The sequence below is a fragment of the Calliphora vicina genome, chromosome 4 (assembly GCF_958450345.1).
Source record: "Calliphora vicina chromosome 4, idCalVici1.1, whole genome shotgun sequence".
NCBI lineage: Eukaryota > Metazoa > Arthropoda > Insecta > Diptera > Calliphoridae > Calliphora > Calliphora vicina.
Window position 1 is genome coordinate 48,583,120 of NC_088783.1, and position 72,089 is coordinate 48,655,208.

At 28.6% G+C, this 72,089-nt stretch overlaps 1 long non-coding RNA gene and 3 other non-coding genes across 4 annotated transcripts; 3 read left to right on the forward strand and 1 right to left on the reverse strand.

Annotated features, from left to right (window-relative positions):
- Positions 1 to 26,783: 26,783 nt before the first annotated feature.
- On the forward strand, positions 26,784 to 26,855 carry TRNAG-UCC (transfer RNA glycine (anticodon UCC)). The gene has a single exon. It is a non-coding gene; the product is annotated as a tRNA-Gly (tRNA).
- Positions 26,856 to 27,024: 169 nt separating this feature from the next.
- Positions 27,025 to 27,096, reverse strand: TRNAG-UCC (transfer RNA glycine (anticodon UCC)). The gene has a single exon. It is a non-coding gene; the product is annotated as a tRNA-Gly (tRNA).
- A 2,098-nt stretch (positions 27,097 to 29,194) lies between these two features.
- LOC135957770 (uncharacterized) lies at positions 29,195 to 30,413 on the forward strand. The gene is made up of 3 exons (XR_010576427.1): positions 29,195 to 29,299; positions 30,114 to 30,225; positions 30,290 to 30,413. It is a non-coding gene; the product is annotated as an uncharacterized LOC135957770 (long non-coding RNA).
- A 6,915-nt stretch (positions 30,414 to 37,328) lies between these two features.
- Positions 37,329 to 37,400, forward strand: TRNAG-UCC (transfer RNA glycine (anticodon UCC)). Its single transcript has one exon. It is a non-coding gene; the product is annotated as a tRNA-Gly (tRNA).
- Positions 37,401 to 72,089: the final 34,689 nt, after the last annotated feature.

Genomic DNA, 72,089 nt, shown 5'->3' on the forward strand with positions numbered 1-72,089 from the left:
AAGTGTGATTACTTAATTGTTTATTGCTTTTTTTAATCCTCAAAGACTTTTTATGTGTCCTTCTTGTCCTGAGAGACATCTACCAAATTAATATACAGGATATTAAAAATGTAGTCGCAACACTTCAACATATAAAAACGTTAAATAATCAACTCAACATTAGAAGAGGTTTCAAATATCGTTCGACAGTCTAAAATTTATTTGACGAAGGAGATCACCACAGTTATACTATAGAGAGGTTAACGGCTGATCCTATTGACATAAAATGGAGCTTATCATAGCAGTATTCACGTTCAATTTTTAAATCCACAGACTCCTCAATAACGCCGCTATGAAGTCTCAAATTAGGGTACCTCAGACATGAAAAACTTTTTAAAACCTGCAAGTAGAGTGTCCAAAAAACCGTCCAATTTAAAAACCGGTTTCCGGTTTAACCAAAAAAGTGTGTTTTTGAAAAAAACCGGTTTTGATTATTGTCATTTAAAAAAACCGGTTAAACGATTTCGGGTTTTGTCTTAAAAAAACGGTTAACCGGTATATATTAAATTTTTATTTAATATCAAAAAGGTCTCCTTAAATTTATTTTTTTTTATTTGTATACGCTAATAGGAAACGTGTTAAGAATTGTTTACTTAATCTTCGGAAAGTTAGCATTTTTGAAATCTTAAGGCTCTATGTTTATGCAGTTATTTTATATCTTTTACAAAATATTGTCAAATGCTATAATTTTCTATAAAATAAATCAATATTTTTAAAAATGGTATCAAAGTTTTTCATAAATATTTTTGAATGAGCTTTAGAAAATATATTTCATTAAAACCGGTTAACTGTCTTAAAAAACCGATTTGTAAAAAAAGCGAAAAGTTAAAAAAAAAACCGAAACCGGCAGAGTTGACAAAGATAAAAAAACGGTTGACCGGTTTTCTGTTTTGGATACTTGTTACGATTTTTCTTTGGCAAAAAATTATTTAAAGATTTCTGACAATTTTATTTAAAATAATTTTTAAATATTGTATTTTGACATGTTTTAGATTGGTTTCCTTCCCCAAGTAAATTGCATGATAGATATTTTGTTGTTTCTTTTACACCTTATTTTAGTTCTCACGCTTTTGGTATGTGCGTAATAATGTATGTTCAATTGTACACGTAATGGAATTTCAATCTCTTTTTTTATGCAGAAATAGTTTTGTCTTCTTTCAACAAACATGAATGCAATTGATCGTTTATTAATATTAATTTCTCATTGGAAAGTAATTGCGCAGCAATTAAAATTTTTTAGTTACGCACTTCACTTAGAGACATGTTAGATTAGCATATTGAAATCATTATCAAGTTGAATGTGGTTATAGTAAGACAAGTTTAAATAAAGAAAAGAGATTAAAGTGTTTGAATATCAGTATAAAAATTTTCATGTGGTGAGCTGAAAATCAAATAATATTGTACCAGAATTACATATACATATATCCCGATTTCAAGTAAGTCTGACAAGGAATTATAACAAAATAATTTAAATATCTCATTGGGAAATTTGTATTATTTAGGCCAAATTATCTCTTTCAACAAACAAGAATTTAGTTGCAATTTGAACATTTTCCTCCGAGATTCACACGTTGCTTAGACTGTCCACTTGTGAATCCATTTAACTACGATTGCACATTTTATGACTCCTAATTGACAAAACAACAATCATCACTAGTAAATAATTTAGACAGATCGCCAACCATGTGGACGTACAAAATTATGAAATTCCATAGCTAATGGTACAGAAATTATATAGGAAGTGACCTTCCTAACCTTAAAATTTTGGTTCCACACGAATCACGTGTCAGAGTATTATAGAATATTTTAAAACCAGCATATACGTCAGAAACTCTATGAACTCAAACAATAGTTTTAAACAATTGCAACAAATAAATTTTCTAAAGAACTAATATAAAATACTAGAATTCAATATTTAACTTAAATTTTCTGAAAACCAATATAAATTATTAAAATGTAACCTTTAAATTTGTCTACAAAACTAAATTAAAATACCTTAAAACTTATTGCATTTAAAATTTCCTAAAACCAATAAATATTTCTTAAAAATCTAAGTTAAAATCTATTAAAATACCTAAAATCTATATTGCACTTAAAATTTGCTAAAACTAATTAAAATAACTTAAGTCTAAATTACACTTTAAAATTTGTTAAAATGTATTAAAATACTTAAAATTATATTGCACATTGAATTCTGATTAAAACTTATTTAAACTAAAGATAATGTAATATTACACTTAAAATATTTTCTAAAAGCCTATTTAATAATAAATATAATTTGCATCTAAATTTTTATCAAAATTACTGAATTTATATACTTCTAAAAACATATTAAAACTACAAAAAATTTAAATAATGAATTTGAATTAAACATTGTTGCTATTTTTCTAAACAATTAAAATTTATATTATACCTAATTAAAATCTAAAAACTTTTCTAAAAATGTATTAATTAAAACTAAATTAAACCCTAATGTAAATATTGAATATTATACTTATTGTTAATCATTTTAAAATATCTTAACAATTTTAAACTTTATTTGAATTATATTTCTATTTTATTTAAATTTGAAAACATGATGTAAATATTTAAATATTATTGATCTAAAAACTCTTATTCATTTCATAATTTTCATAATTCAAATTATTACAATTCAAAAATGTTAAATTGAATTAACTAACATTTTTTCATTAGTGTATTAAAATATCTTTTGCTAACCTTTAGTTTATTCTACTTATTTCTTTTTTTTTGTTACTTTTATTATTTTCATTCATGTTGATTTTTCATTCATAAAAACAAAATCATTGTCACTTATTGTAAATAATTACAACAACATCATCATGTACTCCTGATTGCTGGGCCCAACATCAAAGAGACATCATGAATTGGAACATCTCTGCATATTGATTTTGTGAGTAACAATTGTAAAAAAACAATTTATTATTATTTAAGAGTATTAATTATATTTATTTTGTTTGTCTGTCGGTCCGTTTTCAACTTTGTCCCCATGCTCATTAATTAGTAATTTTACTTTTCTTTATTATGATCATTTCTCTTTTAGAATGATCTTATATATATACCTATATACATATATTTTTATTTCCTTATGAATGAATATATTAGAATCTCATTTTTACGTTTACTTTTTTTTTACATTACATTTTTTTTAATAAATTAAATACTTTGAATTCTTTTTAAAATGAAACTTCAGTAACTTCTTTTCTTTAATGGGAAGGATAGCCAAAACAAAATGTGAATATATGTAAGTTAAAAGTCATGTTTATTAGGGACAGATATAAAATAGGGGTAATCTTTCTGTCAAGGCGTTAATATTTGGGTGGGAGAATTGTACCCTGCATGACACATCATCTTGTCATGGTTTAGTTTGTTCTTTTCTTTGTTTTATTTATTTTGCTTAGTATTTAGATTTTATTTTTTTTTTTGACATTTGCATACTCTGAGGTATTTGTAAAGGCATGACATGAGTATGTTATATGCTTACGCTTTCGGAATATGGGTTAAGAGTTATTTCTACCAAAGAGCTAGCAGGGAACATCTTCTTCATGCCACTTAACCACTATTGTCCATTTCGGTTAAAAACTTTAACGACAACAATTTTTATTATCAACATATACTAGCCGAGCGTAACATACTCTACCGGCAAGTTATTCGCTGTTCGCTCAATATCAAATAATTATAACTGATTTTATAAAATCTTTTCCTGTTAGTTAAACAATATAAAACAATTAAGAAGGTGTTGTCGGTTGTCGGACGACCATATAATACCTTACACTGAGCATATGAGCAAAAATATTTTTCTTTTAAAATTTCAATATTTTTTTTTTTCGGAAGTATAAGTCATGAAATTAAGACGCACGATGGAAACATCAGCATAAGCGCAATATACCCTCCTGCTATGGTAGTGTAGGGTATGAAATGAATCTGAAAATAATATATTTTACCATTCCAAAAATAATCAGTTTTAAATTCAAAAGTTTATAAAATCTTGAAATCTTTTTTTTTCCCGAAAACCTCTATTACTTACTCTTTGCTGTGTAGAAAAAATAATTTTTAAGGAACTTATGTATAATGCTTTTATACATACTATATTTTTGAAAGTCATCTCAACAGGGATAACTAATTATTTGAAAATTCAAAACGGGCACATATACATATGGGCAATTCCATATCATCGTACGTGACATTTGTACGCCTATAGAGTGTAATAGATTTTGCAAAAATAAAAGTATCTGAAAAATAATTTAGTCTTTATGTTCCATTCAGAGGGTATTATATTTTAAAATAAAAAAAAGTTCTTTCGATATATTGTTGTCCAAAATATTAAGCGAAATATGGGTATATCGTACGTGAGATAAAACGGAACTCATTTTGAGGTGCATGTAGAAATATGCGAAAATATTCGAATCGTGAAAGGCGTTATGTTTTCTTTCAATTTCTTACACTAACCGAAATATTTTTCCCTTACAATCCGTCATATTTAAATAAAAACAATATTTGCATAATTTTATAAGAAATAAAATTTAATATCGTACGTGACATGCAGTACGTGACAGATTTTTCTCGTATAATAAAACAATATATATTCTGTAAATATATGTATGCAAAAACTAAAAAAGTGAACAGAAAGTATACATTCGGTTTCAATAAACAATTTGACAATAGCAAAAAACAATCAGAGTCAAATTCATTTCATACTACAAGCTAATTGGGAGCCTAGTTTTCGCCGCAATTTTAAGGCTTCATTAGTCTTTACTTTCCGTTGATGTTGCGTTCTGTTCCGTTCTGGATTTTACTTATGGCAGTTAGTTGTTCTGTGTCAAAATATATAATTTTTCTTTTCTTTTAACACATAATTCCTCTTTAAAACACATTAACTTACCTGGCATTCCCATTTCCTTTGATATTTTCGACCAGACGGATCGTTTTTTCCAAAATTTCTATTAAATTTCACAAAATCAATAACAAATAATTTGTTTCTTTATTTGAAAAGCTGCTGTCACTTACAATTACGTAGACAATTTTTGTTTACATTGCTAAGTGCAGCCTGTATGATTTTTAAGAATCTTTTTTATACTATGTAGTGAAATCTTTTAACATATGTAATGATTCTCTATGGATTATTATTGACTAGCTAAAACTAAACAAGAAAACAGTTTTTCCACCTACCAATTGCACCAATTTTTATGACTATTGTTAATACGAATGTACCAAATTATTAGCTGCAGGGGTAATACGTACGTGTTTATGCCAGGACATTGAAATGCAGAAGACATCTGCCACAGGCCAATGTATTAATTAATAAAACTTATAAATATAAAAGTAGGTTATGATTTCATTAGCTAAAGACATGAATTTCAAATTTCAGACAATTGTCAGACATGTAAAAAAAGATACTAACGATACTATACATGCTCCATATTTCAATAAAATCAAGGCATTTTGAAAGAAAAAACTAGGTTAGTATTTATTTTATATGCAATTGATTCGACTGTGCAATATTTATAACCTACACCACCATAGTGGGCAGGGTATAATGCGTTTGTGCAGATGTTTGTAACGCCCAAAAATATTAGTCTAACACCCACCATAAGGTATACCGATCGACTTAGAATCACTCGACTAAACGATATCCATCCGTCCGTCCGTCCTTCTGGTCGGCTGGCTGGCTGTCCATGTAAACTTAGTGCGCAGAGTACAGGTCGCAATTTTGAAGATATTTCGATGAAATTTGGTACATATTATTTTTTCGGCTCAAGGACCAAGTCTATTGAAACTGGCTGAAATCGGGCCATTATTTCACCTAGCCCCCATACAAATGTCCTCCCGAAATTGGACTTTATCGGTCATAAATGTTTAATTTATATATGTATCTTCACAAATTCCGCTCCAAATAAGTTTTATATACACAAAATTCATGTCACCAAATTTTGTTACGATCGGTCCATAATTAGTCATAGCTCCCATATAGACCCGCTTCCGAAAATCACTTTAACGTGCATAAATCGCTTAAAAATGTTGGTATACACACAAAATTTAACATAGTTAACTATAATATAGACATAAATCACACGACCAAATTTCATGGTGATCGGTCCATAATTGGTCATAGCCCCCATATAAAGCCCACTTCCGAAAATCACTCAAAAATATAAATTATTGAAATTTAAAAGAAAAATGTTTTTGCTCTTTTACTAAGTTGACCGACCGTACTTCCTTACTTGTTTTTAATAAGATTCACACTGAGAAAAACCATGGTTATGATGAACATAATGCGGGAAGTTTTGCTTTACTTCTTTAATTTACAAAAAATTGTAGCTGAAGCGTACCGAAGCTTGTGGTGAATTGTTCCATTGATTGTAAAACTCAAATAGAGCTTGTAAAATCATTGGGAGGCACTCAGGCAGCAATTTCAATTTGGTACCATACGTATTGAAGCCGAGGGACCTTAAAAGATGATTTTGCATTTTCGAAATGATGCTTAAACTTTATAAAAGGTAGTTCTTTTGACTCGGAATCCATATGTTGCCTGACTTATGGGAAAATGTCATAGGTAACAATGGCCAATATTTTAAATAAATTAATATTGTACAATTGTTTCAAAATAAGAGCTAAAAATTTTTAAAAAATCCCAAATTTTTTTCCTATGTGTGGAATTTCATTTAGGAGTAAACAAGTAACTTAAAATTGCTTTAAATATCCTGCTTAATGATTTGAAATGAATTTTTTTGAAATTCTTGTTTCAAAATTATTCATTATAACAAATATTCTTAGTTTATTGAGATAATGATAAAATATCCAGCACATTAAATCAGTAAAGTGTGCCAAATAATTAAGTTTATCTTTGAATATTTATTGTATTTTATTTAAATCGGAAATATTGTAGATTCCAAGTGTAATTTCATTTGCCTGGTTGAGCTATCAAATTTTATATTTTAATTTACAATTAATTTTAAGCTTCAGATATCATATACAAAACTTAGGCGTAGGTGTTGTAAATTAATAAAATTCAAATTAAAACTAAACATTTATGAAAAGCATTGAACATTTCATTAAATTTATTTGGTGCCACTGAATGTCAGCACATTCAGAATTGCACATTTTGCAAATGTTTTGACATTAAACTTGCTCTACATTCAAGAAATCAACATAAATTGTTTTTTTTTTTTCCTACAGACTAATTTTCTTAATAATATTAAACAAATAACTCTATGGTTCTAAACAAAAGTTTATAAAAACATAAAAAATAATAGCAGAAAATCGTCATGGTGGTGTTTATAAAAAATCTTAAATTTCAATTAAATTAAACTAAAACTCAAATTGCAAGATTTGGTTCTTGTTTTATTTTTTCCTCACAGTCCAAAGCATGTGGATCTCTAGACAGACTGACGTTTACAAAAAGCATTTATTGTAAAGGCTTTTAAAAATCATGTCATTTCAAGTGTAATTTGTTTGTTAAATTAGCCGAGTTAAAAACATTTTGAATTTTTTTTTGCTGTTGTCTTGAAAACCTCAACTCAACAAAGATTTTTAAAGAACTTTACTACAAAGTCCCAGGTGTTTTAGTTGATTTAAAGTTTTTGGTTTAAATATTTGGTGGCGAATCTTTTTAAAGGTTAAATCTGTGTAACCTTTGCTATTGTGCTATTCTTTAAGTAGTGTAAGCTTAAAAATGTTTGCTTAAGTGTAATTAGTTGTTGATTTTGGTCGCTATATTTTATGTCTCTGTTAAGATTATTGTTCTTTATGTAATTTCTGTGGTTATTTGAGTTAATGTAATATTTTATTTTTTTAATTAAATAAACAAAATTCATGGTTTTGTTATTGAACTTGTTGCTGCTGCTCTATCATTAATTCAATTATTTTGACTTAATCTGTGTTGATTGTGGCATATTATTGATTATTTTTGTGTTTTGATTGACATAATTGTTGCGAAAGGTTAGTTTTTTTTTTGCAAATTGGTTATAGTATTTGCAACAGTGTCAGTTGGTATTATTGAGGATTAGGGTTAGGTTTAGAATGGTTTTTTGTTTCATATAATAAATTAAATTTTTACTTAAAAATGGTGTGACACTCCAAATGCCCTTGAAAGGGCAAAAGGTCGTACAAATCCGACTATGGGATTATAAACATATAGGCTCCTTCATAAAACAAAGTGTGTGTGAGATATCATCGAAAATTTTGTATTCGTCGGAAAGGCTTAACGATGCCATTATGTATTGAATATAACAACGTGCAAATGCCTACAGCTGCTTCCCTGGGTGACCAATGTCCAATTTTTCATGACTCTGGCGCATAAATCAGACTGAATTTGACCGCTGGAGTTAGTTATGTTGGCTAAGAGATCCGCTGTGGTTTGAATTTTATTCTCATAGTCCTACAACTTAAAAGAAACCCAGTACGATCTCCGTGGCTAAGTCACAACACCTCTACGTGAGATGACGATGCCCTCAATATCGTTGTGCAGAATGTCCAATGTGTCAAGATCTTTATGGCTCGTAGCATCGTCCTATTGAAACCCCATGTCGTTGGTGTACATATCATCCAATGCAGACCAAAAAAAGTTGGTAATCATCGGCCTATAGCACTCGTCGTTGACGATGATAGACTGGCCGACGTCGTAATATGGACCGATGACGCTGTCTGCCTAAAATCCACACCAATGTCTGACTTTTTCGGAATTTATTAAACGCTCTTGGATCTCATGTGGTTGTTATCATCCCATAATCGACGACTGAGTTTGTTCATTCAGAAAAATGGGGCTCATACTAAAATGGACGAAGCGCGGATTATTGCATGAGCAGAACACCCATTTTGATAAAACAATTTTATCTATTGCTGGTGTTGTTTTGGAATTACCAATTGGAAGACCACTACTTTTTTACGTTTTTTTTCCATGTGAAAATTCATGATATAAATACGAATATTGAATGTTAAAGCTCTTGGAAATTTTTTTGATTTTGGAAACTTTTAATCGCGATTTTTAAATTTGAAAATAAAAAAACATAGTCCCAAGTTATGTTTACGAAAATATGGATAAAAACTCGAATTTCATCAAAAAGCACATAAAAAACTTTTTGATGAAATTCTTGATAAAGTTTTTTCAAACCTTTGTTTGTTCTTCAGGTATCTACAGGACACACAGAGGATCATTTTACCAGAAAACATTGCCGAAATTATTAGAAGTATTTTAGAGTTAAATGTTGGACTTTTTTAGTATTAATAAGGCCCAAGGAGGAACCCAACTGATTCTGGTTGATGATTTCGCCTAGCCCCCATACAAATTCCCCTAGGAATTGCTTTTAAATACTCATAAAAATTTTAGTTATGCAACAATCCTAATAAAATTTAGCAAGGATCAGTTTTGTGTACCCAGGAATCATGCTGTAAAGTGAAAATCAAACCAAATTTAACCCTAGTCTACATATAGAGTCCCTTTTAGAAATTCACATTAACGTTCATAATTAAATCGTTGATTTCAAAAACCAGGCAAGCAACAAATTTTGATTTTGAGTAAATCATTGATAACTCCAAGCAACCTAAAAATTAATTTTACAAAATTGATATTTTTCCTAAAAAAGTTATCCATTTGTGTAGCTGTTTGATAAAGTTTGCACTTGACTGGTTTCTGAAACACTATTGTAAATTTCATAAGAAAAATTCTAATTATATTTGGAACTTCAGAAGTAAAATGAAAAAATAAGTAAGAAAGTATGGTCGGTCAAGCCCGACCATATAATACCCTACACTATGTAAAAGAGCAAAAACATTTTTCTTTTAAAATTTCAATAATTTATATTTTTGAGTGATTTTCGGAAGTGGGGTTATATGGGAGCTATGACGAATTATGGACCGATCACCATGAAATTAGGTGGTGTGATTTGTGTCTATATGAAAGTTAACTTTGTTGAATTTTGTGTGTATACCAACATTTTTAAGCGATTTATGCACGGTAAAGTGATTTTCGGAAGCGGGTCTATATGGGAGCTATGACTAATTATGGACCGATCGTAACAAAATTTGGTGACATGAATTTTGTATATACAAAATTTATTTGGAGCGAAATTTCTGTAGATACATATATAAATTAAACATTTATGACCGATAAAGTCCAATTTCGGGAGGACATTTGTATGGGGGCTAGGTGACATAATGGACCGATTTCAGCCAGTTTCAATAGGCTTGGTCCTTGAGCTGAAAAAATAATATATGCCAAATTTCATCGAAATATCTTCAAAATTGCGAACTGTACTTTGCACACAAGGTTTACATGGACAGCCAGCCAGCCAGCCAGCCAGCCAGCCGACCAGACGGACGGACGGACATCGCTTAATCGACTCAGAAAGTGATTCTAAGTCAATCGGTATACTTTAAGGTGGGTGTTAGACTAATATTTTTGGCCGTTATAAACATCTGCACAAACGCATAATACCCTCCCAACTATGGTGGTGTAGGGTATAAAAACTTGCTAACACTTATATTGTCCCTACAAATTCTTGACATTTGCCATACTCGTTTGAAAATTTCGGATAAGGGAGGAAAAATATCCAGTTAGATTTGCGCAATGCCTTGAAAGCTCATCTACCCTCTTGATAACTACAATATTTTTTTGTCTGATAATCTTCCGCCTGGATTATACTAAAGTGTGTTCAAATGGCAGGATTTTAATAACAGACGATTTGCAGTATCGGTCACGGACAGATAATCTTCGAAAGATGAATGGTTTTATATGTTAGTGAGCTTCAGCTGATGCATCGATAAAGCCTCACAGAGGCTGATATCTCCGCCATTAAAAGGGCGATACATTGTAGATATACTAAACTATATATAACGTCCGGATATGTACCGTCATTACAGCAACGATTGATGGCCTCATTTTCCAAAAGGAAGCATTTTGAATCGTAAGTAATTTGTATGATGAATACTGTATTTGTAGTTTTGCTTTTCAAATGAGACCCTAAATTTCTCTCGAGTGTCTAGTTTGGTTAGTAATATCGAGGTGTTTCTTAATGAGATGACGATACCTTCTAATGTATAGTTATTTAAGGTGCAGGGTCATGCTGATTTACGTATATACCTGGAAATAATGTTAATAACGAACTATTCAAATATAGTCATGAAGAGACATAGAGCAATTAGTGAAACATCCCCTCTATCTTCACCCTGCTATTGTGGGGTCCTCAGTCCTCTTCTGCACAACCTAGCGGATCAATTAGGGGTGGATATTCGGCGGATAAGAGATAATTTAAAGATTATGACATCTACTTGTTCTGTATCTTGAAAATTTTATTTTAGAATCATTATCAACAAACAAAAAAAAGCTCTATATATGTTGCAAATTTGATACGTACACTTTGTGTTCTTATTATGATCATAAGTCAAAGATCCTGACCCTGAATGAGATATAAATCTAAATTCATGAGTTAGTTATTATATTAAGTTATAATGTCATTAGTATCTGAGTCATTCAAATCATTAATAATGTTGAAATATGCCAAAAATTAATTATCTATCACATTAAACAACTTTATTTAAACCAACTGTAACATGGCGCTCAAAAAATGTTGCAAAATTCAATAAAACTTTACAATCGGCTAAAAGTTATTGCTAATTAAAAAATTTTAAATTTATCATTTAATCAAATAACAACGATGCTGTACTTGTTTTTAATTGCGTATCATTGCCATAACATAGTTCCTACATTTTTTTGAAAAAAAAAAAAACAAAAAATCACAGAATTTAAATGAAAAATTGTCGATGTCATATTTATTTCTGCAAATTATAATAAAATGTCAATAACAAACGAAAAACCTGAGACTAATACATAATTTTATTATGATTAATAGCTGCTGCACGGCCACTACGGCTACCAACTCAAAGAATTTGTCTCATAAACTTGGTTTTTTGTTATTTATCTTGATTTAACTGTCATTAATTTGAAATTCAGTTTTTTTTTGTTAATTTGACTTAAAAAATTTGAAAATGCAATAAATAGCTGAAAAAAAAAATTCATTAACACCTGACAACTTTATTTGGACAACCTACACCTTGCTGCAACATAAATCAAATTTACGGAATTCTCTATTGACACTTATGTGGACAAGAGCAACAGTTGCAACAGTTATAAATACAAAAATATTCATATTTTCAACGCATGATCTACCCGAGTGTGGTTTAGTTGTTACAGTCAATACTCATACTTTAACACGTTTACTAACTTGGCCCGGGCGCATTCATTAAAATGTTCTTGACAATGAGACTTATGTAAGTGACTGTATGTTTGAGTTTGTTTGTTTTACAACTATTTTAGATCAGGCCAGTTACTTGTTATTAAAAATTTAACAATTTATTAATTAAATCAAATAAACTGCGATAGCCTGGCAGTGTAAAAAAAACAATTATATCAAATTGAATTGATTAAAATTATTCCAAGTCAAATTTATAACGTTCGTTTCAAAGTAGTCAAAAATGTTGTTGGTAAAAAAAACTTGTTGTTACTTTATCACTGCATGAGCAGGAACGAGGATCGCTCCAAATACCAAACGAAAATTAAACTCAACATATCTTTATTAATGTATTTTTCAAGAATAATGTTTTCTTAAATTGAAGTGTCTTTTGGAAAACTACAAAACTTTACTGAATTACTGGATAAAGATTCGAAATGTATGTATATTCCTGTCTATAAGTGAGGCTATCAATACAAAAGCGGTGTAACCCCAAACTATTTCTTTAGCTGTATATTCACTTACACCACTTTTACTTGCTCTCTGCAAAAAAGATTTTTTTCAGCTCCATCTGCTTTTGAATGCCAAAAGGAAGCATACCCCACTTTTGTATTGATATTGGTAATGTAAAGACTGTATGTAACACTACAACAGTAACCAAAAAAAAAAATGTTGGGTAATACCACTTTCACGCTGATGGCCTCAACTATTGTCACGTGGAGAAAACCATTTCTGTATGACCGACCCTCTTACATCCAAGAACATACCAGCTGTACGCATGCGTACAAGTGCGTTAATAAAATTTGCCACAATTTTCATGTTTAGCATGTTTTCCATGTTGGCTTGTGGTTTGTTTGTTTCTTTTTTTGTTTATAAGTTTGATTTTTTTCTTTTTAATTTTCGCATTTTTTGATCATTTGCAATCAAATGTTTATGTATGTCCTGAGTAATGATTTGAATATGTGGGTTGAACATACAAGTGTTGATGTAGATAAATTAACAACAAAATAAAACATTTTCGGTGTCTGTTTCTTTTTTGTTTTTTTTTTTTTGGGTACATTGATAATGACAACCAAAATAAATTTAATTAATTTAAAGAAATCACGAAGTAATTTTTTTTTTGTGAACGAGATAATAAAGTGTTGCTAGAATTAAAAAAATTTATTTCAATTACTTTAAATGTCTTAAAAAATTTACTACTAGGCATATAGTACTAGGTAAAGTATTGTAAGGTCTTTATAAATGTTCATAAATTTGTTCTTTTTGATCAAAAGTTAGCATTTAGTCAGTTAAACAAAACAGGGAATTAAATCAAAATGTTAACGAGATTACAATTTCTACTAGAACAGTTCTGTTAGTTATTACGGCGTTAATTGTTTTCAGAAATTTATAGTTATCCAGTTTTCGACTAAGAGACCAACAACATGTTATGGAAGTTAAAAAAAATCTGGTATGAATTTTATATCGATATACTAGACACACAGTATCATCTCCCTCTACAGTCGCGGACTTATTTTGAACTAAAAAAAAAAAATTATTTGAAATATAAAATTTCGTTAAACATTTGATATTCCCTACACCACCATAGTGGAGAGACAATTATGCATTTGTGCAGATGTCCCTAGTGCCAAAAAATATTAGTCGAACCTCAAAGCATGTACCTTAAGAACTTTCTGAGTCGATTAAATGATGTCCGTCCATCTAAACTTTTTGCGCAAAGTACAGGTCGCAATTTTGAAGATATTTGGATAGGGTACTTGCAATTTTTTCGGCCCAATAATGCAGCCTAGTGAAACTGGCGGAAATCGGTCCATTATTTCACCTAGAAGCCATAAAGATATCCTCCGGAAATAGAACTTTATCGGTCATAAATATTTAATTTATCTACACAAATTTAGATATATGTATGAGCAATTCCACGAGAATGATAACCCCGACTGAAGAAACCGAAACCCTTGAAACTTTTTTTCAATCCGTCACTACGGTATGTCACGTATGATATTAAATTTTATTTACTGTAAAATCATCCAAAGATTATTTTTATTTAAATAGGACGGATTGTAAAGGAAAAATATAAGAAATTAAAAGAAAACATAACGCCTCTCACTATTCGCATATTTCAAAATGTACCTCAAAATTACTTCCGTTCTATGTCACGTACGATATGCCCTTATTTCGCTCGATATTTTGGACAAGAATGTTTCGAATGTATTTATAATTTTTAAAAATATAGTGGCGTTTGAATAGAACATAAAATCCAAATTATTTTTTAGATACTCTAATTTTTGCAAAATCTATTCAACTCTATAGTCACGTATGATGACATGGAATTGTCCTTGTATAAGTTTTATATTGGGTGTATGATTTAAAAAATAGGGATTTACCGTAGATGGCATATCTTTTGAACACACTTTTTGCTTTTAATTCTCACCTCACCTAATTCTTGAACATTATTGTCAGTGTTGCCAGGAGCTGGCGAAAAAAGAAGCTATATTGTCTTCAAAAAAAGGCCAGAAAAAGCTAAACCTCTTTAGAAAAAAAGCCAAAAAAAGCTAAAATATTATAAATTAAGAATTTTGGTTTATATTTATTTTTAAATAAAAAATAGAAAATATGTTCATAAAATTCATCTGCTTTACTTAAAGGAAGTACTAAAAAGTTAAATACTAGATTAACCATGTCAGAAAATGGACATTGTTGGTTCTATATTTGTCCATTTGTAGTTTAATATATTCTGCCCCTGAGCCTTAAGCTTCGTAATTTTATTAGCACTTTAATTTTTCACTATCAATATGACATAATATATTTTTTTTGGTTTTACTACTTTATTATCAACGGGAAAAAAAATGATTTTGCGTAGAGTTTTCATATGGTAATCTTTGTCGCAATTGCTCAATTAGTTTAATTTGTCGTATTATTTTTGTCATAAACTTCACTAATTAAAACGTTCTTTATTTTATCTCTCATTCATCAAACTAGTATGAAAAATGTGTCAAAAACATTAAACAATTTTCAATTGGCGACGATAATGGATCAAATTCCTTGAATTTTAAATCAGAAAACAGCAAATGATTTATTTACTTTTTGTACTTTGTGCAATACTGGTTTTAAAAAAAGATGGTACGTCAAATTATAATCAGTGTATTAATTACTTAAAAGTTTGGCTTTTTAGAATTGCTGGTTTGACGAAATTAAAACAAAATGGGTTTTAACTCGAAGCATAGATCCACAAGACGTTTAACGGCTATTGATCGCCATCGAGTATCACAAGCCTTCAAGTGTTTGTGGGGCTCTTGTCCATTTTATAATGATGAATATAATGTGTAATAACATTTAAGCTTTCAGATATAAAATACTCTATTTCATTTTGAACCACTTGATATTGGCAATTGTTATTTGTTCTTTTAATACTGCACAATTCTTGAGTATGTTGAAAAGCTAAATGAAAATCAGTAATGAATTAAAATGAAAATGGTTCACAAATATAAATTTAGCCTTTTTATTTACTCTTTAGTCTCGAAATTTTTAGCCTTTTTTAATTTCAAAAAAGGCTATTTTGAAATTAAGAAAAGGCTAGAAAAAAGCCACGAAGCTAAAACCAAAATTTCGAGGCTAAAGAGTAAATAAAAAGGCTAAATTTAGCCTCAAAAAGGCTAAACTGGCAACACTGATTATTGTGTAAACAACTAAGTTTTTTTTCTTCGAAAATGTCGAAATTTAAGCCAATAAAACGTCACACCGAAAGTACGCCAAAGCTCATGGTGAATCTGTTCCATCGGCTACAGGTGCGAGAGATGGTTTGTGAGGTTCAGATTTTGACAAGGAATACAAAGATAGCCCAGGCCAGCCAACAATTTTTGAAGATAAAGAATTGCAGGCATTAATCCATGAAGATTCTTGTCAAACTCAACAAGAGCTTGCAAAATCATTGGGCGCTACTCAAGCAGCAATTTTAAAATGTTTGCTAGAAGCAAGATTCATCCAAAAGCAGGGAAATTGTGTAACATACGATTTTGTATGTCTGAAATGCTTCATGAACGCTATAAAATGCACAGAATCATTACTTTCGATGAAAAATGGATCCATTACGATAACCCGAAGCGCAAAAGATGTGAAGCCCGCCGAAGAAGCCGAATCTGCAACAAAGACAAAGACAAGAGAAAAAGGCTGAAATCTAGCCAGACCATCACAGGGAACCTATACCGAAAGTAAATGATTCAAAAACTATTTAGAATGAAGTGGTTGGGAAGTTCTGCCTCACCCGCTTTATAGTCCAGAACGTTCCCCGTCCTAATGCTATGTGTTTCGATCGAGATGGAGCGTTCTGTCTCTGGGATACGCTTCACTTTGAAACAGAATATCCGAAATTGGCTTGATTCGTTGATGAGAAGTTATTTTCGCTCGGAATTAGGGTTTGCGGTACAGGAATTCCTCACCGGGATATCCCTGGATTTCCAGTGTTAAAAATTTATGGACAGCAAATATACCAACTACAATGTTACCTCATCTGTTTAAAGCGATGATAATGATGTTTCCGAAATAAAAATGGACCATTTGAAATGGTGAAAATTTTTAAAAACGAATTAGAATCAATATTGAAAAAGAAAACCCTAAACATTTAATGCTGAAATTCTTTTTAAGTGGGAATTAGCTTTATTAGAAGCAAGTAGCAATCAGGTAAAAAATTGTTTCAATAACGATAAAGCCAACATCGGTGGAAAGGGAAAGAGTTATCAAGGTAGCTGGAAACTTTGCAACTATAATAAGAAATGGTCAAATGGCTTATTGAAAGCATTAGTTATTTTGTATTTTTTTTGTATTTTTTAAATTGTCTTTTGACTTAGAACATCATTTCTATGAAATAATGTTTAATTATATAGTAACAAATAATCTCCAAATACTTTTTTGTTTTACGTTAGTACATTTGAATTGTAATGTATTATTTGTTTTTCTTTTTTAGTAATTTTTCTACTTGAAAAAATTTACCGGGATTCCCGTAAAATGGGAATAAACATTTTTATAAAATTATCCGGGAAACCCAAAACCTTACTCGGAATCTATATGATGCCAAATGATAGGAAAAGTTCATAGCTAACAATTGCTAACACTTTGTTTAAATTTATATTGCACAAATGTTTCAAAATAAAAGTTAAAAATTTGAAAAAATCTCGAATTTTTAAACAAAACTGATGTCATTTACATTTAGGGTTCCAGGATGTTTTCTGTTCCTGGAAAGAAATTAAAAAAATCTTAAGAATTGTTCAATACAAAATTGAACCAAAAAAATGTATATTTTTTTTATCGAATGAAGAGTTTTGAGAATTTTACCAGCATTTTAAAATAAGTATGAAATAACGTTAGTTGGTTGTACAATGTTGGTCTCACATTTTTAAGTGTTTCTAATTTAATAGTGATCGGATTTGGTCACTATAAACTCTATAAATTCTATTGTTTTATTAGAAAACTTAAGAACTTCCAATATGATAAATCTTAGTTTCGAAATAGGAATGCTTTATTGTCAACTGACTCTCTGTTGGTAGAACCGAAAAATCTAGGTATAATGTAATCCTTCAATTAACAACAATTTTGGAAATTACAACGAATCTGAATATTGTAACTTAAGAAGAAAATTTATAAACAAATTCACGACAAAAATTTCTCGAAAATTTTAAAAAAAAATATTCCTGGGAATTTCTGTGAAAACTTATAAACATACTCTTGGGCCATTTTCTTATCAGGTGATTGTCTTTTTTCCCAACGAAAAACTGCAGATTAAAGAAAATCGGTTTTCTCAATCTCTCATTTGCTTCTATTCTGTCGCAAAGCTTACCCGACCTCATCTGCCCATTATTTATTTATCGTACATAGTTTTTAGGTGTTTGTGTTTTTGTAAACGAAATTAAATAGATTTTATAAAAAAAAAGTTTAATAGAGGAATTAACATTAATTTGATGGAGCATGCACTCGAAAAACATGAGTTCCAAGTAAATGCTGAAAGAGTTTATCATGTCAGGCCTAACTACCTGGCAGACATGCAGGATAATGAACTTTTCAAAAGATTCCGACTGTCGATGGCCACATTAAACAGCTGATTTATGTAAACATGTTGTCACTTCAAGGCAGGGTTCCCAACTTTAACATCTATTTAGAGAGGTATTGCCAACTGAAAATAATGTTTTTTGTCGGTATATTGAGAAAACCAAAATTGTTAACGGACAGTTTACCGGCCTTATAAATTTATGTTGACATTTAGTTACTGGCAGTTTGTCGATACATTGAGAAAACGGGCCTTAGCGTTAATCTTTATTCAAAAATCAGGGTTAAAACTCAGCAAAAACTTTGCTTACAAAGCCAGAAGTAACGACTTGTTTAATAACTTACTTTGTATGCATTTTTATTTAAAAAAAAAAACAGAAAAGAAAATAGAATTACGGCGTGAAAACCATTACTTCACGCACAATAAAATAAGTAAGCAATGGTGTGGTGAGTACAATGGTTGATGGTTCAACTTGTGGCTGCGACTTATTTTTTTTTTTGTAAATACATAATTCTATAAGTAACTCTACTAGCAAAACAAGTTATTTCCGGCCAAAATATGAAGGATTACTTTTGGGACAACGCGAACAAAAATAAGTACTTTTTCTAGTAGAAAAATAAGTAGTATTTTCGTCAAATTCTACTTATTTTGTAAGTAAAGTAAGTTTTTGCTGGGTTGCATATACAAAAATTTTCCTTTCATGGTAGCTGACAATGTATAGAAAATAGATAAATCTTATCCCAGTGAAAAGAGAAATCTTATTAGAACTTCTGAATAAATTTTAGGAAGGTAAAAAATAATTTTGCTTTATGTATTTTCCAAAACCAGCTAAATATTTTCTTTACGCATGCCCTTGGACGCATAAAAAGCCGGAAATTTTCATCTTTTATATTATTTTAGATAGATGATTCTGTGAATATTACGTTTTCTTTATAACTAAATGAGAAATACAAATTTATGAAAAATTTGTTTAAAAACTTTAGACCGGATACTGCACGTGTTAACATTATTCGATTTGACCACAAATTCACTATTATATCTATCAAGTTGCACAATAATCTGAATCGCACTCTTCGAAATTTTCAAATTAGTAAATTTTAATACAGAATCAACAACAACGACCCCATTATACATGCATAAATGTCATTCATAGTTGTACTCGAAAAAAAAAACGAAAGACTCCAAACACAAACTTCGCATGCATGCGTGTTGTAAAAAATTAAATAATTTTGTTAAATTTAATATAACCTGCATTAATTTGTATGACACATTTGCTACCATAATTAAATGTAATTATAATAATTATTTTTCTTAGCTACTGTTTTTTATAAACTAAACAAATTACGCCATTTATTAAATCTGAAAAATCTACAAATTTTAAAATTGAATTAACTTTAACACAAATTTACTCAACAAGATCATACACTGAAATATATTTTTTTTTACAATCTTGTAAAAATTAACAAACAGCGCCACAACAACAACAAATAACAAATTTTATATGCTATTTTGCCTTCAAATAGCTGCATGTAATTTTCCAAAAAAATAGAAAACGAAAAAGGTAACAACCAACCATGTACTCGTATAAATTTCGCAAATAAATACTATTCCCATATTTAAGCATAAAATAAATATTTATACTTGCTGGTTGGTATTCACCATTATATTGTATGCATAAACTCGAACTTGCAAAATATAACGAGGAGAAAAAAATCTATTTAAATAAATAAGTTCATATTTAATACCACAAACATTTACTGTATCTACACTGTGTATGTCCAGTGTCTAGGGGTTTTTGCTATGGATACATGCAAAATAGTTTGCATGTACTTATATTTTGTTCATGCTAAACTGTACGATTTGAGATACAAAGTCATACAAGATACAAAGTCATTTGTTGTATGGACATCATTAATGTCAAGACATGTTAAGATTATATGTTAATATTTTTTCTTTCTGTACCTTTATTTTCCATATATTTAACGCTGTTAAATAAATTAGAAAGCATAATTGTTTATAGAGTAGCTCTGTAAGGAATAATATTTTAAATTTGATCGATTTATGGTGTAATAAAATATTATGTGGCCTGTTAGTTATTGTGGAGTTAAACAAGTTTATTAGGCCATAAGTTACATTTTAATTTGAATTTTGCCCTCGAGATAAGTAAATATGTTCATGGAAAGGAATATTGGTTTTTATAAAACCAGTAGTATACTTTTTATCCTCACTGTATTAATACGAATATTTTTACCTAAAATTTCTTAACATCTACTCGTTTGTTCTAAGTATAACATCATGAGCCACCAACAATTGTTGAAATTTTTCATGCTCGTGCTATTTTGTATATTCATGTAAATCACTGACTTGCAATTCTAATTTTGTTTACAGCATTTTCAGACATGCTAACAATGGTGCTAGTGTGTTGTCTAAAATGTGGCATGCTTTAACAATGCCACAATAGGATACAACATACATGGTTTTATGTAAGTTCTTAATATATACATCCGTATGTTTGTAGCTATAAACTTTATCCATTTTCTAAATATCTATTTACTATTCTTTATTTGTTTTCTAGAGCAGTTCCTGGAACTGCAAGCTTATATGGTATCATTGGTTTTCAACACACTTCATTGATACAATATTGAGAAGCTGTTTAAACTGGAGCATTGTATGGCGATAGCAAATATGTTAAAGGAAATTTAATTGACAATTTTGGTATTGTGTTAGCTTATTATATATATGTTTAAACAGTCATTAGATTGTTATTATAAATAAAGTTGAAGTATAAACAGAGTTTCACAGTTTTCAAATATAAATGAATTCTGATTGATCAAAGATAGGAATATCTAAAAGACTTCAGCTTATTACAATTTTTAATTTGAAATTTTTCTAATCTCAAATATCATTCAGGTATGCATTAGACTCTTCTACATATTTCGCAAGTGTTTAAAGGAACTACTTGTGTCCTTGACTTTTGTATTTCTTTATGATATTGTTGTTTGTCCAACGCTGGCATAACGTTGAGGGTACCAGTCAAAGGCTGCATGTATGATATCTGATATGCCTTTTCTGAGAATCTGTCCCAATATACCATATATAAAATAAATGTATCAAGAGTCTTAGGTACAGTGTATCTTTAAATATTTGTATTTTTTAATTCTGATGACGAATTTAATTGAATTGGGACTCATTTGAAAGATAACAATGTTTTCTTTGAACACATAATTAGAAAAATGTCGACATTATTATCATTAAAAGGAGTATCAAATCAATAAGATCCGACATCTTCTTCAAATTTAAAGTTAAATCACAAGTAAATATTCATGGATTTTAAACTAATTTAAATCGCATATAAAACCTCGTTTTTATACCCTACACCACCATAGTGGGGAGGGTATTATGCGTTTGTGCAGATGTTTGTAACGCCCAAAAATATTAGTCTAACACCCACCTTAAAGTATACCGAAGTATACCGTCCTTCCGTCTGGTTGGCTGGCTGGCTGGCTGGCTGGCTGGCTGGCTGGTCGTACGTAGACTTATGTCGACCAGTGTATGTTGATCGCCTTAGAATTTTATAAGGTCTACTACTAATATTTCGATCTTTAATGGGTCGTCCAAAAATAATCGATTTTAAAAGAAGACATCGATGTGCTGTTAATTTCTGAGACTCACCTTTCAAATAAATACAACTTTAATATACCAGGATTTTCATTTCATAACACAAATCATCCCAACGGAAAAGCTCATGGTGGTACTGGTATCTTAATTAAAATATGTTTAAAATATTCCACACGAATTTTAAAAACCATATATGCAAGCAAGTTCTATTCGCTTGGATTTTTTATTTGGAAATTTGACAGTGAGTTCAATATATAAGGACAATAAGAACTCTAGGAGATCGTTTCCTGGCATTCTGGGGTTCACTGTTAATTATCCCTAGAGCAAGACAGCTTTAAACAGCTCTAGTTGACATTAATAATAGCCTGGATGTCATATCCCCTGGTCAACCAAAATACTGGCCTACTGATTCTAGGAAAATTCCTGACCGTAGAGACTTTGCCATATCGAGAAATGTAGATTGAAATTCAATATCTATGGAAATATCTTTTGATTTATTTTCCTACCATTCACCCGTAATAGTGACCTATTATGAAAAAAATTTACCAAAATCCTCAGAAAATATTGCAAGAAATTCGTCAAATCCAATCACACAGTATGAGGGAGATATAAAAGAAAGCGCCAAGACATGACGTTATTAATTACTTCTGCTCTGGATCATTCGAAGATCGAAATCTCTACAAAGCCAAAAATGCTTATTTCCAATTCGGATATTGGTAATCGTTACTTCTAGAAAAGAGAATGTTTAATAGAGAGTGGCAACAAAACACATCACCTGCTCCAAATCTGAGGCTGTCCATCGCAACTGAAAGACTGAAGAGAGCCCTTTGTTTAGAGGAGGATCCCATAAATATAACAAATGGATCGCACATAGGAACTTTTCTGTTTGGAAATCCACATGTAATATCAAACCACCGGTAGAGGGAAAAAGTCCGTTGAGAAAAGCTGATGGTAATTGGGTAGGAAATGCCAAACGTATTTAAACCAAATCCATCCAACAATAATTTTGTACTGGAGAAACCCGAGACTTTCAAAAAGTCATCAAAAATAACATAAATACTAAAAAATCTCCAGGTTATGACGAAATTACATATTCCATGATTAAAAATCTTCTGAATATAACTGTAAGGTATCTTTACGGAGAACATTTTGGAATAAAAACATATTAAATTTTTGGAGTAGTTATGTCGCCCTACTAACTTCGGAAATTTAAAAAAAATAAATTTTAAGTCCATATCTCAATTACATTTAAAAATATGTCACTTTAAAATTCGGTCCTTCAAAAATATTGCACTTTTTCACATTTTAATGTGACTAATTAAGAACTTTACTTGTTGTTGAATAAAATATTAAGAAAATTTATAAAAAAAATTTAGTGTGATTTTGAATATGTCATAAATTTGTTTCGATGTGATAAAATTTTCCATACAAATAATTGATTTAGAGTGAGGAATAGTAACGATAACAAATTATTGCCATTTTGCCTAAGGACTCAAAGTCAACGAAAATATTGAACTTTTATTTTTTTTTCAATTTTTTATAGGAAAATGGATTGATATATTGATATCCTATTTCCAAAATCTTAAGATTAAGGGAACAAAATAAACGCTTTATTTCTTTTTTGGTCGTTTATTACAATTAATTTTATATATATTTATTTACATTTTAAAAGCAAATACAATTTTCAATTTATTTTAAAGTTTGGTTCTTTTGTTTTTAATCTCCAAAACTGCAATAGCCACATTTGTTTCTTAAGTCTTTTGTTTTAAATTAAATTTTTCTACATAAACAGTTACAGTTTTATTTATCTATTTAAATGAGCAGACAAATTAGTTGATTTCATTTAATTGTTTCACAAAACTAATTTATTTCAGCACTTAGTGTGAAAAATGGAAAGTTGAGAAAACTTGAAAAGGAAACAAGTTCCGTATTTTCCCACGTCTTTATTTACATTTTCAAACAGCTGGTGCGTCAAGTGTATTCAAATGTAAAGGTGTCTGTCTGTCCAACTCATTGTCTAACCATATATGTAAATACAATTGTATAAACACTTGACAGCAACGAATTGTTAATAATTTTTATTTTATTTTTTCACATTAATTGATTTTTTATGAGTTTGCAACAGACTATGGCCGTACAATTCAATTAAGAGATATTAATAAAACAAATATATGTAGCAGCAAGCAAAAAGCATTTAAAGCCACATAAGGCCACAATTTGACTTTAAGTTCACTATCAATTTAAGATTAATATCAATTTGGTATTTTATTTTATTTTATACGTTTGTATAAGTATATATATTCAAGTATTTAAAACGACTTCTTGTTAAGAATGGTCTTAAATTGTCCATTTTAGTCTAGATACGAGCAGATATTTTTTTGTACGCTTTTTGCATACTCATAGTTTTTAAACATTTAATCAAACAACGCCTTCGCTTAGACATGTTAAATTATTTTATGTAATTTTTTTTCAATTTAAATTTTTTTTTATTTTAAATTTTTTTCTAAATAACAAGTGGTTTAAATCGCTAGTGAACGTACAATGACCACAATAATAATAAAGAAAACAATTTTTATAATAAAATTTTATTTAGAAAAAAAAAAAACTTAAAAATAAAACAATATTTTAAAGTAGCCAATAGCAGTAAACAACGAATAATACAATTAAGTTTGTTAACTACTTAGTTCGAAAACAACAGTATGTTGTTAAATTTGATACATGGTTTTATTAAAAATTGGTAATTGGTATTAATAAATTATAATATGTTCAATTATATTATAATTATGTGTCGCGTTCTGTTGTAGTTTTTATTAATATTTTCGTCATGGTTGGTTTTATTAATCAAAAATATGTGTAATGTTTTGGTTGTGTAAAAAAAATTCTATAAAAAATTTTATTTATTTATATTTTTTAACCCACACTTTTTAAATCGAACCTTATATATTACAGTGGACACTTTGATTTCTTAAATTGAAAATTTTGTATAAAAATACAGAGTTATAGTCATTAGAGACAAAATAATCCTAATTAAAATTTTATTGATGGTGTATGACTTAAAAATACGTAATTTTTTAATATTTTTAACTTTTATTTTGAAACATTTTGGGGCCATGAACGAATCAAGCCCATATCGGATACTCTGTTGCAAGCTCAAGCACATCCATGAGCGATCTGCATTGATCAAAACAATTAGTCTGTAGTCGGAAGCGACAAGGTCTGGACTATAAAGCGGATGGGGCAGCACTTCCCAACCACTTCATTCTGAATAGTCTTTAACAGGTACTGCAGCATATGGCCGAGTGTTGTCATGATGGAATATTACGGTTTCGTGTCTGCCCGCATATTCTATGCGTTTTTCGGAAAATACTCACTTCAAACGAATCTGTTGTGTTCGGTACAGTTTAACTGTGATGGTCTGGCCAGATTTCAGCAGCTTTTAGTTTCACCAAATACAGAGCATTACATTAACACTATGGATATTTGGCTTTGGCATCGATTCGTCTGGTTGGCCAGGCTTCAGGTGCAATCTCTTACGCTTCGGGTTATCGCGATGAATCTATTTTTCATCGCAAGTTGCAAAAATTATTTTCTTTTATAGCGCTCAAACATAATTTCGGAAATGTTAAATCATCCTTCAATATCTCTCGGCTTCAATTTGTATGGTACCTAATTTCCTTGCTTTTGGATAAATCGTGCTGCTCGCAAACATTTAGAAATTACTGCTTGAGTAGCTCCCAATTATTTTACAAGTTCTTTTTGAGTTTGACAACAAACTTCGTGGAGTAATGCCTCCAGTTCTTGGTCTTGAAAAGTTTTTGGGTTGTCGAACCTTGTGCTTCAAACTAAAGACTCAAATCAAAATTTGACGCATACGACGATTCATTCGTACTAAATTCGACATTTTAGAAGCAAAAAAAAAACTTTGTTGTTTACACTACAATGTTCAATAACTAAGTGAGAATAAATGACAGATATGACAGATATGACAAAACCGCTGTCAAAAGATACGTGATCTATTATGAATCCCGAATTTTTAAGTCATACACCAAATATATTTATTTAAAACTAATGTTTTTAACATAAAGCAATCGATCTATAGAATATTTTTGTAAATTTGAAAATTGGGAAAGTTCGGTCTCTTTGTGGTACTATTTATAGCCTCTATGGTACTAATAAACACATAAATGAAATTTACAGCATACTCATCACTTTCATACCTTGTGGAAGGAGCAATCTTTATAGCTTGTCCAGCTACACATCTCTAAACTTTGAATATTACAGATGAGTTGATACGTCGATTATCAATCCTTTTGACTACTGAAATGCTAGACGCTGTATAGTAGCTAGTGCAACCTCATTTCATATCATAGTTAACCAGAAATTGTTTTGGTATGTGCTTTCTAATGTCGTGAATGGTTTCGTATGGGATTGTATCATTTGGCTAGAATAAATGAAATATAAAACGGCAAAATAACAGACTCACTAAGGCGCAAGTGCGCAACAAGGTGTAGATGTCATCATTGTCGGATAACCTGTTTCCAGCTCACATAAATACAACAAATTGAATTCCTACGACACAGATTTGTCCTTATATGGACATCATATACGGATTCATAAAGTTATGTTTGTTGACATGAAGATTTATTTGAATGAGTTTAACCCTGAGACTAGAGTACACTTTTCAAAAGGTTTAAACTTAGCCGTTAGTTTGAAAAAATCCCATTTTTTGCAATATTCTAGACATTATAACACCACGAGCCAATATGATGGAGAAATTCTGAGGTCAGTTTTGGATTTATCGCAACTTAAACCATAAAAAAGTATACTCTAGTCTCTGGATTTCAGAGGCATCGGTGGTGTAATGGTCAGCATAGTTGCCTTCCAAGCAGTTGATCCGGGTTCGATTCCCGGCCGATGCATACCAATTTTTTTATTAGAAAAGAGAATTTTCAATTCATTGCATAATTTCAACAGTATTCTTTTGAGCATATATGCAAATATCTGTGAAATATTTTTATGTTTGATTTTTTATATAATTTAAATAAAAAAAGTTTTAAGAATAAAAAAGCATTATTTATAAAAAGAGTGTGCGTCGGCCGGGAATCGAACCCGGATCAACTGCTTGGAAGGCAACTATGCTGACCATTACACCACCGACGCCTCTGATGTGTGTGCCTCAAAAAGATTATTTGAGGAGTTTTTTCATGCTCATTAGTAATTTTTCTTTCTTTTAATGGCACATTTTTATTGTTAAATATTTCGTCCTTCATCAGCGATATAAAAAGTGTCTCAAAACAAAAATTCATATCATGTTCTATGATATGAATCTTGTTGCTCGGAACCGTTGCTGCTTGAGTAGCTCCCAATGATTTTGCAAGCTCTTGTTGAGTTTGACAACAATCTTCGTGGAGTAATGTCTCCAATTCATGGCCTTCAAACTTTTTTGCCGGTCTGGGCAATCTTTCCCTTTCATGTCAAAATCACATCTTCTGTACCGCAACATCTATCTTTCGCTAGTTGAAATCGATGGAATACATTCCGAAGCAAAAAAAAAAACGTTAATATTCACACTGCACAGTGGGTCAGAATCACAATTTTTTGGAAATAAATCTGGCAATTCTAAACGGCTTGTCCGATCGGGATAAAATTTGACGTGGGCGTAACCAAGGAGCATTCGAGTTCAAGGTATTAAAATAGGCCATATAAGTGATATAGGGGCGGCGCTATGGATCAGTACCTTAGACACATGCTTACGTGTGCTATTTATCTTTTATACTTTTTGAGTTATAGGCATTTCAAAATTGAAATTTTAAAAATTTGCCATACCTTGGTCCGCTTTTTTAAAAATATGGGTCGCACTTTTAAACTGAATGGACTCGAATTTTTTTTTTTTTATTAGTTAAACAACTAAATTACGAATAACATACAAAAGAATTCAGAGCAATATCAATTATGGATCCAAAAAATAGTTGATTTTTGCTGTTTTTTTTTTGGGCGAAAAGGTGACTTAACTCTTTTTTAATGAAAAAAAAAACTTTCTTTAAGAACAGATAACAATTTGATGTTTTTCTGAAAGATATCTTTACGGAGAACATTTTGATGTAAACACCGTGTTATTTAGAATGACAAACGTAAAAAACGTTGAGTTTCGTTAATAAATAAAGATTTTATTACATATTCATTGAGTTTCTAAAACTAAAATTTATATCAAAATTTTAATAGGATTGCAAATATTAGGAACAATTTGATCCACATTTATTCCGAGCTATATTGTTTTGTTTAGATAAATTAATTTTTGGTCTTACAAAAAAAATTTCAAGTCAATATCTCAATTTAAAATTAAGTCTATCAAAAATATTGCACTTTTTCTTTATAAACTATTTTTATAAATTTTCTTAATATTTTATTCAACACAAGTCATTGGTTCTGACTCAGTCACATTAAGAAAATGTATACAAATTTTATAGAATGAAAAAGTGCAATATTTTTGAAGGACGGAGTTTTTTTTAACGAAATTCAACGAAATTTTTAACGTTTTTTATGTTTGTCAAAGGTCAAAGGCAATCACGCAATTCCTAAAAATAGGAGCGAAAATCCCAAAAATGGTATTTTTACAATAAGAACTAACAAAAAGAATTCAAGTCCATTCGGTCCAAAATTACGACCTATATTTTTAAAAGAGCGGGCCAAAGTATGGCCAAATTTTAAAATTTAAATTTTTAAATGCCTATAACTCCAAAATTAGAAGAGATAAATAGCACACACAAGCATGTTTTTTGAAGACCTACACAGAAAGAAAAAAGCACTTCTAAATTTAAGTTTATTTTACTCAAATTTAGCCAGAATTGTACTTAAAAATTTAAGTACGATTCATACTCATTTGTACTTAGAATAAGTATAAACGGGATTGATTAAAAAAATCAAGCGGAAATGTTCTTAAAACAAGAACGAAATTCTTGAATTAAGTAAGAAAATCTTGTTTTAAGTACAAGTGAGAAGTTAAATCAAGTAGTTAATTCTTAAACTTCAAATTAAGAGTAAGATAACTTGAAATAAGAAAAAAATTCTTATATTGATCCATAATAGAAAAAGAGCGGTATAAAATTTACTCTCTGAGCTGTTCTCAAAGTAATTTTCTACTCGCGCTGTCGGTTAGTTACATGAACAAAGAAGCAATTTCATCAGTCTGTTTTGTGCGCTCCGTATTCCGTGTTGTTCTGTATTGTTTTCGGTCTTTTGTGTTTTTTTGTGTTATGTGAAAAAAATATGAGTGAGGCAGAAGTGGTTCCGGACAAAGAAGACACCCTCCTGCTCCAGCTTCTCCAGGAGTTTCATCAGTCCAGTGTTTATGGGTATTTAAAAGGTAAGTCTATAATTTATTTATTATTGTGATTTATTTTTAAATAATACAGTTGTTCTATTTATAAAACATAATACAGCAAGTCAATCGAAAATTTTGGATAAGTTTCTTTGTACATGTTTTCTTTTGGCTTACTATATTATGTTTTATAAATAGGCTGTTGAATTTGCAACAAATTCTTTAAAAACAAAATAACGGTACAACGTCATATGTACATACAAATTTTTTCAACAAGAAATATTTTTTTTTATTTGTACTAACACACACATACATATGTAGTTGCGCATATCGTTTAGAAACAAGTTTTTTAAGACGCAAACAATAAAATGTGCACTTGTAAACAAATAATACAAGCATTTAGTTCTTAGTTTAAGAATTCTCGTGCTTGATGTTTGTGTGTCTATAATATAGACACTATATTATAGGCACACAAACACCTATATATGTATTTACATGTGCACAATTTGTTGTTTGCGTCGTTGTGTGGATTAGTATAAATAACTGCTTTTTGTCCATGAACTGATGGTTTTTTTGTACCAAAATGAAAAATATGTTTCTTATTGCATAAATACAAGTACAGTCACTTAGAAAAAATATAAAAATAACTATACGATATTACTGATTTATCCTCATATTAATAAATAATTTTTAAATTTATCAAAGGTTTATAAAACGAATTTTGTATGGAAATATTGTTTTATAAACCTTTGAAAATTGTTTATGAATATGGGGGTAAATCTTTAATTTCGTATAGTTAATTTTATAAATGAATTTATAAACAATTTTCATATTATATCATTTGTTTGTACATTTTTAGCTTCTCAGGTTACATACAACAGCTTGCAATGGTGAAAACCTTAAGGAAGCAATACCTCCTCTTGTTCTTCGAATCGAATTTAGGATGAAGCTTTTAAGTGGAAAAAATTCAGGTAAGCATTTAGTAATACGGATTTTTGCAAATATAATTTAACAAATCTTAATCTTGTTCTATAGTTTGGCGTCGATGACTACACAATTTCTGTTCAATCCAAAGTTGACAACTGGCTAATTGAAGAAGATGACTTCCGTGGCAAACGAGTTGTAAACAAAGCAATACTATTGTTAAATTGTATTAAATTTAAAAAAAAACAAAATAAAATTTATTAAAAATAAAAAATAATGTGTTTTTCTTAAATCAATCTTAGTTTGGCTTACATCAAGTACGAATTCGGGCTTAAATCAATCCTATTTTTGGATTATATCAAGTACGAATTCGTGCTTAAATCTAGTTCAGAATTCTTGAAACAAGCTCATTTTGCGTTTAATTCAATCTCGGACATTCTTAAATCAATCCGATTTTTGGATTATATCAAGTATGAATTCGTGCTTAAAACAAGTTTAGAATTCTTGAATCAAGCTCATTTTAAGATTAATTCAATCTCGGCCGTACTTAGGGAGAGCTAAAATTAAGATTTTTGGGCTTGATGAATCCGTACTTGAATCAAGTATTCTGTACTCGGTTTAAGAAAATCCGTACTTACCCTACTATTGACACCGCTCCGGATTGATTTAAGTACGGATTACTCAATTTTTTTTATGAGTGTAGCCGCTTTTCAAAAATATTAATATCTTTGAAATCGGATGGAAAACAAATAAATGGTACGTGTTTAAAAATTTTACATGTCAAATGTACCCTACTTTGAGCCCCCATAGCGCCGCCCCTGGATTTTTGGCCCATTTTAATAATTTAAACTCGAATGCTCCTTGGCTACGCTCACTTAAAATTGTATCCCGATCGGAGCAGCCGTTTAGAAATGCCAGATTTATTTCCAAAAAATTTCGATTCTGCCCCACTGTGCACTGTAATGTTCAATATCTAAGTAAGTCCAAACGACAGATATGTACCTTTCAAAATGACATATATGTTATTAAGAACATAAACCTCGTCCAGTATAACATTTCAATTCTGCGAAACACAATCGTTTAGTATTCAGTTGCTACTAAGGGCCTCATTTTATAAAACGAAACGACAAACGTTAAATAAATTTTGTATGTAAAATATTCAAGTTTCAAACCCTTTTCCCAGTATTCTTCATACAAATTGTTTACGTTTCTGAACGCTTCGATTTATGTTTTCTTCACTTAACAGACAATAATCCCATTATACTAGATGATCAGTTAGGTAAAATTGAAACTCTACAGGATTTACACCGATGGCGATATGTCATATGTCATATTATAAAAAAAACAAATTTTTAGCAAAAAAAAAATTGTGTAACACACAAATTTGGTTGAAAAATGTTTGATAAAAAATGGAGGTAGTCATAGTTTTACAGTTATATATCAGCCATTTATAAGCCGATTTTCTCGGTTTTAAATAGCAATCCAAGTTAGAATATAGCGAATATACTGATGATCAATCATTATTATTGGGGGGATCGGAATGTTGTTTTCAACATACAGACGGACATGCAGAATATAAGGAGTGAGATCGAAAAATTCTTAACACACGTTTTTCATTACATTTTTTAACCCAAGTATTATTTGAATTTTTTTTTGATCAAGTTACCTTTGAAAAACATGTCAGTTATTATGTGTAATGTCAATTATATTAATTTTTTTGTTAATCTGATTAAAATGAGTGACCAGAAAAAAGTGCGTACTGAAATTATTAAATATTTTCAACAAAACCCAACTTGGTCTTACAAAAAGTTGGCCAAGCATACAAAGGTCTGCCGTCAAACTGTTTCCAATGTTATTAAACAGTACCGGGAGAACTTGTCAGTTGATAGAAAACCTGGTTCAGGTAGAAGGAATGGTCCACATGATGTTTCTAAAGCCAAAAAAATAGAACGCATTTTCAAAAGAGCTCCCAACACATCCGGTAGGAAAGCAGCCCGGTTAGCTCAGTGCTCGGACTATTTGGTACGAAAAGTTAAAGCTAATGCAGGTTTAAAAACATACAAGGCTCAAAAAGTTCCTGACAGGAACGCTACTAAAAATTTAGAGGCCAAAAACAGAGCACGGAAATTGAAGTCAAGTTTTATAAAAAAATATTCTTGCTGCATAATGGATGACGAAACGTATGTTCTGGCAGATTTTTCGCAACTTCCAGGTCAAAAATTTTATGTTGCTGATGCTCGAGGGAATGTTGAAGAAAAGTTTAGGACCCAAAAGCAGACAAAATTTCCCAGAAAGTTCTTGGTATGGCAAGCAATATGCAGTTGCGGCAAAAGAAGCCACTCATTTGTTACAACGGGCTCTATAAATACCGAAATTTACATCAAGGAATGTTTACAAAAAAGGCTGCTTCCATTCATAAGACTTCATAATGTGTCCACTTATTTTTGGCCTGACTTGGCATCCTGTCACTATGGCAAACAAGCCCTTGAGTGGTACAAGAACAATAATGTGGTATTTGTACCAAGAGAGGCAAATCCTCCAAACTGCCCGGAGCTAAGGCCAGTGGAGAGATATTGGGCTCTTGTTAAAAGAGAATTGAAGAGTACAAAAAATGTGTCCAAAAGTGTGGTAGATTTTAAACGGAGATGGACTACATGTTCGAGCAAAGTGACAGAAAGCACTATAAAAACGTTAATGGAAGGGTTTCCGAAAAAGGTTCAAAATTTCATCACTAGTGATTAAAACTATAAAAATAATTTTTTTTGTAAATTGTAATAATAATTTCAATCAAATAAAAAAAAAATTAAAGCTGTAAGTTTAGTGGTTTCTTTTTTATAAACATATATGTATGTTAAGAATTTTTCGATCTCACTCCTTATGTTAGTACAGCTCAAGACACACGTCTTCACAATTGTTTAGCTTTCTATTTTTAAAAATAACGACTTTATTAAAGAAAGAAAATCATATTTATAACCAAAAATATATGTAATAATTTTAGAACTGACTACTGAATATTTTGAATTGTATTTTATTTTTCAGATTCCATTTCGTTAAGAGAGAAGAGAAAAACACAATTTTAAACACTTTTTTTTTCAAATCCTTATTTAGTCTACAAAACTCATCTAGTAAAACTCGTACAGATCACATATGTTTTTGGGACTATCATTGCAAATATTACGTACGTATTGAAACTAAAATCATCACGTTTATTTTCAACACAGCTAGTGTTTATGAGCACCTATCATAGTTTTCCATAAAATAGTTTAGTAATATTATCATGGAATCTCTCCAGATTGTATCAATCCACTTTCGCGTCCAAAAAAGGAAACTCATCTTGAGTTAAATGTATTTATACAGCGAATCGTATAAAAACGTTAAATATTCTGAAGAGGTGTTAACACATCCAACATTTATGGGACATTTTCAATTGCCACATGACGAGTAGACAAAATGTTTACAGCAGCCGTCCTCATAAACTTGTTTTGTTGCTTTGCTTACATAAAAAACATAATTAGTGAATGCCCAAATAGAAAACCTGCCATCTCATCAACTATTTTAAACAGTTTCAAACCAAAGAACATCATCGTCGTCATCACCAACGAAATCATCGCTGTCAACATTGTTGCCATAAATATCAACGCAAATGCAACACCTCTTTTTTTCATGCATTGTATTGTGGCTGCAACACTTCAGTGTGTCTACACAATGTGCTGCTCATCGAAACAATTAAACGCGTACAATTTATTTATTAAACACTTGAAAGAAACAAATTCTGAAATATTGAAAAAGCTAGTTTTTTTTTTGGTATAACTAAAGTTTAAATAGTTTTTTTGCTTTTCAAACCAATGATGTGTTAACAATTGCTGGTTAAAATTAAGAGATGTTCATTTATTGCAAGTTGTTGGCAATTTTTTTCTTTTTTTAAATACATACTTGGCATCAGTTTTTGTAGCTTTTGCAATATTGCGTTTAATTTGTAAGATACTGGTGTGTTTAACTGTGTTCATATTATGATTTAACTAAAAAGAGTGTCATTAATGGTTGATTAAAAATAAATTGTAATTGATTTAAAGTGTTCGCATTTTGTAGCGAAGACTCCCAGTAGCTTTAAGCAAAATGTGGTAGTGTCAAATACTCTGTAAAACACATGTAAATTTATGTACAGATTTGTGGTTTTAGTATTTTCACACATACACCTTTTTTACATTTGTGCATAATGTTTGCTTGCCTTTTATGGGGATTTATTTTTAAAAATAATTGCGAATTTTTATAAATTGCTTTATCTGAGCTGAGTTTTAATTTATGTCAATTTTGTATTAATTGATTTTTAATTGTTGATTAAATAATATTGCACTTTTAAAATAAATAACTTTTTTTGTATATTATTTTAATGAGCAGATGTGTAAAAGCAGATGGTTTTGAAGTGATATGTAATCAAGTCAACAAGTTTTTACAAAATCATAAAAGGAGTGTTTAAAGTTTTAAACAAGTTTGGTATAAATTTACTGCTAAGTCCATAGTATTTGTCATATATCTATTAATTATTAATTTATTCAATACTTAGTATAATTGTAGACATTCAATTCGTCATAGTAACGAATGAAATTTTGTTTTCAACTTTATTGTAAAAACAAAGAACAATAACAAGAAGTGAAACGCTGTCAAAAAAAAACCTAAGTCGGTTGTCCAAAAAAATCTAACTCTTTGGATGTATTGGTATCATTTTATTTATATGTATTGGTTTTCAAACCACTTTCACCACACTCATCAAACACACAGAGTTGTAAAAAAGCGACCTTAAAAATTATAACAAAATTTTATTACAATTAAATTTAAAAATTCAAACAATTCTCGAATTATTTGAATTATATTTGATCTGGAAAAGTTTTTTAAATAGATTTTTCAGCTTTTTATTCCATAATTTCTGCAAAAATTAAGTTTATTTGAACTTTTTTATTTATTTCCAATATGAAATTTTATAAATGTGTATTTTTTAGTTTTTATTTCACCTCCTAAAAAATTAATGTCATAAAAATTAAAAAAATATTTTTTTCGTTTGTGCAAAATACACACGTTTCGGTTATTTAAATGGTTTAAAAGTGTGTAGAAAAATAATAAAAATATTATGTGATGGTGAAAGTGTGTGTTAGAATTGCAATTTTGTGCAATTTTCAAGAAAAAGTTTTGAAGTTAAATCTCTCTCTCAGGTGTGTTGAATTCACTTACTACTTGTATGTGAGAAGAGAGAGAAGTAGTTGTTGTAAAAAAATTAGAGGCTTCCCTTCTTGTTATTCTGTGGTAAAAAATTTATAATTTTTGAAATTAAATTCCATAGAATAATATATCCATAGAAGCGTTACTGAGAGGGAAAAAACCTAAGTCTGTTGTCAAAAACCTAAGTCGTGAGAATGTATTAGTACAAAGTATTGAGGTTGTATTGGTGCCTTTTTAATTTTCACCAGACACACAGAGTTCTATAAAAATGTTTAAATTTTAATTTATTAAAATTTTCTTCTATTTTCAATACCAAAAATTGAAACTCTGTTCAATAAATTAAATTCCACCACAAATAAAATTAAGTGTCAAAAATTAATAAAAAAATATTTATTTCGTTTGAGCAAAATTAACGTGTTTCGGAAATAAAATGTGCTGTAAATTGTTAAAAGAAATCATAAAATAGTGTATAGAAGTGTAATAAATTGGTTCGGTCTGTATTTAGTCGGAAAATCAAAGGTAAAATTTCAAGTATTTTAATGTGTTAATTTCTCTCACAAGTATGTTGAATTCACATATCACAAGTACGTGTGAAGAGAGGAATTATTGTTACTCTCAGCTTACTCTCAGTTGCGCCTCTAGTTGTACCCTATGTTAAATTCTTTGAAAATTGGATATAAAAAACAAAGCTAAATTTTGTGATTTATAAAATCCAAATTTGTAACACATTTGTTTGATGACGAATCGTTAGTTTTGTTAATTTTATAAAATCAGGCTGCAAAAAAAATATTTTATTTTTAAATACATTAACCCAAAATCAGAAATTTTAATGTAATAAACATCATTCTGAGGATTTTAAAGCAAATTTACTGCCTTCTAAGACACACTTTCAGAATTTTCTAAAAACTATAAGATTTTCAAAATGAGTGGAAGTGTAATAACGTGGTTCGTCCTTATTTCAATCGATAGGATTTGTTGGCCAGTTTTTTCCCAGAGCTTGTGATTAGATATATATAGATACGATGTATGGGTCATCCACCTTCCTCGCACCTTCTAGGGGCATGTGCGGTGCCGTATAACCATTTGTGAGTTTCCTCATAGATCTATACACATTGCCGGTATGATGACTATCTGCTGCGATTTGCGTCCTTGCTGATAATTGGTAATAGCTCTACTAAAACTCCCACTTCCGAAAATCACTTTAACGGGCAACATTTTTAAATCTTTTAAAAATGTTGGAATCTAAATAAAATTTAACAAAAATAAGTTTCATATGTGAATAAATTACTACTTAGTTTTATGATGTGATAGCTTATAGGAGCTATGAATCCTATAAGCTATCACGCTCTCTTATTTCAGGTCGATCGGTTCATAATTGGTCGTGGCTCCCACTTCTGAAATCATTCACAAAATTGTTGAATTTGTTATAGAGATAGAGAGTTTTTCTGCTGGGAAATCTGTTGTGTAATTGGATCCACAGTTAATTATTCCATCTTCCTGCACAAAAATTTAAAAGCATATGTTTTAAATTTGTTTATATGTATGTATATTAATTATTTTTTTTGAAGCGTATGTTAGACGAATATCTTTCAATAATAAATTAATGAAAACGAAATCTATTTGCAAAGAATTCAAAGACAGTTTGGTGTTTAAAACGGAAAGTAATTACTAGAGCCTCATACGACAGGAGCTTAACATAATCATTTCCACAATTTTAAAACTTGTTGTGATAAATAGCATGACAATATTGAAATTTACACAACTAGAGTGAATTCATTAGCAAGATGTGAAACTTTTGAATTGACCTCCATATTAACAGCATTTTAATGTTATTGAAATATCTGGAGATGGCTAGTTAGAAAACTATAAGAAGGTGGTAAGCACTTTGTTTCTAAAGAATAAGTAAAAAGTTGTTGTCACCCATGAAAAAAATTACGCGTCGGTGGTGTAATGGTCAGCATAGTTGCCTTCCAAGCAGTTGATCCGGGTTCGATTCCCGGCCGACGCATATATTTTTTACTAGACCAATGCATTCTACAGATTTCAAAATTAATGCTTTTAAATTAAAAACCTTCACGAAACTTGTGAGTTGATAGAGTTAAAAAATTACATTCAATGTAAAATTTCCATACTAATGGTATTCGCTTTCATCCACAATCATCCACACCCAGAAAAATACCATAGTTATGCATGTTTACTGTTATCATATCAACATTTTTACATGTTTTTAACAATAATATAGTCACAGTAATTATTTATATGATTGTGGTAACCATAATATGTTTAATTTATAATTCACATAGTTGTATAAAAATGACTGCCACAAACATGTACTTGTTTACTGTAACCATATATATGACTGAACAATCATATGAATCGCAAATTAACCATATTATGGTTACCTGAATCTCAATCTCTAAGTTTTTGTGAAAAAAGTAAAGATAAATGGTAGCCAATAACCTTCTGATCTCAGCTAGGGGTATGGCTAATGCTCATGATCATTAAAGTGAAAATTTGTTCAATAATTACTTGCCACAATTTTTGACTTTCTTGTATACCTTTATTACCACAAAGCTATTAGCTTTTAGCTCTCCTACAGTGGGTGTGGTTCCCCAATTTAAGTCACTGATCTCAATTGTGTAGCAATTCAATACTTACAATGAAAACTGCATATAAAACCTATCTGATCCCATATTTTTTTGTAATCAATACATTTCGAAATTAATAATCACCTTGAATTTTCTTTGGAAAACTATACAAAACTCCATAATGTCTACACACTGCGGTGATATTAAAAGGTCAATAAAATCAATATCAATTAACTGTTAAAGTTTAAACTAAAAAAAAGATATAAACACTAAAATAAACAGGCTTTCAGCCACTTTCAAACACGTTTTAATACTTTTAAAACAATTTCAAAGCGCAACTAAATGGAGAAACAAAACACAACGCGAAGCAGCAACATAACAAATAACCTATTTTGAGATTTTAAGCAATTGTTGCAAATTTTTCCTGACATTTGAAAAATATAGAAAAAAAAAAAAATAGAAACAAATTAAATAAAAACCCAAATCAGAAATCGAATACAATGTGTAGATGTTTTTAGCACAAGCAGGCAGCATAAGGCAGTAACAACAAATGCAGCAACAAGTGTTGCAAGTATAAGTTTATGTATTTATTCAGGCAATATTAATAACCCAGCAAACAGAAATAATAAATTTTGAAGTTGGTTATTAAAAACTATTTATGTTCTATTACAGCAAAGGTAAAACCGAATCAGTAAAACAATTAGTGACCTGTAATAAAGCAGACACAAACAATTAATACGAAATTATGGCTTTTAAGTTTACTGGGTTTTTCTTTAAGAAAATCTTTATAATGTTTGCATTATTTTTATACATCCCCAATGATCTCACAAGTTAGAAAAACATGAATAAATGAAGCAACTTTTAACAACACGATCTTAGTTGGCTGATTAGAAACAACAACAACAATAGCAACAAACACAACAAACACAACAACTATTTAAAGTCATTATTAAATGACTTCAAATGCGCCCTTTCACGTTTTATACTTGTAAGTATGTTTGAGTATTTGTTTGAAAATTTTGAGTTTTTTTTTCATTAAATACCCCACTCCCCTCCTTACCACATCATTTTAGTCTGTAGTTTGTTGGCGGCTTTGTTGCACTGTTAAAATGACATTTCAATTTTTAAATCTTTTTTTATTTTATTTTAACCAACCACAAACCACCACCACAAACTATTATTTTTTTTTCTTATTTTAGAAGTTACAGAATACAACGATTATTGTTATTTTTTATTTTTTTTTTGTGGAATTTTATTTCTTTTATGCCTTATTGTGTTCCTCTTTTAAAGGTTACTGAATTTTGGAAAATTATGAAAATTCGTTACGGTTGTTTGAATAAATATTATTGCTACTTTTTGACCTCTATGGCACCTATTCACATTTTATTTAATGGGTTTCCTGCCGTGAATTCATACAATATTGCATGCTTAAAGTACTTCTTTGAAGATTATTTATGAAAAGAAATAGTTTTTTTATGAAAAATTGGCAACAATTTCATAGAAAATGTTAATAGTGGTGGTTGTGCAATTCGTTCTTTTGTTCGGTTTGAATATTATGTGTTTTTTTGTGTTTTCATACAATAAAAATATGCAACATGTGTGTTTATTAGAGCGCGCAGTAGTTCTGAAATAAATATGTTTTGGTAATGGATCTGACATTTCTAATAAATGATTCAGGATACAGTCCAATTTATCGTACGTTTTGACAAAGTAAAACATTGGAATAACGCTGTAGATTTGAGCACCAAAGACATGGAAAACATTTAATCACTTTACAATTTTTAAGGTTGGCACAAAATAAAGGACCTCGAGTAGGGGTATAAAATAGATTTATCTCTTACAGTTATCAAGTGAAAATTAAAATTTTAAAAATTCAGTAGCTTGGGCCAGATTCTTCCGACTTAAAAATGAGGGAAATACAATAGATGGTGTATCTTTTGAATACGGTTTTTGTTTTTAATATGTTGAAGATTACATATCGGTCATTTATTCTCACTTAGTTATTGAACAAACAACAACGTTTTATTTTTTGCTTCGCAAATGTCGAATTTTGTGCAAACAATGCCTCAAATGCGAAAGTTTTGAACCACTTCTTTAATTTGAAAAATATTGCCGCTAAAGCACACCGATTGCCCACCAAAGCTTATGGTGAATGTGCGAGAGATGCGGTTCAGAATAGGTGATTTTAATACGGAAGACAAAGATCGTCCAGGTCAGCCGAAAAAGTTTTATGACCAAGAACTGCCTCCAGTTACACCATGAAAATTGTTGTAAAACCCAAGAAGAGCTCGCAAAATCTTTGGGAGCTCCTCCAGCAAGAGGAAGGATTCATCCATGAAAGTTTTCTGTAGAAAATATTACTCAAACCAAAAGAAATTTTCTGTAGAAAATGTTACTCGAACCAAAAGAAGTTTTCTATAGCAAATGTTACTCAAACCAAGAGAAGTTTTCTATAGAAAATGTTACTCAAAACATGAGCAATTTTCTGTAGAAAATGTTACTCAAACCATGACAAAATTTCTATAGAAAATGTTGTTCAGATCATGATAAATTTCCTACAGAAAATTTTGATTCAATTCTGAGATATTTTCTGTAGGAAATGTATAAACTGTGAGAAATTTTCTATAGAAAATGTCACTCAAACTATGAGAAACTTTCTATAGAAAATATGTCTCAAACTGTGAGAAATTTTCTGCAGAAAATGTGTCGCAAACTATGAGAAATTTTCTGTAGAAAGTATTACTCAAACTATGAGAAATTTTCTGTAGAAAATATTACTCAAACTATGAGAAATTCTCTATAGAAAATGTATCTCAAACTAAGAGAAATTTTCTATAGAAAATGTATCTCAAATTATGAGAATTTTTCTATAGAAAATGTATCTCAAACTATGAGAATTTTTCTATAGAAAATGTATCTCAAACTATGATAATTTTTCTTTAGAAAATGTATTTCAAACTATGATAATTTTTCTTTAGAAAATGTATCTCAAACTATGAGAATTTTTCTTTAGAAAATGCATCTCAAACTATGAGAAATTTTCTATAGAAAATGCATCTCAAACTATGAGAAATTTTCTATAGAAAATGTATCTCAAACTATGAGAAATTTTCTATAGAAAATGTATCTCAAACTATGAGATATTTTCTGTAGAAAATGTTACTCAAACTATGAGTAATTTTCTATAGAAAATGTATCTAAAACTATGAGAAATATTCTTTGGAAATGTATCTCAAACTATGAGAATTTTTCTATAGAAAATGTGTCTCAAACTATGAGAATGTTTCTATAGAAAATGTATGTCAAACTATGAGAGTTTTTCTATAGAAAATGTATCTCAAATTTTGATAAATTTTCTATAGAAAATGTTACTCAAACTTTGATAAATTTTCTATAGAAAATGTTACTCAAACTTTGATAAATTTTCTATAGAAAATGTTACTCAAACTTTGATAAATTTTCTATAGAAAATGTTACTCAAACTTTGATAAATTTTCTATAGAAAATGTTACTCAAACTTTGATAAATTGTCTATAGAAAATCCTACTCAAACCATGAGAAATTTTCTAAAAAAAGCTTACTCAAACAATGAGAAATTTTCTATAGGAAATCTTACTCACACAATAAGAAATTTTCTATAGAATATCTTACTCAAACCATGAGAAATTTTCTATAGAAAATGTTGATCAGATCATGAGGAATTTTCTACAAAAAATGTAGCTGAAACCATAGTTTATTTGTTGTAGACAATTTTGATTCAATTGTACGAAATTTTCTATAGAAAATTTTATTCAAACAATGAAAAATTTTTTATAAAAATATTGAAAACTTTGCTCATGCGGAATTTTCTAATTTGAGCAGAATCTTATACCTTAATAAATATTTAACTTCATTATTGATAAAATCACATGGCATTTAATTAAGCCTGCTACTCTTTATATTCCATATACTTCATACCATATTTAGGAAATACATCGTGCCTCACCCATAATCATTATAGACCATCGCCTGGTAGACCACAATATTCTTACATCTTGTTTATTTTAGGTTTCCACATTAAAATATTTCAATAGAATTATAAAATTTTATTTCGTTTATATATTTTTATTACAATCGAGTATGCTACGTTTATATGGCTTATTTTGCTTAGGCAAAATAAAAAATTTTGAAATAACGTAAATTTAGTTATTGATTTTTGTGGTTGGCTTATTGCATTCATGCCACATGCAACACAATATACAGGCATCATTACATTACATTACTTACTAACTGGCTGAGTGACTGACTGAGTGACTGCCATTCCATATACACTCAGTTACTATGTGATATTTAACTTACTGCAATGGGTGTTGAAAGCGTATAGATGATTTTTTGGGTTTTTGCTATTTAACGTCTGAGAAAAAGCGAATGCATATACATATGTACGTAGTATTTGTATAGAAGAAATAATAATAATAAAAATGTATAAAGAACTCCCACATTTAAAAATTGCAAGATGTGATGACAAGTTTGCAGCTTAACTCTTTTGTTTATTTTTCTTTTTGTGGCTGCACAAAATGTTGAAAAATAGTAGTTTTTTTTATAGGTTGCAGACATCTGATGAATATAATTAAATTTCTCATAATGAGTCTTAATGACTGTTTGGCAATTGCATTTAAATTAATAATTAAGTTCGCAAAAATATCTATGCACAATGGAGGAGGTTATTTCTCAAAAATGTTTAATGAATTATTCAACATAAGCGCTTTCTATTTATACTTTGTTAAAGTCACCATAGACATCAACACTATCGATTTTTGTGTTTTGTCAGTTTTTTATTAAAAATATTTAAAAAAAATCATACACATTTAATTCAGTAAAAAATAGGAAAAGTTTGATTAAAACAAATTAACAAAAAAAAAAATCGTTCAGTATTTTCGTTAATTTTCGAGTAATTTTTAATATAAACTTTCCTCGCAAATATTCCGCCATAATTTTAACCATTTACAGAATATATCGTGAAACTTAATATTGCAAATAATAAGTGTTAGATAAAACTTATTGACTTGTCAAAATTAATTATATTTTACATAATATACAATTTATTTGATTTAGATACTCATAACAAACACCTTATTTTTTACTTCAACCAATTACTGTAAAATCCCACATAATTGTAATTATCATAAATTTCGAGCCAAAATACTAGATTTGAAGAAATATGTAATAAATAGTGGAAATTATTACGCGATAAACAATTTGGATGAACACTTTTTCTTTATTTATTAAATGGCTTTCTGTAATTGAAAATGATTTTCAAACAATTTATGGAGTAGTCCATAAACATCAAACTCTAATAAGAGACCAGTGGAAATAATTTTTCCCACAACTGCTGGTAAAGTAAAGCAGATGCCATAAAAGCACAAATGTTTCATAAAATTCAATTTGTGATAATTGAGGAAGAAAATAAGAAAAATAAACGACTGTATATTTGTTCAATGAAATGTAAGGGTAGGAAAACCTTAGACGACTGGTTGACGCAAGAAAAATTTGCTGCTCAAATTTAGATTGTGATTAAAATCCCGAAATTGTGTACAGAAAATATGATAAATTTTCTATAGAAAAAAACTATTAGAAATTTTCTATAGAAAATGTAACTGAAATTATGAGAAATTTTCTATAGAAAATGTAACTGAAATTATGAGAAATTTTTTATAGAAAATGCAACTGAAATTATGAGAAATTTTCTACAGAAAATGTAACTGAAATTATGAGAAATTTTCTGTAGAAAATGTGACTGAAATTATGATAAATTTTCTATAGAAAATGTAACTCAAATTATGATAAATTTTCTATAGAAAATGTAACTCAAATTATGATAAATTTTCTATAGAAAATGTAACTCAAATTATGATAAATTTTCTATAGAAAATGTAACTCAAATTATGATAAATTTTCTATAGAAAATGTAACTCAAATTATGATAAATTTTCTATAGAAAATGTAACTCAAATTATGATAAATTTTCTATAGAAAATGTAACTCAAATTATGATAAATTTTCTATAGAAAATGTAACTCAAATTATGATAAATTTTCTATAGAAAATGTAACTCAAATTATGATAAATTTTCTATAGAAAATGTAACTCAAATTATGATAAATTTTCTATAGAAAATGTAACTCAAATTATGATAAATTTTCTATAGAAAATGTAACTCAAATTATGAGAAATTTTCTATAGAAAATGTAACTCAAATTATGAGAAATTTTCTATAGAAAATGTAACTCAAATTATGAGAAATTTTCTATAGAAAATGTAACTCAAATTATGAGAAATTTTCTATAGAAAATATAACTTAAATTATGAGAAATTTTCTATAGAAAATATAACTTAAATTATGAGAAATTTTCTATAGAAAATGTAACTTAAATTATGAGAAATTTTCTATAGAAAATGTAACTCAAATTATGAGAAATTTTCTATAGAAAATGTAACTCAAATTATGAGAAATTTTCTATAGAAAATGTAACTCAAATTATGAGAAATTTTCTATAGAAAATGTAACTCAAATTATGAGAAATTTTCTATAGAAAATGTAACTCAAATTATGAGAAATTTTCTATAGAAAATGTAACTCAAATTATGAGAAATTTTCTATAGAAAATGTAACTCAAATTATGAGAAATTTTCTATAGAAAATGTAACTCAAATTATGAGAAATTTTCTATAGAAAATGTAACTCAAATTATGAGAAATTTTCTATAGAAAATGTAACTCAAATTATGAGAAATTTTCTATAGAAAATGTAACTCAAATTATGAGAAATTTTCTATAGAAAATGTAACTCAAATTATGAGAAATTTTCTATAGAAAATGTAACTCAAATTATGAGAAATTTTCTATAGAAAATGTAACTCAAATTATGAGAAATTTTCTATAGAAAATGTAACTCAAATTATGAGAAATTTTCGAAAGAAACTGTTGCTCAAATTAGAATTCTAAATGCATTCGTGTTACTTCTTGTGCTCAAGTTAGCACAACTCTGTTTTTGTAGATTGATTTCCTGTTACGTGATAAATGTTTCTTTAAAACTAAAATAAGCAAGATGTTCGCTTTTCACCAGTGAGCTTCTTATATATTCACTAACATCAGAAGACGGAAAATTTCTCTTGTACATGAAAGAAAAACAAAAAACTTTTGATTTTCAAACCTCATATATTTAAATTGCTCAACGAAGTATGTATGTAAATGTCATGAAATGACAATCTAGTGTTTGTTTTTGGTGATTTACATGGCCTAAAACATGCAAAATGTTGATTATGCAAATTTGGTTAGTGATATTTTGTCTTTCTTTGAAGTATTTGGGGAGAAAAAACTCTGTATACGCAATAACTTTCTTTGAGCCAAACAAAAAATGCAATGTAACAAATGATTTGTAGACGCGTAAGAGACTTGTGTGTCTGTGAGCTAAATGTCGGCATGGACATGAGGCGACATTATTTGTTACACTTGTCTCCCGTAAACAGAAAGACAGACGGACAGTTATTTTTCATCATTATAGCCGTATTAAATGGCATGTTTTCCAGTTTTATGTTATTTATTTTTTGATTTGTTTTCCTTTATGCAATTAGTACTCGTATGATGTTTAATCTATTAATTAAGTTTTATTTTACATATTAAATAATTGTATTGCTGCACTTTTCTCTCATATAAATACATATAAATACATTTTTTACTTCATTAAAATCAAGATAGTTTTTTACACTAATTTGATTTACGTTGCATAAAGTAAGTAAATTTTTAACAACTACCTGTAGCAAAGTGACATATTTGTTGAATTTATGTTCATGCAGTGGAGTTTTAATTAAATGCCATGTTTTTGGCTTTAAAACATTTTTTTGTATGTTAAATTAAACACTCACAAATAAATACATCAAATAATCCCTGTTTGTTTCACTTGAATTTCAAAAGCACTTGATAATTAAATAATGCCAAATTTGAGTAAATAGTTTAAAATAATAATGAAATTAAATAAAATGAAATAGAAAACAAACATTTTATCAAGATTACTTAATGTCATTGTGTCACGGTGTTGGTGTTTAATTTAGTTCGTGCTTTTATACCAAAATCATGTTTAAATATTTAGCGATGAGCTTAAGATAATTGAAATCTCAAATTTAAATAATTTTTTTTTCTATATTGAAATATCATTAAGTCGGTAGAGTGGTTTTGTTTCTGGCACTTAAGAAAATCAATTTAAATTTTCGGCTGTCTTTTGATTATCACCAAAATTAATCATGAATAAAGCAAAAACTTTCTCTTGGTAAATGAAGTGTACGTTGAGCTGTTTTAATTCATGCTGAAATTTTTTTATAACAGAAATAATAAGAGGTTTAATTATTTTTCTAGATAATCATCTTCATTGTGTACTCTGCATTTCATTTTGCACTCCCATGCTGTTTTGATTATGTTGCTCATGTACAAATGACTGTAACTAGTATACATTTGTGAACCAATTTGTAACAGAGAAAGACTTTTCTACAAAAAATATTGCTTAATAATAATTTTCTATGGAAAATGTTGATCAAATTATGAGAAAGTTTCTACAGAAAATGTTGCTCAAATTATGATAAATTTTCTATAGAAACTATTGTTCATATTCTGAGAAACTTTCTATAGAAAATATTGCTCATATTCTCAGAAACTTTCTATAGAAAATATTGCTGATATTCTCAGAAACTTTCTATAGAAAATGTTGCTCATATTCTGAGAAACTTTCTATAGAAAATGTTGCTCATATTCTAAGAAATTTTCTATAGAAAATGTTCATCATATTCTGAGAAACTTTCTTAGAAAACATTCCTCATATTCAGTTTTATGTTATTTATTTTTTGATTTGTTTTCCTTTATGCAATTAGTACTCGTATGATGTTTAATCTATTAATTAAGTTTTATTTTACATATTAAATAATTGTATTGCTGCACTTTTCTCTCATATAAATACATATAAATACATTTTTTACTTCATTAAAATCAAGATAGTTTTTTACACTAATTTGATTTACGTTGCATAAAGTAAGTAAATTTTTAACAACTACCTGTAGCAAAGTGACATATTTGTTGAATTTATGTTCATGCAGTGGAGTTTTAATTAAATGCCATGTTTTTGGCTTTAAAACATTTTTTTGTATGTTAAATTAAACACTCACAAATAAATACATCAAATAATCCCTGTTTGTTTCACTTGAATTTCAAAAGCACTTGATAATTAAATAATGCCAAATTTGAGTAAATAGTTTAAAATAATAATGAAATTAAATAAAATGAAATAGAAAACAAACATTTTATCAAGATTACTTAATGTCATTGTGTCACGGTGTTGGTGTTTAATTTAGTTCGTGCTTTTATACCAAAATCATGTTTAAATATTTAGCGATGAGCTTAAGATAATTGAAATCTCAAATTTAAATAATTTTTTTTTCTATATTGAAATATCATTAAGTCGGTAGAGTGGTTTTGTTTCTGGCACTTAAGAAAATCAATTTAAATTTTCGGCTGTCTTTTGATTATCACCAAAATTAATCATGAATAAAGCAAAAACTTTCTCTTGGTAAATGAAGTGTACGTTGAGCTGTTTTAATTCATGCTGAAATTTTTTTATAACAGAAATAATAAGAGGTTTAATTATTTTTCTAGATAATCATCTTCATTGTGTACTCTGCATTTCATTTTGCACTCCCATGCTGTTTTGATTATGTTGCTCATGTACAAATGACTGTAACTAGTATACATTTGTGAACCAATTTGTAACAGAGAAAGACTTTTCTACAAAAAATATTGCTTAATAATAATTTTCTATGGAAAATGTTGATCAAATTATGAGAAAGTTTCTACAGAAAATGTTGCTCAAATTATGATAAATTTTCTATAGAAACTATTGTTCATATTCTGAGAAACTTTCTATAGAAAATATTGCTCATATTCTCAGAAACTTTCTATAGAAAATATTGCTGATATTCTCAGAAACTTTCTATAGAAAATGTTGCTCATATTCTGAGAAACTTTCTATAGAAAATGTTGCTCATATTCTAAGAAATTTTCTATAGAAAATGTTCATCATATTCTGAGAAACTTTCTTAGAAAACATTCCTCATATTCTGAGAAAATTTCTATAGAAAATGTTCCTCATATTCTGAGAAACGTTCTATAGAAAATGTTCCTGATATTCTGAGAAACGTTATATAGAAAATGTTCCTCATATTCTGAGAAACGTTCTATAGAAAATGTTCCTCATATTCTGAGAAACGTTCTATAGAAAATGTTCCTCATATTCATGTACCTCATATTGCTCATAATATGAGAAATCTTCTATAGAAAATATTGCTCATAATATGAGAAATTTTCTATAGAAAATATTGCTCATAATATGAGAAATTTTCTATAGAAAATATTGCTCATAATATGAGAAATTTTCTATAGAAAATATTGCTCATAATATGAGAAATTTTCTATAGAAAATATTGCTCATAATATGAGAAATTTTCTATAGAAAATATTGCTCATAATATGAGAAATTTTCTATAGAAAATATTGCTCATAATATGAGAAATTTTCTATAGAAAATATTGCTCATAATATGAGAAATTTTCTATAGAAAATATTGCTCATAATATGAGAAATTTTCTATAGAAAATATTGCTCATAATATGAGAAATTTTCTATAGAAAATATTGCTCATAATATGAGAAATTTTCTATAGAAAATATTGCTCATAATATGAGAAATTTTCTATAGAAAATATTGCTCATAATATGAGAAATTTTCTATAGAAAATATTGCTCATAATATGAGAAATTTTCTATAGAAAATATTGCTCATAATATGAGAAATTTTCTATAGAAAATATTGCTCATAATATGAGAAATTTTCTATAGAAAATATTGCTCATAATATGAGAAATTTTCTATAGAAAATATTGCTCATAATATGAGAAATTTTCTATAGAAAATATTGCTCATAATATGAGAAATTTTCTATAGAAAATATTGCTCATAATATGAGAAATTTTCTATAGAAAATATTGCTCATAATATGAGAAATTTTCTATAGAAAATATTGCTCATAATATGAGAAATTTTCTATAGAAAATATTGCTCATAATATGAGAAATTTTCTATAGAAAATATTGCTCATAATATGAGAAATTTTCTATAGAAAATATTGCTCATAATATGAGAAATTTTCTACAGAAAATATTGCTCATAATATGAGAAATTTTCTATAGAAAATATTGCTCATAATATGAGAAATTTTCTATAGAAAATATTGCTCATAATATGAGAAATTTTCTATAGAAAATATTGCTCATAATATGAGAAATTTTCTATAGAAAATATTGCTCATAATATGAGAAATTTTCTATAGAAAATATTGCTCATAATATGAGAAATTTTCTATAGAAAATATTGCTCATAATATGAGAAATTTTCTATAGAAAATATTGCTCATAATATGAGAAATTTTCTATAGAAAATATTGCTCATAATATGAGAAATTTTCTATAGAAAATATTGCTCATAATATGAGAAATTTTCTATAGAAAATATTGCTCATAATATGAGAAATTTTCTATAGAAAATATTGCTCATAATATGAGAAATTTTCTATAGAAAATATTGCTCATAATATGAGAAATTTTCTATAGAAAATATTGCTCATAATATGAGAAATTTTCTATAGAAAATATTGCTCATAATATGAGAAATTTTCTATAGAAAATATTGCTCATAATATGAGAAATTTTCTATAGAAAATATTGCTCATAATATGAGAAATTTTCTATAGAAAATATTGCTCATAATATGAGAAATTTTCTATAGAAAATATTGCTCATAATATGAGAAATTTTCTATAGAAAATATTGCTCATAATATGAGAAATTTTCTATAGAAAATATTGCTCATAATATGAGAAATTTTCTATAGAAAATATTGCTCATAATATGAGAAATTTTCTATAGAAAATATTGCTCATAATATGAGAAATTTTCTATAGAAAATATTGCTCATAATATGAGAAATTTTCTATAGAAAATATTGCTCATAATATGAGAAATTTTCTATAGAAAATATTGCTCATAATATGAGAAATTTTCTGTAGAAAATATTGCTCACAATATGAGAAATTTTCTATAGAAATGTTACTCAAATTACGAGAAATTTTCTATAGAAAATGTTACTCAAATTACGAGAAATTTTCTATAAAAATTATTGCTTAATCTATGAAAACTTTTCAGATGCATGTAGAGTACCTAACTGTCGACCTTAACTACTTAAAAAATTACCATAAGTTGTTTTACAATTTTCTTGATATCATTGTTACATTCACACTTTTAATTAGGTTAAAGTTGAAAGTACTTGTGTAGATGTTTCATTTTATTTATACTCTCACACTAAAGTCACATGTGTTCGCATGAAAGTTTCTGTGTGGCTGTATCGCATGCCATAAATAAAAAATCACAATATCAAAGAAGCGAAAAAAAGTAAAAGTATTAAATTAGTGTTTTAATGTACATTACAATATGTTTTAAAAAGATTGATTAAATTTAATAATGGGTCATTAGGTAAGTTTTATATTTTGCGGTGGTTTTCAGTTGATGGAGTTTTGCTTTTAGGACAAGTGTTATCTTTTGCTGTAGTGCCATAATGAATTCAGTTAATAAGGTTGGTTGGATGGCTGGTAATAAAATTGGCGGATATATATTATTTAGATTATTATTAAGATTAATGTAATAATGGTCGTCTTGTGAATGAGGTGTTATAAGAGAATTAAAATCACAAAAATATAATTTTGGTGATGAAAATATAATTTGAAATATAAAAAGATAAATTTAAAAACATAAGGCTTTAAAACTAGGTTTGTATTACTTTTGAATTTTAACAATAAACATTATAAATAAGATTTAATATTAAATGAAATTTATTTACAAACTAAAATCATTGTCTAACAAATCCATTTATGGAATACCTAACGCCATGTAGTCCTTACAGGTATTTAAATAAACAAAAATTATTTATTCTTAATCACGTTTACTTTATGCTTTGAACATAACATCAGTATATTAAGCACCATATAAGACATGTGGCACAAAAATTCCACGAGTATGAATATCACGCTTGCGTTTTAAGTCTTTTGTTTTTCACCAGTCTTTTTTTTTTTGAACAATTTGACACATTTTTGTAAAATTCACACTACAATAATTACTCAGCATGTTTTTTTGTTTACAAGTGTCATTTAAACAAACACATTTGACATATTTTTCCGCTCACTTGCAATTTTTCAATAATTTGATTTTTTAAAAAAACAGATACAAGAGACAAACAACATGTTGCAGTGCTACTTGAATGATGAATGTTCAAAAAAAAAAATATACTATTAAATACAAAAATAAACATACTTAAAAAATCAATGTAAACTGTCAATTATTTAAATGCTGAAAGGTAGTTATTGGTATTGCCCAAGTTAACATTGACTTTTAGTTACTGCAAAAAAACATCAAAATACTATTTCAAATTCAATAATTTTTTACAAAATTTATCTACATTTAAATATCAAAATAAAATTATTTTTCGTTAAAGGTATATTTTATGAAATTTCTATTAAAATTTCCAAATTGTCCAGCGGGTGCCCATATATCACCATCAATATAAGTATCTTAATATAGTCTAACATGCTGCCACAATTTGTTGTACATATTGTTTTTCACAGCTTTTCTATAAAATATCGTTTAGATTTGATATTTTTTTGGAATTTCTTAAGGTATGTTTTATAGTTTTATTGCAACACAAATTGGCATTTTATATCAACATTTACCACATCTAAAATAACCTTATAAAAACTACAGCATAATAACTGCAATAATAATGTAACATTAAACTTATGTTGAAATTGTTTAAATTTTTAATAAATCACTGGTAAAGTTCGAGTTGTATGTTAAACTTTGTATTTAAGTGGCGTTGGCGTTAAATATTTTATTTTAAATTAATGAAGCATGAGTAATTTTTGGCTTTAGCATATAACACTTAGGTTGATTGTTAAATGTTAGGAAAATATGAAAAAAATCGTTTAAATAAATTGGGATAATGAATGTAGGTCAAATAGATTTAGGGTAATTTGTGATTGTTTCTTTTCTTGAGTATTAGTTATTTAAAATAATTTGTTTATTTATAACTAATCTCAATTATAATTTTAAAATCCTTTCAAAAAATAACTTATTAAAAAGAAAATAGAAAATGTTGCTCGAATTATGAGAAATTTTCTATAGAAAATCTTACTCACAATATGAGAAATTTTCTATAGAAAATCTTACTCACAATATGAGAAATTTTCTATAGAAAATCTTACTCACAATATGAGAAATTTTCTATAGAAAATCTTACTCACAATATGAGAAATTTTCTATAGAAAATCTTACTCACAATATGAGAAATTTTCTATAGAAAATCTTACTCACAATATGAGAAATTTTCTATAGAAAATCTTACTCACAATATGAGAAATTTTCTATAGAAAATCTTACTCACAATATGAGAAATTTTCTATAGAAAATCTTAATCACAATATGAGAAATTTTCTATAGAAAATCTTACTCACAATATGAGAAATTTTCTATAGAATATCTTACTCACAATATGAGAAATTTTCTATAGAAAATCTTATTCACAATATGAGAAATTTTCTATAGAAAATCTTATTCACAATATGAGAAATTTTCTATAGAAAATCTTACTCACAATATGAGAAATTTTCTATAGAAAATCTTACTCACAATATGAGAAATTTTCTATAGAAAATCTTACTCACAATATGAGAAATTTTCTATAGAAAATCTTACTCACAATATGAGAAATTTTCTATAGAAAATCTTACTCACAATATGAGAAATTTTCTATAGAAAATCTTACTCACAATATGAGAAATTTTCTATAGAAAATCTTACTCACAATATGAGAAATTTTCTATAGAAAATCTTACTCACAATATGAGAAATTTTCTATAGAAAATCTTACTCACAATATGAGAAATTTTCTATAGAAAATCTTACTAACATTATGAGAAATTTTCTATAGAAAATCTTACTCACATTATGAGAAATTTTCTATAGAAAATCTTACTCATATTATGGGAAATTTTCCATAGAAAAACATGGAGCGAAAACTCTCCTATAAAAGACAACAGAGTTTGTGTCAAAAACCTAAGTAGTGAGAATGTATTAGTAAAAAAAAGCTATGTGAAAATAAAAACTTTTTTGTTTGAGTTTTTTTCTACTTTCCGCTCTATGTTTATTTTCCTATGGCTCAGACAAGCAAAACGTTCGCAGTCGAAGAGTAAATCTTAGAAGCAACTATTGCTTGATAAGTGCGACATTAGAGTTCTAAGGGTCTTGTTTTCTGGTACTACTGCCACGGGAATTTGTAAAGGGTTTATCAGTAAGAATGAACTTTTTCGATTCAAAATAAGAACACAATATGTCGTTACATTCACTGCAATTTCGGCCTCATCTTCAAAAAACTAAGGCCTAGTCTGACCAAACCTGACCAAAATCCTCTTCAAACAGTTGCTCATTGTGGGAGTATTTGTTTCTCATGGATTGCATGATGATGAACAGCATGAACAGTTTTGTGTATTTCAAGAATCCATTCATCGGGGAAAATGACTTTTTTTCAAAAATGTTCATTGATTTCACTTTTCTCCATTACTAATTGAAGGAATTGCACACGTTTTCCATGGTCTGATGGTATGATCTCCTGAGGAAGTTGAATTTTTTACGCAGGTCTTTTGTCAGAATTTGCTTCGTTAAATTTTATGATGTTGAGAACGATGCTGAAATGATGTTTCGGGTTTTGGCGACACTCTCATTTACAGCAGCAATATAACTGTCTATAACCCACCCAGTTTCTTCAAATGTTGTTTTACCACTCTTCCAATAGTTGACACATTGGGTGCATTTTCTCTACTGAAAATTCTTCGAAGTTTGCGAGCAGTTCAGCATAGCTTTCCAATTTTTGTAATAAGTTTTCACAATTATAACGTGTTGTTCTTTCGAAAGCGCTGCATTTTCAATAAAATATAATGTGACTTTTGCAAACTACGTTTTTAAATTGTAGCAGAAAAAGTGAAAATTTTAATCAAATAATGGGTTAAAATGCATATTTAATGATATATTAGTATTATAACTCATTATTTTATGCCGATAATGTTGCACGCTTCTAATTATGGAATTAGTTTAGTCATTATCTTCACATTACTAAACTGCATAATTAGTTTAATGTTCGCAAGGGCTAAACAAATTCGATATCAATAAAGACTGAATCTCCGTCTAGTTAATAATTAAGACACCAATATAGATAAACGTGAAAACCTATAGCTGTAAATTATTACAACTTTTTTCATTTATTTTTCTTATTTTTTTTATTAACTCCCACTCAATGTAGGTTATAGTGATTAAATATCAAACTTAATGATGCAAGAGTGCATCTTTCATATACATCTCATATACAAAACAAAAGACTTAAACAACAGACTTGGCAAAAATCAAATTTATTAAAAAAATATTTATTAAAGAAAAAAAAGCAAAATTGCATAATCACAGAATCACAGAATCTAACATTGATGACACAAATATGAAACATTTAATACACTCCTTATTGCTAAACAAATACCAAATTATTTTTCATTATATGCCAATGGAAAACAAAGAACACTCCTTGATATCACACTATTGAAAACTCTTACAGATGGCTGTCTGGTTTTTTTTTTCTTTATAATATTTTTATAACAAATTGTTAACATTTCTTATTGGAAACCGAAAACAAAAGCATATTTTTCTTTTGCTAAAGTTCAAGTTAGTCATATTTCGTGCAATTGCCAATAAAATAAACAAAAAATAATATTATAAATGATGTTGGAAAATAATAAATAAATAATGAAATAAAATCTAGTTAAAAGCAGATGCATTTTTTAGCCAACAGATGGGTGCAGTGTTAACAATATTAACGCATTTAACACTCACACCACTATTTTAGACATGATTGCACAAAAATGGAAAAAGGTTAATGTCAGCCAATACTTGAAATTGGAAGTAATAAAATATTTACTGGCATTGACTTTAGCATCTAATGATATTAAATAAACGTTTATTGTTTAAATGCTGCCACAAGTTTCAAGAGAACTGTCTAAACAGTTTTATAAAATGTGGAAGTTTTAAATAAATATTATAGAAGTTGTGGTAAACAGATGTGTTTAGTTCTAGACAAATTTTAACATACAGCATGATCATGTATTAATGAATTTTGGTTGAAAAACTAAATGGCAAAATTTCATACTCTTAAACTATGACTATGAAGGCGTTTTTTGTATTAAGAAACAAATAATAAATATTAATTATATGCTGTTTAAATATTTAAAATGTTATTAAAAAATAATAAAATTATTATTGAAAACGCAAATCAGTTATATCTCAAATGAAAACCGACAATTAAACTTGACCCTACCTCTAGTTTAAAATGTACAGACATGTGTGAAATTCTGTTTTAAATTTTCAAACTTGTATATTTTTTTTATATTTTATCTCAGTTTTTCGCATTTAGTGTTGAACATGACTAATTTATTAGAAACTCTACAGGCGGTTAAATACAATTTTCGGACTAATTTTTTTCTTCTAACTCAATTAGACAAAAACTTGTTTCTATATTTTTTCCTTGCAAATCACAATAAGAAATTTATAACGCAAAAAACAACACTTTTTCCTATAATTGTTTAAATGCATATAAATAGTAAAAAAATTATCAAGTTTTGTTTGGTTTTTTGTTCCCTAACTGCCAATAATTTATCAAGAAATCTTGATTTGAAATCTTTGTTTGTCTATCGCTTCAATCAAAGACAAAATATCGCCACGTTTATTTACTTTGATATTTCTATTTGACGATCATATGGTGTAAGGAATGGTTGAACGGTAGAAATACCAAATCGTTGCAATAATAAATAAAATTATAAACTATTTGTTAAACAAATTGATTGTATCATAAAAGTCGCTTATATGGAGCACTACTTTAAATGGGAGGGCAACAATGTGGGTGATTTAACTAAAATGAAAAGTAAATATTGCATTGGCTGGACTATGAAGCAGACTGTTATGAAAACCAGCGAACCAATCAGTTGTCCATAGAAGGTTCAATTCAAAAACTGCATGATTGTTGTTAAGCTTAATATCTAGACTAAAGTCATTAAATTGATATAATAGATTGTATTTTACACAACTTAAAGGCTTAACAACTCAAACATCTTCCACTTTCGAGAACACTGTATCAAACAACTAATGGCTTGAGAAAGCAGAATGACACTAAAATTAAATCTTTACAGAATTATAGAAAAATATCCATTTTATACATAAAAATCACAAATCCTTGAAGTGTTTGGATATATTGTCTTCAAATGTAATATAATCTTAAATATATTCGTTGGTATTAATAATATTTTGTTTTGCTCTACAAATGACAAAAGTATTTGAAGCGATTAATTGTACATAATAAAACGTTTATGACCATAATATATTGTAGGGTATTAAAACAAAAAAAAGCAAAACAGATTTGTTACGATTTATTCTTAACGATTGTAAATAATGGTTGATGATTATATAAACGAGTTACAATCTTACAATTCTAATGGGTCAGCACTTAAAGGGATGTACTATTAATAGTGTTATTTGAAGCTACAAACAATATTCAAACAAGAAAACTCTTATTAATAAGTTTTGTTTGGTATTGAAAATGGGCATTATAGGTCCATAAATTCTCTTAGCCCCACGGAATACTGTTTGGTCAGACATAAATATGTTGACTACGAAGAAATCCTTATAAAATTTTGTACAACATTTGTCTCAAGTCCCTTACAATGTCCTTCTCAGAAATCATGATGAAATTGGACACAAACTTTTGTGGAGATTATATTAGAAAATATAGTTGGTGAGAAATATGAGTGATTTTAGATTTTTCATATAAAAATCGATATTTGGTGGGAAATATAAGTGATCACAGATTATTGCCCTTTTTCCTGTAGAACGTCTTAATAAGGATCTATGAGTGATTTTAGATTTTTCATATAAAAATCGATATTTGGTGGGAAATAAGAGTGATCACAAATTATTATCCTTTTTCCTGTAGGATGTCTTAATAAGGATCTATGAGTGATTTTAGATTTTTCATATAAAAATCGATATTTGGTGGGAAATAAGAGTGATCACAGATTTTTAACCTTTTTCCTGTAAGACGCCTTAATAAGGATCTATGAGAGATTTTAGATTTTTCATATAAAAATCGGTATTTGGTGGGAAATAAGAGTGATCACAAATTATTATCCTTTTTCCTGTAGGACGTCTTAATAAGGATCTATGAGTGATTTTAGATTTTTCATATAAAAATCGATATTTGGTGGGAACTATGATTGATCGCAGATTATTATCCTTTTTCCTGTAGGTCGTCTTAATAAGGATCTGTGAGTGATTTTAGATTTTTCATATAAAAATCGATATTTGGTGGGAAATCAGAGTGATCACAAATTATTATCCTTTTTCCTGTAGGACGTCTTAATAAGGATCTATGAGTGATTTTAGATCTTTCATATAAAAATCGATATTTGGTGGGAAATATAAGTGATCACAGATGTTTATCCTTTTTGCTGTAGGACGTCTTACTAAGGATCTAGGAGAGATTTTAGATTTTTCAAATAAAAATCGATATTTGCTGGGAAATAAGAGTGATAACAGATTTTTAGATTTAGATTTTTCATATAAAAATCGATATTTGGTGGGAAATAAGAGTGATCACAGATTTTTAACCTTTTTCCTGTAAGACGCCTTAATAAGGATCTATGAGTGATTTTAGATTTTTCATATGAAAATCGATATTTGGTGGGAAATATGAGTGATCACAGATCATTGCCCTTTTTCCTGTAGGACGTCTTAATAAGGATCTAAGACAGATTTTAGATATTTTATATAAAAATCGGTATTTGGTGGGAAATATGAGTGATCGCAGATCATTATCCTTTCTCCTGTAGGACGTCTTATTAAGGATCTATGAGTGATTTTAGATTTTGCATATAAAAATCGATATTTGGTGGGAAATAAGAGTGATCACAAATTATTATCCTTTTTCCTGTAGGACGTCTTAATAAGGATCTATGAGTGATTTTAGATCTTTCATATAAAAATCGATATTTGGTAGGAAATATAAGTGATCACAGATGTTTATCCTTTTTGCTGTAGGACGTCTTACTAAGGATCTAGGAGAGATTTTAGATTTTTCATATAAAAATCGATATTTGCTGGGAAATAAGAGTGATAACCGATTTTTATCTTTTTTCCTGTAGGACGTCTTAATAAGGATCTATGAGTGGTTTTAGATTTTTCATATAAAAATCGATATTTAGTGGGAAATATGAGTGATCACAGATTATTGCCCTTTTTCATAATGACGTCTTAATAAGGATCTATGGGGGATTTTAAATTTTTCATATAAAAATCGATATTTGGTGGGAAATAAGAGTGATCACAGATTATTGCCCTTTTTCCCGTAGGACGTCTTAATAAGGATCTATGAGAGATTTTAGATTTTGCATATAAAAATCGATATTTGGTGGGAAATCAGAGTGATCACAAATTATTATCCTTTTTCTGTAGGACGTCTTAATAAGGATATTTGGTGGGAAATAAGAGTGATCACAGATTATTGCCCTTTTTCCCGTAGGACGACTTAATAAGGATCTGTGAGTGATTTTAGATTTTTCATATAAAAATCGATATTTGGTGGGAAATCAGAGTGATCACAAATTATTATCCTTTTTCCTGTAGGACGTCTTAATAAGGATCTATGAGTGATTTTAGATTTTTCATATAAAAATCTATATTTGGTGGGAAATAAGAGTGATCACAGATTTTTATCCTTTTTCCTGTAGGACGTCTTAATAAGGATCTATGAGTGATTTTAGATTTTTCATATAAAAATCGATATTTGCTGGGAAATAAGAGTGATCACAGATTTTTATCCTTTTTCCTGTAGGACGTCTTAATAAGGATCTATGAGTGATTTTAGATTTTTCATATAAAAATCGATATTTAGTGGGAAATATGAGTGATCACAGATTATTGCCCTTTTTCCCGTAGGACGTCTTAACAAGGATCTATGAGTGATTTTAGATTTTTCATATAAAAATCGATATTTGGTAGGAAATAAGAGTGATCACAGATTATTGCTATTTTTCCCGTAGGACGTCTTAATAAGGATCTATGAGTGATTTTAGATTTTTCGTATAAAAATCGATATTTGGGTCAAATAAGAGTGATCACAGATTATTGCCCTTTTTCCCGTAGGACGTCTTAATAAGGATCTATGAGTGATTTTAGATTTTTCATATAAAAATCGATATTTTGTGGGAAATAAGACTGATCACAGATTATTGCCCTGTCTTAATAAGGATCGGTGAGTGATTTTAGATTTTTCATATAAAAATCGATATTTGATGGAAAATAAGAGTGATCACAGATTATTGCCCTTTTTCCTGTAGGACGTCTTAATAAGGATCTATGATTGATTTTAGATTTTTCATATAAAAATCAGTATTTGGTGGGAAATTTGAGTGACCACAGATTATTGTCCTTTTTCCTCTAAGACCTCTTGATTATAGTTAGAATATTTTGTTCTAAAATATACACAAATTTTAAATTTACACCTCATTTTGTTAAATTCTATATGAATCACAGTATCTTATAAATAAATTGTTTTGTTTTTTTTACAAACTCCCGCATAGTTTTAGGTGGAAGGTGATATAAGTTACACAACAAACTTGGTTGGAATTGAACCAACATACATGTGTATCTATAATATACTTCAATATAGTTACTTAAATGTATTCGTTTGTAAGTATATCGATATGTGTGATGTGATATCATGAAATACTCTAGATCTCAGCATGTTAGATTCTCATAAGATTGCAGTGCATTGAAAAACACATCCACATGAATATATGTAGTTGATCACTTCTAATCTATTGCAATAAAGAATTAACAAGTTCACATTAGAATTCAATTTGTGTATCTGTCGACGGCAAAGACGACGTGTGTTTTTTCTTTATTTTTTATTTTTGATCGTGTGTTTGTTCCTTTTGTTGGTTTATTTGTCTAAGTTGCTACAAAATTCCACCATATAAATAAATAAATACAGAGTAAATGTGTTGCATGCATACAAGTACTTATGGCTTAAATCTATGGCTTTAAACGGATTTCATTTAAAGTTGAAATTGTTTGAATTGGCGTTTTTGTTTGTGTTTGTTTGTTTGCTTCGCTTTATTTTAAAAGTTATTTATTGTTTCAATAAAAGTTTAATATTAGTGTGGTTTTTCTACTTGATATACATTTTTGTTTTTAATCGGTCAATTTAGATTTTTATTGCACTAATCACCTACATTTAGTAAAAATGTTCTGATTTTTAGTTGTTTTTTTTTTTTTTTTTTTGATATTGATATTGTAGATTTTAAACTTTTATGGCAAATGTTTCTCTAACTTGGCAAACGAGCTTCATTAGTGTACATTTGGATTCTATTTATTTCAATGTTTGCAATTAAATCATTTTATGTGTTATTAAATGTTTTTAATTGTTTTCTATTAATATAAAATTGTAATAACAAGTATTAATTTCTTGTTAAATTTATGGTTTGTCAGTTGGCTTTTGAAAGTCTTCTTATTAGTTAGTATCCGTTTATATAGTTACATAAGACATTTTAGGAATTTAGTTCTAAAGGGTTCTTTTTATTCTAAAATACCTGGTTTAATTTTATGCATTAAACCTGTTGAATTATTGATTTATTTGCTGTTAGTATCTGTACCTATTATTATTTTTATTCTTTGCAGCAGAATAGTGATCTAGTTTAGTGGCATCCAGTTAGCTCCATTTAGGTTTCGTATGTCATCCAACCCTTTTATTTATTTCAAAACAATTCAATGAATATTTATGATGTCATTTATTGCTTATTTTATCTTAAATATGTGATTTTTGATTATGCACATAATTGAAGCTTAATAAACTTATTGGCATCGATTGTTTTAATTAAAATAAAGAAATTAATTGTTGTCACGTTTCTTTGTTATTTTTGCAAGAATGCAGAAGTGTTTGAAATATGTTTAATTTGTTTGTTTAGTTAATACATTTTTATGAAATTCTTTCAAGATTTTTTCTTATATCAAAAACCTTAAAGTAAATCATTGTTACCCTGTAACGTAGAATACTGCCACCAAGAATTTGCACATTGTTCTAGTCCTCATATTTGTATCGCATGCATCTTAAATCTTTTGTTTTTCACAAATTTTATGTTTTGTTTTATAAAAAAAATTAAACTGAAATTAAATGATGTACTGCTCTTTTGATTACATTTGATACCTTGATATAAGATGAATCATAGTGGGCTTATATCATGTTTTGCCTTTCTTTTCCAGTTTCAATATCGAAAAATTAGGATTAGGATTAGGTGCAGATCCATGTGGATCCGAAAAGTTTTAATATAAAAAAGAAAAAAAGAAAGAAAGTAAAATAAATTTTACTTTATTAATTAATATGTATGCGTGCCTGCTTAGACATTTATGTATTATAGGGCCATATTCCGGGGAGATATATATATGGGTGCTAAGAGAAATCTTGTACCGATTCTTACCATTTTCGGCAGAAATAATTACTTTCTACTAGAAATAACCCGTGCTAAATTTCAATTTATTATCTGCAATATATTTAAAAAAATTTCAACTTTTTGGATGTTGCTTCACATTTCCCATTTTCACAGTTCCCATTTTCAATGCCAAATATTTCTGATCAACATAAAATATTCCGAGTAAACGTCATTCTCCTAAGACCTTCGATGTGGGTGCTATCGTGCTTTCAACATACAGACAGACGGATGGACATTGCCAGATCGTCTTAGAATTTCACAAGAACCCAGAATATATATACCTTTAAGGTCTCTATATTGGGTGTATGACTTAAAAATACGAGATTTTTTAAAATGTTTAGATTTTATTTTGAAATATTTGTACATTATAACTTTGCTCAAAGTATTGGCCCTTGTTAGATATGACCTTTTCCCATCATTCTGGCAATATAAGGATTCCGTGTCAAAGGACTGATCATCTTTGTTTTTTTGGCTTGATGTAATGCATTGTGTTGGAACTAGGAAAATAGATTATGGGAAGGAAGAACGAAACAAGCCAATATCGGATAATCTATTCCAAAGTGAAGCGTATCCCAGAGAGAGCGTTCTTCAACGATCGAAACGGTTGGACGGTGCAAGGTCTGGGCTATAAGACGTACGCGTCAAAATTTCCCAACCAATTTCCCAGTATGCAATTCCTGCATATTAGGTGCATGAATAAGAAATTTCCATATGAAACCTATTAAAAAAATTAAAATTTAAATAACTCTCCACATTCGACGCTTAATAATAAAATTTGTTTATTTAATAGAATAAAATTTGTTTTCGAAAGCGCTTCTATGTCTAGAGCCGTAGAAACGGAAAGAGAACGAGAATCACGACTTCAGCAAATGAGTCGCAGTGCATCTCATCGAGAGCTGCAGATACACCTCAACAGCAAGATATTGAAAGACTGGAAGCCAATCGCTACCGAATGGAGCGATCAAGAGAAATAATCGATTTAAAGTTGCTGGCATTTTATTACAATAAGTATAGGAATCTTAAGGAGCTACTGATTGATGCAATGAATATTTTAATTATGCTACGGGAAAAGAAAAGATATACATATTATATATCAACGTATAGGAAATTATGTCCTCTTTTCACAAATGTACAAAATTTTTAGGAAATAAAAAAAATTTTAGAAGACTTTTTTCAAAAATATGGGAATAAAATATTATAGCTGATTTTTTTGGAAAATTTTAATTTTTAAAATGCAATAAAAGTTATGTTTATGAATAGTTTTTAATGAAATTTTACACTTATATAGAAACTTTTAATCCAAAAGTGAAAAAGACATTTGTGAATTGTTAATGACAATCCCACAATTCCCAAAAAACTTTCCAAAAATCACAAAATTGGGACTTTTTAGATTTTTTGATTTAGTGAAGGCTCGGGCTATGAATAGCTCGGGGCTATGAAATCCCTTTGCACAATATTGAAGAACATATTTGGACATACAAAACAGATCTTTATTTTTTGAAAGCAGCTATGCGATTTGAGAAAATGTTGTCTAAAGTTGAAATTTATATAAAAATAGGTCTAATTCGGAAGGCTCTGGACCACGTAACAATACGAATTTTGATATTATTTTGCTTTTGTAATATTTCCCGAAATGTTGTCTTTCAGGAAAAATATAAATACACTATTTATCTTTTTCTTATTTTCTGTACAATTTAAAATTAATGTAAGTACTTTTTTTGGAAAAAAATGGCGAAAAACGAAATATAAGAGATAATGTATGGCTAAAGGAATGTTTTTTGTAGATCTCGTCTAGTAGATTCCATATATATAAAAATCTTTCAAATCGGATCGCAAACAGAAATTTGGCATCATTTTTAATTTTTGATATACCCGAGGTGCCCCACTTTGGGGAATTGTGGCTCGGCCCAAATTCAAAACTTAAACTTATGAATAACTCCTCTATAGCCACGGGAAATTTTATTAAAATCGGGCAATTCGTTTAGAAGTTACAGATTTATTTCCACTTTTTTTTCAGATCCCCCACTGTGCATTGTAGCGTTTTGAAGTTCCCTAAGGAATCTCCGGGAATGTGTTGTTCCAAGCATTTCCAAGCACTTCCTTCAAAGTATCCAAAAGTGTAACTCATGCTTTCAAATGATATCGGCTTTATACCCACCTTTAACGTTCAAGGCCAAATGTACCACAGAATTGGATCATTGCTCCCGCTTTTTAATGATGATGCTCCTTCAAATGAAGCTACAGAAGCCGAAAGCTATCAACGAACATGCGTGTGCATTTGCTGCAAGACCCTTCTGCAGAAACATTCTCAAAACAATTGTTGGACATCGGAAATGGAAAAATTCCAATTGATCCCGCCACAAATGAGATTTCGTTCTTGAACTTCTGCCAAATCCAAAGGAATATTTAAGCCGTTGTCGTCAAGGTATTCCCAAGTCTTACAACTAACTACAAAAATTCGGATTGGCTGTGGGAACATTCAATTTTGGGACCAACAAATTATGATGTTAACAAGCTCAATGAACAAATACAATTGAAAGTGCCTGGAGAAACAATAAAATACTAATCGATTGACATTGTAATTGAATTTTTGAATTCTTTGGAACCAGCCGGAATGCCACCAAATGTACTAACATTAAAGGTTGGATCACCGACTTTGTCAGACAATGTATATTAAAATCGAGATCGAGATGCAATATAAAACAGAGGTTTTCTAAAGGCCAGCAACGCGGACCGGGTTCAGCTAATTACTCAAGATAAAATTCCGCATAAACAGAGTTTCATATATTTGTATGAGAATTGGTCACGATATTTATTCCCGAAAATATGCTTAAGGGTTATAAATTTCTTCAAAATGTTTGTATAGATAAAATATTTAACAGAAAAGAGCTGCGTTCATTATTGATCATAGCTTCATTTCAGTATAATTAAGTTTCATGCAAACATAAATGTTTCTAGAGTATTCTAGGCATTTCCTATTTTTGTCTGCCTGCAAAACTACACATTGAACCAAAAGTGGTTTGTCAACGTAGTCATTCAAAGAAATATTGTAGAATAAAACATAAATAGAAATAATTATTTAACACATGTTGAGTATGCAGTGAATAATATAAAAACTGTTATATAATGTTAATTTTTCTTAATCATTTTTGACAACTTCACAAAAGACGAAAAATCACATATGTAAAAGTTTATAAATGTCAACTTAGATTTCATGTCAACTGAATTTTTACAAATAAAAACACATAAAGTCAATATGAATAAGTTTTTTTTTTATTATTCGCAAATGATTGATTTGTTACCATGAGTGGTATTATTAAGATTAATATAAAAAAAAATAAAATATAAATAAAACAAACGACATATTCATTACTCCTTCTATGTGACTATTTAGTAGGGTGATCTCAATTCCGTGTAGTATTACTTTAATTCAATTTATATGAAGTGGGAAGGGATAAAAAGTTTGTTGATTAAATCAATAAATTTGATTTAATCAATTGTTGAGTTTAGAGCTTTCCAACAAGTTCTGCCATTAGAATTTATGCCACCCTAATGTTATATTTATGTATGTACTTCATATGAATATGCTGACATTACCTAATCCGCAAGTGTCGCGCAATTTTTTCGTCTATTGTATTTCATAATAATCTATTTATTCTATTCTTAGCACATTCGCGCATAGTTTTTATGATCTTTAAAAATAATAATTTATTTATTTTTTGCAGCTAGATTATAGATTAATATTCTTAAAACGTAGTGACCATTGTTATTATTTGCGTTCAAGATTAATGTCATTGTTGCTTCAAATCGCCAAGAAATTTAATTTCAAGGCTACGCATGCTTTATTTAATTCTATGAAAATTGGAAATAAAAATAATAAGATTTTAGTGGCGCATTATATAAAATACGGCTGCAAATAAAAAAACTAATTTAAATTTCCATTAATCTAGATTTTATGCTGCTGAAATTATAATGATTATGTTGGCTAATATATATTGAAGTCAAAAGATCATGGTAGCAGCAGCCAAAGAAGTTCTTCGCAAATGTTTTGTGTTCTCGAATGAATCATTTCCAAACTATTATAAGAAGTTAAGAAAATACCGGTTAAGTAAGTCATAGTAACTGATATAAGATTTAAATTAGTTAAAGAATAAGACAGGTGAAGTTTCTGGGATAAAGTCTCTTAAGTCTTAGAAACTAAAAATAAAATATTATTAGAATTAATCTGCTTTTTGTTACCCACAACCCTATTTCCATCATAGCCACTACATAACAAATTTCTGTATTCATTCTTTATTGATTCATCTTTATTTTTCTCTTCATCAGACTTGCTGTTGTCTGCCAAGATTCTCATTAATATGCTAATCTGTTGTAATGTCTTGTGTTCATGTAACGCAACCTGCACGTTTCTATTGTTATTCGCTTATGAGAATAATGAAACTGAAAGTTCAGAAAAAAAGTTCAATGTCGCTTGCTAGCAAAATAATTGAAAAAAACAAGAAGAATATAAGATCTTCTCCATTGTTTCTGTTTGCCAAAGAACTATTGCATTATTATGCAATAGTTGTTACATGATCGCTGGTGTATAATTAGAAATATTAATTGTGATTTATAAATAAAATGAATTGTTGAATTAAATCAAATGTCAAGCTTTGTTATTTAACAATTAGCAATGATGAGTAGGGCAGTAAATCAGCAGTGGTAATAAATTCAGTATGCGGAAACCATTGCTGGTTGCATAAGTCTTAAGGTACGGTCACACACAGCTAATATTTGACGTTTATCGTCAAATATTTCATTGCCTGAATCTGACCACAAATAAAATTTAGAGCAAACAACAAAACAGATGATTTTAGTCAAACAAAATTATTTGCCGGCAAACAAAATATTTTCTTAATGTGAACAAAGTGTGACCACTAGCTACATAAATACCTAAAAAATATATAATTTGATCTTGCAAATATTTTTAAGGTTAAAGCACTTATTTCGAATTGTAATGTAATCATTTTATTAGAGATTTATTGAATTTTGTTATCATATATTGAATTTAATTTTTCACTTTTTGTTTGACCAAACTGCTGCGAAAAAGAATCAGTAAATATATTTGCCGTGTGGTCACATTATATCAAACACTTTCATAAAATAATTGTTTGATCAAATAGAAAAAAACAGAAAATTATTTGCTCAGCATGGCGGAAAAATAAGAGGAGATTATTTAAATATTTTTCGTACTATATTAAAGACACAAATTCACTATTTTTTTTTTAAACATAAATAGATATTCAATATTTCTTGAATATTTGTTATTTAAATTATTTTCACTAAATAAATGAAGTCTTCTTCTTCACATAAAAGTCATTCAGCCTAGGATGATATACTGGGAGAAAAACTAATTGAAGACATGAAGTCTATGTTGCGATTTTTGCAATTTTATGCGATTTATATTTTTATACGTTTAACATAGTCTGATGTTTGATTATTTTTTTTTTATACATGGAGTTTGTCTGTTTTCAAAATTTAAAATTGCTCATATGTACATACGGAATATTAACTGAAATTTTATACAGATTGAATTTAAAATAAAAGAAAAATTTTTATACATACATAAATAGTATGAATTGATTGTAATTAAAAAATAATTCTTAAACAGTATGATCTGTTTAATTTTTTTTTACTGCAGAAGAAGAATATGTCTAATAGCATTTTTCACTTTTCTGATTTTAGTATCATACAAAAAATTTTATTATAAATTTTTAGATAATGCGATTGAATTGGAATTAATTAAAAATTTATGTAAAAAAGTTAAACATTTCCATAAAATTTAACAATATTTGTGAACATGTTCTTATTCTGAATGAAAAAAGTTTGGAAAAAGTCGTGTTCGATTAATAATATGTATTAAAAAACCAATAAGCATTTTTACTGGAATTCAAGTTGATAGCAAGTGTAATTCAAGCCTTGAGTTATAGTCAAGCAATTGAATTACAGTTGTATTACACTTTATTTCAATAGCATTCTCCAGTAAAATGGAAACATAAATTCAAGCCATATGTCTTTTGTTTGAAAAATATTTAATATTTAAAATTTTTTTAAATATAAAACATGATTACATTTCCATTCAACTTCAATTATGAATTGTGATAGTAATATAATTTAATAAATAAACATTTAATAATTATATTATTAAATTGTTCAAGCTTGTGTTCTTTTCGTGATTTGTTTTCATTATTTAGCGATTTTTAATTTAAAATATAGCAACACTACTTTTGCGATAACACATGATGCAACAGCTGTTATTTGACGCTGTTTGATCTTGCAAATGAATTGCAAGATCAAATAAAAAAATACCCAAAATGCAGGAAAATATTTGCTGTTTAGTGGTCACACATTGGTCACATTACAAGAATGTTTTCATATTGGCAAATAAATTTGTTTGACCAAATTCAGCTGTTTTCTTGTTTGCAGTGCAAAAATATTTTGTGTTCAAACTAGAAACATAAAATATTTGACGCTTAAATAAAATTACTGAAATTTCATAATTCTTTCAAATGTAAAGCAAAATCTGGTAATATATTACTTTCTAGAAATGTATTTTTTATTGATGAAAGAAATTAAAGTTGTTTTGCAGCTTTATTGAATAATTATTTAGAACAAATATTACCATAAATGTGACCACAAGTCAAATATATTTTCCCCTTTGTGTGTTTGATAGTATTTCGGTGTAGTTTGATTAAACAAATATGGCAAATAAATGTGTACAGTGTGAACACAAAATCAACCCATGAATTATTTGATGTAGTTTTGATCAAACACATGAAACATCTTGTGTCAAATAATTTGCGTAGTCTGACCCTACCTTTAGATGTATTTATTTATAGACGGTTTAAATGCAAGAAAAATACTGTTATGAAACAGATGGAAATATATTTCATTTATATAACAAAACTTCAGTTATTGTTGGTGTAGACAAGACTTGAGAAGCAAAAACAGACTGATTAGTCATCGTCTATTTTAAAATGCCAATGTTAGAGAGACATATTATTCAGAGTGCAGGTTCCTAAATATGCATATAAATCCAATAAAATAGATTCTTTGCAATTTAATGTCTAAGAGGAAAAAAGGGATAAAACTTTTACTTTTATGCTTAGTTAAAGAAATCTTTATCTAATCCAAAAATGAGCATGCACAGCGAAGAGAGTTCGTTAAATGGATTATTAACAATAATAATTGGATGCTGGAGGCATCATTGGACTGTAATACTGGTCAAGCAAGACTGTATCTGATGTTAAATGACGCGGATCACATGTGGTTTTGCAGTCCTTGAAACAATTCAGTTACTGCATAAAAAACTTCCTGGACATTTGTTCACTGGTTTCGGAGGTCAGAATTTGCCCTCTTTGATTTCATTTAGCAGTGGAGGACATTTCCCAAATGTGCTATTCTAAAAATAACAGTATCCTTTATTTTAAACCAAATTCAAACCTCTTTACAAAAACCAATTAAAAAATATATTTCCATGACAATGGATGACAAAACATATATATCAGGCCAATAGTTTAACTCAAAACATAACAATGTAAAGTGAAAATTAAAAAAAATTAATTGGGTTGACAAGCAATTTGTGTTGTGGGTAAAAATCAAAATCTTTGCTTATAACTCGTTCAATAAATATGGAGTTTAGGACCATAGAGTAAAATATAAGTAGAGGTATTACTGAGAGACAAAACCCCAAGTCTGCCGTGAAAAAACTTAAGTCTTGTCAAAAACAAAATTCATGTAAATCAATCCATTTTATGACTGTGTCTGCCATAAGATTACGGAGAGAGTACATATGTTTAGAACTACACAGAAAAAATTATATTTCAATTCAAACATTTATCACATATTGAACTGGTTTCAATTATTTCATAATTGAATCAAGTATTCATGTGCTCAAAAACAAAATTTTCTGATATTTTCTATTGAATTTAGAGTTTTGAATTTGATAATTTTGACAATTGAATATACAATTTTCGTTATTGGTTGAAATTTAAATACAAAAAGTATTGAATAGATAATTTTCGTAATTGAAAACACAAAAAATAACAAAAATGTGTTTTCAATTACGAAAATTATCTATTCAATAATTTTTGTATTTAAAGTTCAACCAATAACGAAAATTGGTTTAAGAAATAGTTTTTTCTGTGTATATGGAATTTGAAAGGCAAAAACTCATGGAATCAATAACAGTATGAATTTGAAAAAAATGATGAAAATATGTTTTACATAACGAGTGTTAAGAGTATTTATGGAAAATTTCAGGGTCAAGAACGCGACATTTGTACGCCTTTGAAACGAAAAAACAAATATCAAAATTTTTAAAATTTTTCGATTATATTTTATTATCATTAAAATAAAGTGGCTTTCTGTTGACAGTTGCTATGGCACGCGACATATTTTACCGTTACGTTTGTTATAAGCATTACTTCAAGTAATTTCAACTCAAAATTTCTTTATAACTATATCTTAATATTCGTATTTATTATTTTAAAACTTTAATTCTTTAAATAAATATACCGGTAATTTCTTGTTTCTTTATTTTTGTGCAGAAATAAAGCTCAAATCGCTAGATTTTTTCAGCCTTAGACGATATGTTTTCCTCTTTTTATTCAGTAGCTAGAAATTTACTTTTTTTTTTTTGCAAATTTCAATATCTATTCACAGTGTATTCTCAGCTGATTTACCGATATATGTATATCCCAAGTACACTATTTTTGCATCACTTTTGTTTTCGGCATACTTTACGATAGCAAACGCGACACATTCTGAAAATCAGAATCAAATGTTTTGTGTTAATATTACAGACATGCAGTAATTTCTTTACTTAATTTTGTTAATGTTGATTTGAATTTCAATTGTCATTCGCTAGATTATAACGATCGCGGAGACCCTAATCAAAAGAACAAAATTACTTTTACCACGTTTGACGTACGTTCGTCATCATAAGCCTTCTATAGTTTCAAAATTTACCACAAAAATAACAGAATTTGTTTCAAATCGAATGATTTTATAGTATACCAATATTTGTTCGGTTCTTGTATTAGGAAATCAGTTGATAAAGTTGAATTCATTCTTTTAAAATTTAAAAATCCATTATCCGTATTCCCTGTGATTTTCCGATTAAATATAAATCTGGATCTTCACTATTGATACAAGGTAAAATAATAATTCTTAGCTTAGAAAATAAAGGGTCATCCAATAGGGATTTCCAAACTTTGACAGTTGATAGTGACCAAATTGTTGAAGCAAAAAAAAAATTCGAATTTGGGAAGAGAACAATCCACGTGAGATCCAAGAGCATCCAATGCATGCCGAAAAAGTTATTGCTTGTGTAGAATTTGGGCCAGCGGCATATTTCAATCACCGTCAACGGCGAGCGCTATAGGTTGATGACTACAAACTTTCTTTGGCCTGAATTGGATGATATGGACACCAACGTGGTTTAAACAGGACACCGCTATTTGCCAAACAGCTAATGCCACATATTACATTTATCGAGATCGTGTGATTTGACCCAGTGTTATTTTTCTTAATCTCAGGTCCATGCCAATAAGCCACAAACCACAGAGACCCTCAAAACCTATCTAACACATGTAATCGGTCAAACTCAGCATTTATTCACCAGAGTCATGGAGAAAGAGACATTTCGGATACTAATGCGTGGCAGAAATTTGCACTACTGTAAGTTGAAAATCCTTTTAAAACAATTTGCTTAAAAATTTGAACAATTTAGCATAAAATTATCATTTACAAACCCATACACCATATTTTTATAAAATGGTGGACATTGTCAGATTTTGAAAATCTTTTCTACAATAAAATCTGAATTCAGTATTCGATTTTATACAGACAAACATTAAAAGTAAAAGTTTTCGATCATAACTCCAGATTTTTGTTAACGAAATCCAGAATAAATTTATAGTAAAATTCATTCAACCTTTCTATACTATAAATATATTTTGTTAATTCAAATCTAATCCAAATTTATTTAAAATATGTTTTTACATAGATTCAGCGCCATTATTACATATACACTGAATCAATTAAGTCTCCGTACAGACATACTCATAATATAAACTAGCAATTTATGGTCACTTTTCAATACATATTTAAACCTTTTTTTAATTCATTTTATAAAAAATCTTATAAAATAGAAATCAACATAAAAAAATACAAACATTTTCATTAAAAACATAAAAATTTATATAAATTCAATAATTGTACGAAAAGTATCACCAAAAAAATCTCCGTACAGTTAACCGTTTTAAGGCAAGGAATCACAATATTAAACTTAATTGCATTTAATATGTGGTAGG